Source organism: Adiantum capillus-veneris, chromosome 4 (genome assembly GCF_014529385.1).
Source record: "Adiantum capillus-veneris isolate H3 chromosome 4, ASM1452938v2, whole genome shotgun sequence".
Lineage (NCBI taxonomy): Eukaryota > Viridiplantae > Streptophyta > Polypodiopsida > Polypodiales > Pteridaceae > Adiantum > Adiantum capillus-veneris.
Window position 1 is genome coordinate 46,133,457 of NC_140934.1, and position 72,089 is coordinate 46,205,545.

At 43.5% G+C, this 72,089-nt stretch overlaps 1 protein-coding gene across 1 annotated transcript; it reads right to left on the reverse strand.

The window, feature by feature from the left end:
• Positions 1-12,090: 12,090 nt before the first annotated feature.
• On the reverse strand, positions 12,091-58,538 carry LOC147459088 (uncharacterized). The gene is made up of 13 exons (XM_086510429.1): positions 58,158-58,538; positions 57,659-57,935; positions 57,248-57,345; positions 56,582-56,634; positions 56,390-56,493; positions 55,745-56,175; positions 55,461-55,566; positions 55,246-55,382; positions 14,266-14,927; positions 13,915-13,948; positions 13,171-13,282; positions 12,609-12,738; positions 12,091-12,520 (listed from the first exon to the last, which is right to left on the reverse strand). Exons 1-13 carry the CDS (start codon positions 58,279-58,281, stop codon positions 12,422-12,424), a joined length of 2,367 nt encoding a protein of 788 aa, XP_086366555.1. The 5' UTR covers positions 58,282-58,538; the 3' UTR covers positions 12,091-12,421.
• Positions 58,539-72,089: the final 13,551 nt, after the last annotated feature.

Here is a 72,089-nt window from a genome sequence, read left to right on the forward strand (position 1 = left end):
CAACCTCTTGAGATTAGCATGCAGTACAAGGTGGCGTGGCGCTACATACATTTTTGCATGGTCAACATAACACCAATCTCATTAAGCATGCAACACTAAAGAGAAGACTATTATAGCAGGAGTTTTAGCACACCTGGAGCATTTTCCACAACCAAGCTCTCCACAACCACTTTATCCATGGTGATCCCCATTCACTTGGAACAATATGGCTAACCTCTGCATGATCACTCTCCATCTCTTCATAATCTCTCTCCACCTTGATCACTACTGTCTTCTTTGTCTTCCCTCGCCCAATTGGCAGGGTTCTTGCTTGCCCGTTGTGGAGCGTTTCTTTGTGTCTTTCTTTGCAGTCGGGTGCTTGGTTGTGTTGGAAGAGAGCGCATCCTTTGGCTCAATGTCCTTCTTCCATGAACCTCTATGCTCCGCTATTGAAATAGGGAACCAATTTAGCAAACCCATCAACCATGGCATGATGAAGCCCATAAATATTTTGTACAATACCTACGTAAATCTCTTCCTCTTTGGGCTGGTATTCCTTGTTGAGGTAATCAAACCACCAAGGTCAATTTCCCCATGCCTCCATTGGTCACACAGGTCATCTATCCATGCATCTGGATATAAGCATGCCTCCTCTCTCTTGATCTTGCAACATGCATCACTTGGGTGCTTGGGAATGGGGAACACTAGAGAATCTCTCCACCATCTAAAAAAAGGTATACAATGTGAGATGCTAATACACATATGAGAAACCATGCGTCTTTTGAAAGAGATCATTTCCATTCTCCGGCCTTGCAATTGTTGCTATTTCAAGGCCTTTGCACGAGAAATGTTTCTCCATTTGAGAAATCAATAAAGCAATAATCTGCTCATACGTTTTCGATGTCAAATTGTAATCAAAGCTCCCTTTTCATGTAGAACTTCTATCTTGCTATTGTAGAAAGCATCAAACTCTTCCTGTCGATTGATCCACAGAGTCCTGTTTTTGCATTAATTTCAACACATACCTTCCAAATTAGTTGAGCAAGGAGAGCCATGGGCAACTTGAGCCACTTTGATTTATTTGGCCCCCAGAAGTGCAAAGCTCTTTTCGCCACCAAGCTCGCTCTTTTGGAAAATTTTCCAAGGAGTGACGTTGGATCTGTTGTCCCTAATTTTCACATCATAAAAATATTGTGCACTGAAGTGTGATGGATTGATATCCTCGTAGCCCTATCAAACACTCAAAAGTAAAACAAGATACCTAATAAATTAAGCTAAACATGCAAATAATTTCATAAACTCCATTCAATTGTACTTGTCTATCATGGCTAAAACAAGTAGAAATTCAACTTTTTCCTCCGGTTTGAACTCTACAAGCACACACTCCACATGAGGTGCCTCTTCCATAGGGATGTCCATTTTGTTCATCCAAAGCATCCATGCCTCCAACCTATGATTCTAGTCCCAAACCACAAAATATCTCTCGGCATATTACTAAGCTTGGGGATGAGATGAAGCCCTTCATCTGAATCATATGACATCACAAGATCTCTAGCAAAATGGCCGCGACAAACAAACTGGCTGTAATCTTTGCTGGGAATCCACTCACTCGCAATAAATTTTGCCATGGTCGATTGATAACATTTATCTCAATGGAGCGCTACGAAGCCGTTACCTGATCATCATGCGTGCGAATAGCAGGGTTTGAAAGAAGGAGACAAAGAAGTAAGCGTGGAAAGTTGCTATGGTAAGAAGCTCTATGAGCATCTATCCGACCCAAAGAAATGTGCTTGTCGACCACATTTCCAAAGAACTCATTGCCAATGTCATCTACTTTGGATGCAACTTCCCCTCGGGTATCCAGCCCTTCACTTGATCATTCAATTCCAACTCCACCGATAACAGACACGACACGATCTAGAGAACTAGCCGCTTGAGATTGATCACTATCTTGTGTGGTTTGTGTAGGCAATTCTTGTGTGCCACTAATGGGAATCTCATATACAACACCACTTTTGGATTGATTTTGAGTCCTCATAGTGAAAGAAAAAAGATCTTGATAGATAACGAAAGCTTTAGAGAAAGAGGGAAATTTGAGAGGTTATGTGAACTAAATATATTAAGAGAGAGAGAGAGAGAGAGAGATTAAGCTTGATAGGGAATTGAGAGATAGAAGGAGAGTTAGAACTTGAAAGAAAAGAGAGATAATAGGAGATAGAGAGAAAGATGAACTTAAGAAAGAGATGAAGAACAAATGATCTATGTCCCCCCTATTTATAACCTTTCAATAAAATTTTATTTTAAGATAATATATATTTTTACAATTTTATGTGTGCGTGTGTGCTTGTTTGTGTATGTGTGCACACGCGAGGGAGCCTGCACGGTGGCAGGTGGCCCATGCCACCCTATAAAGGTGGCAGGGAGGCTTGCCGCCTTTATGAGGTGACATGACCTTGACACCTTTATGAGGTGGCGTGTGGTCTGGCCCTGCCACACGCCACTCCATAAAGGTGAGGCATGCGACCACTGCACTATCCCCTCACTTGGCAGGCCTGCATGGCCACATTGGCCACCACGTGTATCGTTAGTGGCCATTGCGTTGGACACACATGTCCAACGCATCAGCCACATGTACTGTCGACCGTCGATGATACACGTGGTGGCCTATGTGGCCACACAAGCCCATCAAGGGGCCTGTGGTCACACGCCCATGAGCCTCATGGCCAAGGCATCTTGCCACATAGGCTCACATGTGGCCACAAAAGTCCACGAGGCTCCGTAGCCACACACACCTCTAAGCCACATATGTCAAGTGGGCTCCGTCCCATGGGCACCGTGGGCCACGAGGTCCCATAGCCCATGGCTCGTGGCCATGTGGCGATTGCAACGTGTATTGTCGGTGGTCGACAATACACGTGTCAATCACCATGTGGCAACAAGGGTGGCACGTGGCCACCATAACACATGGCAAGTGGCCACGTGTGATGGTGGCCACATGCTAGGGTGCGATCACACACACACATACTTATTCATACACACACACACATTTTGACACATGCTTGTTAATCATTTTTTAGTTTATAGGATACGATATTGCGATTAATTTTTGGAATGTTTTGATAAAAATATTTTTGAACAAGAATTTATTTTAAAATATTAATATAAAACTTGTAACGGCTAGTTTATTGCGTGGGTATATAAACAAGTTTAAAATAATGATAAGTCATTGTTTTATCTAATTAGTCTTAATCTCTCTTGATCTTTTTGTTTAACTTCTTCTTATGGCTTGTTCTTTGGTACTTCTTGATGGAGAGCTAACCTATCTTTTTCACAATGGTAAATTCATAATATCTGAATCTTTCTTAATGGACAAAGTTCATCCAATGCAATTTACAACAATATATGTTGTGATAGAAGTAGGAGATATAGAAATGCATGTGCCTCCTGAAAGGACATTAAATCACTTGGGTGAAGGGACCTATGTATTAGATGACTCCCTATTCTCTCTATCTAGCTCTATGAATATCCAAACTCCCCCTCCACCTTAGCGCTCATTTTTCTTGCCCTCTTGCTCCCTCTCTTTCTATCTCCATCCTCCTTCCTCTTATACCTTTCACATTTATAGATCTTCCTCCTTTGTCTTACCTCTTGCTTATTCTCTCATTGCCCCCCCCCCCCCCTCCCCCCCTCCCTTCTCTCTCTCTCTCTCTCTCTCTCTCTCTCTCTCTCTCTCTCTCTATTTGTGCTCTTGGAAGCATGCGTGCGCACACACAACCAAGAGAAAACACCATGTGTTAGGGTTTTAAACCTACTTCCATCCTATGCCTTTGTGAACAACCCCTTATGGTGCTACTCTCACACACTCTATTGGGAAGCAACCATACACTTTGCATGACTACTTATTTGGGAGAGATATGTTCAATAAAGGAACCGGTGTCAACCCATAGACATTGTCTACGCAGGTCTTGGCACATCAGAATGCACTATTTTCAACACAATTTTTCTTACATACTTGTCATTTAGACTCAATGACAGCTTTGCCTACTTTGCAAACTCACAAGCCTTACAAACTTTATGCATTAAAACCATCTTAAACACTAGTAAACCTTTCACAAGCTCCTGAATTTGCATAATTTCTAGCCTTCATATGTTTGCATGTCTAGTGCACTTTAACCAAATTTCCATGTCCACAACAACTTTTGACCCTTGTGCCATAGCAGCTTTTATCTCAAGTAATCTACATCAAGAGTGAACATTTTTCCCACATTTTTACTTGTTGCAACGAGCCATCTATTCTTCTTGTATTCAAACAGACAATCAAGATTGAACATAATGTGCAAGCCCTACACAACCATTTGCCCAAGTCACCTCCAGTTCTTGTAATATTGGGCACGCACACTACATTCGTCACGTAATTCATTTGCCATCTATCAATGACAATGGTCAAATAATTCACTTTGCCATCTATCAAAACAACAATGGAGTGTTCCATATACGCACAATAGGGTGTGTTGTATCATCCCAATATCAACACAACCAGGCTTGGGCAAAGTTTGCAGGTCCCTAAACCATTCAGCATGGTTGGTCATGTGATTTATTGCACCTGAATCTACATTCAAAAATTATCACCACAATTCATGGACATAATGATCATCGTATGTTGAATAACAAAGAGTCCTTTTGGCTCATCTACTAGTACTTGTAAAATTGTTTTTCTATTTCTTCATGGACAATCACGCTCAAAGTGGTCTTGGTGGAAGCCACATGTCCAACATCCCCTACCCTTATTCTGCACATTGTTTCTGAAAAAAATTCATCAAACTCTTTGACTCCGCCTGCCTTGAATTTTCTCTTCCACCCGTATTTTGCCTTTAGTTTTCAACAAACATATGTAGATAGCATTGATTCCGATTTCCACAACCACGGGCACTTCCTTAACCTGCACTACACCCTCTATTTCTGTTATTGTAGAAGACTTATTCATAATTACTTCCTTGTGAAGATGATTCTTCACTAATGTTCTTCTCTTCCAGAATCAACAAAGCCACAAGATCTATAAAACTTGGAATGTTTATTCCCAAATATAGAGGTCTTGAACTACTTATACACTAGTTCTAAACCACACAAGCATGCTTCCACCGTCATTGACAAGAGATCACGTAATGGAGATGGAGGCTAAAACCTAATTCTTCTTCTTCACTGCTCAAAATGATGATAAGTTCTACAAAACATGTGGAACTTATACAATGTAATAAGAAACCATATACAATGGTCAATGTGAAACCTTAGTGAGTGAGCTAGCAAGATGGATCTTCATCATTATCAATACATAGACCAAGTCAGTGAAGTCCAATGAGAGTGACAATGACAATGATCCTCATGCCTGCTACCTCGTGCCACTTAAAAATGTAGGCAAGAAATCATCTAGCTCAATCACTGTCCTCCATCCCCATTCTCTCTCTCCATCATTCTCCTATCCACCTCAACCCTTCTCCTCTCCCTCTCACTCCTTCTCTTTCTATCTCCACCCCTCCCCATGTTCTCTTGTGTGTATGTGTTTATAGAAGCTACATTATATTGTTAAGAAAAATTCTAGTAATATTGACCTACTAGATCTCCGCTTGCGACATGACATTGTCTTAATTTTTACAATGAATGCCTCATGCAGGCCCTTCTTGATCACATCCATTTCTAGCTTTTCCACCCTCATTTAATATTGCAGTGTTGGTACGCTTCTTTGCTCCATGGAAATGCATGTACTTAATCTCCCATGCTGGTGTGTGCACAATGGCAAGAGGATCCCCAATTTTTGAAACTGTTCATGAACTTCCTCACTACTCAAGTTTTCTCCCTGCACAACTACAGGTAGCCCACACATGCCAAACATTTGAATTGCACAACCACATTCAAGCATCCTTATCTTCTCCTCCCATTGGGTCTTGCCTAGAAAACTTGATGGCGACCATCCGGCCTCCCTGCTTGCAATTCTTTTCTTGCATCTCCGTTTTAGTCTAATGATCCCATGGCAAGAGATAATGAACTACATCATCGTCCATCAAATGGCCCACATCTTGTCAACTATCTCCACCTCTTCAAATTTATGCATACCCATGTGTTCTTGTTTTGTCATGGCTTTTTCATCTCCATTTACAAACTCATTCTGCTTGCTTGACTCTTTCATGGTTGAGATTGAGATTGCTCCAATATAGTATTTGCAATATGGTGTACTCTTCTTTCATTTCATGTATGACATTTATCATCAAATCTTGCACTCCTTTTTTCCTTTTGGCGTGCAGGGGGGTTGGGGGGGTTCACATGAGAATTTGAGGACACCAAACTTCTATATTTGTATTTGGAGTAGAAACCTTAGGTCACACACATGGGATTCCATTGTTATCGACCCTTTCGGTCTCCCAACATGATTAAAAAAAACTCAAGACCGACAAACGTCACCTTTGCTCGCCCTCCTCATTTTTTTAATGATACCAAATTTGGATCCTGGCCCAACCATTGACATCTTAAAAACAAGGCACCTCTCATCCTCCATAAGTGCCTATCAAGAGAACTAGTTGTTGGTGTGAATGAAGGAAGCTTTAATATTTGCTTCCGAATCAATGGCCAAAGATTATTCCCCCCCCCCATAAACTAGACTCCCTTCTCTTCACCTTGCAAATGGAGCCCCACATACAATGACACAAAAGTATTGTTGGATACTAATTTTTGTAGGTACTTCAAGAATAATGTCTTACTCTTTGCATGATCGGACACATTTGTTGAAGAAGAACAGTCAGATCCACCTACCCAAGGGGCCAAATCTTGAACCTCCATTGGTTTAATTGTTGTAGAAGTCAGTTCTTTGATGAAATGCATTTAGATCTTTTAGGGCCCTACTTTGTCGCTTGCATCCTCAATAGGCCTTGCACAGTTTGAAGCAGTCTCTTGGACCTGTCATTCTGTAACTCATGCTGGTGGGGAAAAGGATCTATATAATATTAGCCTTGAGAATTTGGTTTCATGTGTCCTGATACAATGAACATGGTAGGGATGTGCTTATGAGCATTAAGGAAGTTTGGATTTAGGAACACCTAAGATTTTCATAGGAGTCGACTGACTCGCACCTTTGAGTGACTTTCAACTATTTGCCTTATTATGTGATGTTACTATCTGGCATAAATATTGTGATCCATACATAGGTTGATTAAAGGTACATGCCCATCCTTTGCATTATGTTGACTCCATGACGAAGCATTGCCTACGTTCTCAATATGCGCACGCCAGAGATCCCCCACAATACCTCCTTTGGATAGTGGTTGGAAAGTGGAACATTGAAGCCATTGTCTGTCCACACTCTCCTATCTAAAGACTGCTCCATGCCATCCATTGGAGAGAGTGTTGCATCAATCATCTATGGAAGCTCAAACGATGTGTTTCTATTATACATTTTCATTATTTCAAGAACACATTTGATAGGCACAGACGCCATTACCCTGTTCCTAACCCTAGGTGATATGAAACCGGAAATCCTAGGCATCACACACCTCTCTTATAGAGCCCTAGAGTGAGCTCTCTGCATAGGAGCATTGCTAATGAATTACCACCCAACAATAGGAGTCCTCTTTATTATAGAAGACTAGGCCTTGGCCATTCACACGAACAAGACCCAAGGATTTGGTGTGCCGGGCGGGCTACACACCCATATGGCCATCCTATGCCTCATGAGATCCCATGTGGACTCCACCCCTAGCTCTTCACGAGGAGTGTGCACTAGGCACCCTAGCTACACGTGACACATGAGCTTCATGGAATTGACACTATGAAGGACATGACATTGCCTCCCTCTAAAGCAAAGTTTACGTCCTTGCAAGCATTCTTGGATCCCTAAGGAGAGAAAACCATAAGGTAAAAAACTCTCCTTGCTTGAGCTCAACTTTGAACTCCGTTATCCTGTTTACTCTTGTTGAAAGCTCCTTGTTACCTTGAGAGTTTATTGTTGTAAACACCTCTCACATCTAAATGGCAACCCCTAACCTCTTAGGTTCTTTGAGTGATAACAATTACCGAAGGCACGTTAGTGTCCTAGTACATAGACCAAGTATTCTATACTACTTGGTTGGACAATATGATGCTTCCTCGTAGGTAGTTGTCATCTACCTATCTTAGAAGATCTTTAAATCACTTTCCAAGTGAGAGCTCCAAAATTTAGAGTGTCTGTTGAGGACATTCAATATGATTATTGACTTGGCATCTTTGACCATCTACCCACCTTCCAAGACAATAATCCTCCTTTTCCCACAAGTGTGTACACAATTCCTAGTTCGGAATCTACCATTCACCAATAGATGGATAGGTCTTGTAAGTCTCTCATGTTACCAGGTAGAATGAACATGTCTCTCCTTATCCTTTGAGACTTACAATGAGCATTTAGCTCATTGCCATTCTCTTAATTATGAGTTTTTACACTCATATTTTCTTGAAGATAATTTATTGTTATCTCTATACTTTCTTTCTCTCTTAAGGACTCTATATGTGTTCATATAAACTTTTGTTAGGTGTAACAACCTCTTGGTCTTTACTTTCTACCTCTGTGCTAGAAGCTGAACATAAAAACATATACAAAGTTTGTAGACCTTGTCTTGCTTCCCATAGTCTAGATAGTTAGTTACAACTAACCTTATTTGTATGGTAACAACATATATTGCTAACATACTCCTCAATAGGCATTTGAAATGCTTACTTCAAAGGGTGAACGTATCTTCCCCCCAAGTGATACAAAACCAAAAATCCTAGGCATCGTACGCCTCTCTTATAGAGCTCCAGAGTGAGCTCTCTGCATAGCAACACTGCTAAGTGGATTACCACCCAACCATAGAAGTCCTCTTTATACAAAACTAGCCCTCACCGTTCACACTTGCCAAACAAGACCCAAGGCTTTGGTGTACCGGGCTACACACCCGTATGGCCATCCTATGCCTCATGAGATCCCGTGTGGACTCCACCCCCTAGCTCACGAGCAATGTGCACTAGGAGCCCTACCTATGCGTACCACTTATGCTCCATGGTCCCAATGCTATGAAGAACATGACATTGGGAATTTTGAGTTCATGTCTAGAGCTAATATTACAATGCTATACTCAGTATTTCTCTCCACTTCGGTGGCACATTTTTTGGAGAGTCGTAAACTATTACTTTCTTTGCCAAAGCTTTGTCGTGATCTCCACTTGATGAGTCAAAGTGTAAATCGATGACTAAAGGCCCGCAAGGTGCTTTAGATCATTTCAACCTTCAATCCTCATTGAGTACTCACAATTCAGATTCATATCAAGCATATGGACAAGATTGTTGATGCCCTTGCATGTGTTTTCAAAAGAGATGTGAAAACATGGAAATCTAGTATTGGAGGCAATTCCACCATGGTGACCCTTTGGTTTGCTCTAACATTCTCTCCTCTGAGTATTAACAATTGACCCCGGGCTTGGAAGGGGTAAGTACCTTGCCCTACCTTTTCAACATGTACGATGAACTCTCTTCTCGCCATAACAAAAGACCACATTGACGCTAAGCTCAAGATGAAAAGACATAAGATTCAAACAAATGTGAGAAATGGAAAAAAATAATTATATACACCCTATGTCTATTTAATGCTCTTCACCTGCCCCATCTTTCTATGCCAAGCTTTTCTCTCTTGGTTGGATAAAGAGAGGACAATGTCTTGAGCCATGCTTTTGACCAAAGTACGTTTGAATGAATGAAGTAAACAAAATTTAGGTATTTAATGTCATAAAAAAGACAAACGAGAGAGAGAGAGAGAGAGAGAGAGAGAGAGAGAGAGAGAGAGAGAGAGAGACTCTACTCTTAAAATCTTTACTTGGTGCCCAATGTCTCAAAATCTTTCCCAATCTAAAATTCAATACTTATCATAAATTTGTGGTTACGTTCCTTATGGTCCCATCTTGATGGTTCATAGGTTGGATAGCTTCTTGTGGTTCAATTCCTCGACCAACTTTTGTCATTCTACTTCTTGTTGGTGGCAAACCTCACAAATCGACAATTTATTTCAGGAGTCGTGACTTTGTTTCCACAATTTTACCAAGCCCCTATTTTGGCAATTTTAAAAGATTTTGTGTGATGGTTATCTTTGAAAATCTTCCAATTTGGCAATTTTTTGGATCAAGACAACCTTTCCACTTATTTTCCAAGTTTTGACCATCTTGTAGGCCTCTTTGATTAGCTTCCAAACATACCTAAGTTTTGTCTACAAACACTAATCCCCCTAAATGCATCTTTTGGACTTTTTTACTTGCTTTTCATGCAATTCTTGGAAGAACAACTTTCACACAAATATCATACATGCTCTTACTTCTCTCCATACCTCAATCAGAAGTGATCAAAACTCAAGTAATAACATCATATATGATGTTTGTGAGGAAATTTGTGAGAGCACTTTTGGACATTGTCAAAGTCCACCCCATACTTCCAACACCAACAAGAAGCATGGATGTCAGCAGGTTGTCAATGAGGTATTTCTTGAGAATCCAACATTTTATCTCTCCCACATTGCACTTGTTCTCAAATGCATAGTAGATTGTCTTCCCAACTTCTGAACGTTGTGTACCACAATCATTCTTTTAATGATTGGCTAGAACCTTAAGGCTTTTTTTTTTTTGGTTTGGGGGGGGTGTGTGTGTGTGTGTGTGTGTGTTGGGGGTGCATTGCGGTTTCGGATTATCCATTCATATTGCTATGGGTTTTCTTGTGTAAGTCAAGACAAACCCTCTGCTCTTGTAGCAATTGAAAGAACCAACTCATAACTTCTGCAACAAATCATCATTGGGTATTGGGGTGTTTTACTCCCGGTCAGTATGTAAATTCCTGTCATGATTAAGGAGAAAATCAACGTGGGCAACTGGAGGGCACACGAGAAGTAGAATGGCTGATTTGCTCACTACAAAGATGGTGTAAAGAATGTGATGGGAGGGGTTTGTTGTGTGTGTGCACGAGAGAGAGAGAGAGAGAGAGAGAGAGAGAGAGAGAGAGAGAGAGAGAGAGAGTACTCTTGCAAGGGTGTCTCCATACTATGCCTTCTTAAGGTGTAGGGAAAGGTCCCTTAGTAACCTTTCCCAGTAACCTTTCCCCCTAGTATGGCGACCCCATGAAGAGAGGCAAGGAGGCCGCAAGCCATTGGCAAAAGCAATATTACTGGGAAAGGTCTGTTAGCCTCACGACTAAGTGGGCACGGGCATGGGAGGATGGGCTCTACGGTCAGGGGATTGTGGGCCGTAGATCCCAGTGGCGGCACCGAAGCAATCTAGGGTACCCTAGATTACTTTTTCTTTTAAAAAGTAATCTAGGGTACCCTAGATTACTTTTGGCTGCAGCCCTTGTACATACATGTTTTGAGTAAATTAGAGCCCCCACGTTTTACAACACGCGCATGGCGTAGTGGTTAGGGTATCCGCCTCTGCCCCTCGTGGGTGAGGTCATGGGTTCAAAGCCGACGCTCGCAAACATGGGTACCCTAGATTACTTTCAATACTTGGGTACCCTAGACTACTTTTGTAAAAGTAATCTAGGGTACCTGCATTCCAGATCTACGGCCCACAATCCACCGACCGTAGATCCCACCCTCCCATGCCCGTGCCACTTAGTCCTGAGGGTCTGTTAGTGACCTTTTCTGGCACTAAAGGTTGAGGGAAGGGGACCCATTAGCAGGCGACGACTGGCAGGTACAAGTGTGCAATGATCACTTCTACTCAGGTGTGCACCAATATGGTGCGCTCTGATTGGAAGGCACAAACAAAATTCTAGAGTGAAGCTGTGTCGAGCATCGGACGGTTGTAGGCAAATTTTTCGGCTCAAAGAAGAGTAGATGTACTTGGGGGGGAGGGCTACCCCACGACCCCCGACCTTTATGCGATATGAATGAAGCTACAGCTGTGTTGGTCGAGTTGGTACTTGTGCAGTTTAATTCGTTAAGACTAAATTTTTCTTTATTGGCTTTCCCACTTGGTCTTTTGTCATTGGCTGCTTGATCAATCATAATACTAAACTACTCAGTTGTAGGATACAGAAGACAATATGCCAATGTTATCAGATGCATGTTCCTTGTGCATGTAATCAACAAACAAAAGAGGTAATGCCTATATACCAAGGCTACTTGAAACACTTACAAAACCTTCTCTGAAGGCAAGTTTTTGTACAAGCTTTTTGCATAATATCTACTGTGAAATGGCATGTACAAAGGTTATGTAACAGCATGTACACCAACAATCAGACTTTCCACTACAAGCCACTATATGACCCACCTGCCCCTGAGCAAGTCTTTTCATGCCCCATATGTACAAGATAAGCTCGCATGTCCGTAGCCATATGCATATTCACCCAATGACACCAGATACATGTCTTCATCCACACACAGATTGCTACTAAATCTGGCTCAAGAAATTCACCAACTGCCTTTCATCAGACGTTCAGTGGATTGTATAAGAATTTCCGAGACCCCATGATGCTGCTCCACTTGAATAAAATCTTTGGACCTCAACACCTACTCATCATACAGCAAAATAAAATCAATCACAATTAACCCCAGATTATATGCTTGACAAGTCACTCACCAGAGACAAAGGACTCACCAGAATTTCGAAAAACATACGTGCTACCTCTTTCCGTCGCCTTCCTTTTAAAAGGCTATGAAGACTTAATCTATGTTGCTCGTCAATGCCTTGAGCTTCAAACTTCTCCTTCAAGTAAAGTGCCACAGCCCTGTGAAGACCCAAAATTAAGTCACTGAGCACATCTATGTGACATCAAGCCCTGGTCATCCTGTAGACAAAGACAAATTAAGAGACCTGTGTGCATGTGCAGGCGGGCATGTGCATGCGCCTATACATGTGAGCAGGTGCGTGTGCGTGCGTGGCTTCGGTACGGTCGCCTATGTTGACATATGTGGTCACCTACGGCCATCTATGGTCGTCTACAGCCATCTATGTGGTCATTTTTCTGTGATCATTGATATGGTTGGCTTCGGTCATCAATGGCACATCTATGTTGCTATCCTAAGGCCATAGATGGTTCTTGCAGTTTACTGAGTGGCAGCTCGTCTATTAGACACCTCAGATGCATATCATTCGCCTAATTGCTCAAGGTTCCATGCCTATGTTGCACAACCTTTAAATGTAAACATTCTTTTCATACCTTGTTCGAGAAGCCCAGCCACTTTTATCCTCCATGAGCTTCCCAAAATGCTCAGAATCTGTGTCGTACGAGCTATAACTCAATGGTCCATTGCCCACAATTGCTCCATTTCCTGAAATTACTATCAAACAACTTGGACAAGGTTCTACATGCAGTTACTACAAATGAATAACAATAAAAACAAAAATTAATACACAATAATATCTCTCTCGAAATGATAATATGGTATGTATGGCTTGCGTTTTATAACACAAGGATTTATGGGTTCTAAGTCTCATTGTCAGCAATGTCTATAACTGGCATGGAGGTGGTTGAGGGAGGGGATCTATGGTTGAGATTTGCCTGCAGCCTCGGCCGTTGAAGTCAGCGAGGCCGATACCACGGGCTGGTTGAGGTAGATCTATGGTTGAAAATAGGCATAGCGGATCACAATGAAAATGATCTCCAACCCTAAGAAAAAATGGCCCAAGAAAGCCAAAGAAGATAGGCCAAAGCTCATTCCCAACGCCTAGTTCAACCGTGGTTCACCCTCAGGTCACTCCTTGTTCTCTGACTCGATCTGTCGGTCGAGAGTGCTTGTGATCTGCTACACCTGATTGCAACCCTAAGGAAAAATGGCACAAGAATGCCTCACAATGAAGCCGAGAAGGAAACTCAGCACTAATTTTTCCTATACACCAAAGCCCATTAATCACATTGCCTCCAAGTTCTTATGTACAATTAATGCAACAAAAATAGGCTAACCTGGTTCGTTTGAATCTGCTAAGAAATCAAGACCCTGTTAACAAACAATTCCCAAAAAAAAACAATGTAAGAAACCAAATTGTATGCATATCTGAAAAATGCATTAAAATACTACTAAATTGGGCCAAAACCAAAATTACAAACAAACTAAAAAGCTCCTCAAATTGTTCATTGCAAATAATGAGGTAAAGAGAATTCTGAATCTACAAGAGAGAGATAAGAGTAAAGAGAACTGACAAAAACCTTCACAAGATGTGAGGAAAATAAGTCCAAAAAACAAAAGAAAACCCAACCTAAGACACCCATTTACATGTTTATTGCCCTGCCAGGCTCCAAAGGTAATATGCTTACTTGAGATTGAGGCTCATTGGGAGAATCGGATCGTAGAACAGGCTCTATAGCTTCTTCAGGCCCAAGTAGCTCCATTGCTGCATTTGGGACAAACTGAATTTCTTCCCCCGCAGTAATATCGACTATTGGCACAGCTTCAGCTGCAGCAGCCATTGCTACATCTTTCTCCATTACTTGCTCTGTGGGTTGATCTTGCTGAGCCTCCGCATCTTTCTCCAAAACTTGCTCTGTGGGTTGAGCTTGCTGAGCTTCCACATCTTTCTCTGGAGCTCGTTCTGCGGGTTGACCTTCCTGAGCTTCCACATCTTTCTCTGGAGCTTGCTCTGTGGGTTTCTCAAACTCTAACCTCCTTTTGACACTTGTAACGGTTTCAATTTCTATCGTTTGTTGGACACCCACTTCCTGCTGCTTTGGACTCCCTGGTGGTGTTGAAACCACCTCCGCTTCTACCATTTCCTTCACAGTTTCTACTTCTTCTACTGGGCGCCCATTAGCTTCTTCCTCAACGTCTGAGTCTGCATATGCTCTTCCCTCTGTAGGTTTTGTTGTATCTCTCATTTGATCGTCTACAGCCTCTGGACTTGTTTCATGCTCTTTGTCGGGCTCTTGAGGTTTGAGATTCGTGATGAAACTTGCACGCACTTTCAACTCAAGGCACATACCTACAGAAACAATAAGCATTACATAGTATTCATGAGCAGATGACTTAAACCCTGCCTTTTGACACGCTAGCCTTAAGGTGGTCTATAGTATATTGCGTGATGTGCAAGCGCATGCCATCTTCAATCCTCCTGAAGCCACTTTGCTGAAAAATTCTCTCTGCTTCTTTCCTTGTGATATCATTCTTTTTTTCCTGGTAATGGATGATTATCAACCTCTGGTGCATCTCATCCAGGACGCCTATCCTTGCTGCCACACCCACAAGCATACTTTGTTTGAAGCACTTGTGGTAGGAGCTTCTCTCTCTCTCTCTGAAACCCTGCTCGATATCGCTGAATCTCCGGTAGATAGAGGCTCACACACCAAGGGAAACACCAAGAGACAGATCACAAATTTCTTCCATCCAAAGATTGAGCAGAGACGAGACCAGCTAGAGAGGTGGGATACAGGGCACATCACTAGCAAAGGTATACTGAGTGATCACGTAGTAGAGATAAGGAGATCTAGGAGGCCAAGGATAAGGGGATACTCCCATCAACGGAGGAGGTTGCAGCAAAGGATCAGATCTACATTGGCTCAAATCTATATTGGCGGGACATGAGAGGCGGTTTTTGTAGACTCGGTCAGCATGGAGGACATCGACATTGTCATGCAGCGACCGATGCGAGCCATCTCTGGATTCTGATACACATATCCACCATTTGTATCTATTCTCTGAGATACACGCCCACTTTTTTGTATATGTACCTCTTAGGCTCTGGATACCCACCTTTTACAACTCTAGTGGTGTTTCTGTTTAGTTACTTTTTTTTCTTTTTCTCCACACCTTGTATTAGGTTAGATTCACCATGATGTAACTCTTTGGTCTCATAGGTCATTTTGGCCTTTAGAAGACGTTAATATAACATTTTATTTCATTTCATATATATATATATATATATATATATACATATAGAACTCTATTTAGTTACTCTTTTTCTTTTTCTTCAGACCTTGTATCAGATTCACCATGATGTAACTCTTTGGTCTCATAGGCCTTTAGAAGACGTTAATATAACATTTTATTTCATTTCATTTCATCTCCGTGTATCATCCGAAACTAGGTGAGCCCTCAGCTTTTCCCCATGGAGGAGCGAAAGTTCACAAGATGACTCATCCCCCCCCCTCCCCCAATTAGTGTGTCCTCCTCATTGCCATAACCCCCGTTCTACAATTTGTAACATGAGTTTGTATCCTACTTGCCTACCAGCTTCATTACCTTTCCTGCTGGGATTGTTTTAGGATCTAGGATGTTTCCTTTTATGCTTTATCTCAGATGATTGTATCATATCTGATACGGTTGTTACTTTTGGTCTCACGGGTCACTTTGGCCTTTTGAAGACATTAATATCTCTCTCTCTCTCTCTCTCTCTCTCTCTCTCTCTCTCTCTCTCTCTCTCTCTCTCTCTCTCTTCGCGCATCCAAGTAACGTTGCATCCCCTCCGGAGAGTCGGAGATCAACACAACATCATCAGCATATAACAATAGTGGAATCCATGTCCCTGCCAGCTGTGCACCTCTATCACCATCTCTCTTAATGTAGTCAGAAACCTCATCTACATACATACCAAATAGAGTAGGAGAGAGCGGGCAGCCCTGCTTCACCACAATAGTGGAGTAAACCGGTGTGGATAGACCCTCTGGGGTGCGTACCTGCCCCACTACTGACCTGTATCATGCCATGACCCCCCAAATGAGCTTTGTGGGTACTCCCATCTGCTATAATCTGCGCATCAATCTAGCTCTAGGCACTGTGTCAAATGCTTTGCGGAAATCCACAAAGCTACAATAGATCCGTCTCCCACGTGATCTGCCCTCCTCAATGATGGCTCTGAGTGTCAAGATATGGTCAAGAGTAGCAAAACCCCTCCTGAAACCTGCCTGCCTGCGTGTATCCCCTCCCTCTCTGCCCATCTACTCAGCTGCTGCTCAAGAATAGATGCGTACAACCGTGCCAATGTGTATCCAATCGTAATAGTGCCATAGTTCCCAGGCTCCATAGTCTCCCGACTTGAAGATAGGTACAGTAGTAGATAGGCTCCAAGTATCAAGCAAGCCCTCACACATGGCACGGTTAAACATAACTGCAAGAAGCTCTGCTAGTAAATCTCTGGCATGTGTAAAATGCTCAGCCACTAAGCCATCATGATCATATGCTCTCCCAATCCTCATCCTGTCAATGGCCTTCGTCACCATCTCAACGGTGAAAAAGCACATGTGTGTGGGCATGGATCGGGGAGGGGGGGGGGGGGGGGGGGCTGCTCAGGAACTGTGTACAGAGATGATGCATACTGGCCCAAAGCCTCTGTAGAAGTGATGGCAGGGGGAGGGGGGGGGGGGGGGGGGGTGCTCATGAAAGAGCCTCCATGCCTCTCGTGAGTCCTGACTCAAGAATAGCTGGTATAGATCTTGCTCTAAGCGAGCCAAAAATGCCCTCTTCTTCCGCCGCACTAGGCGTCGGAAGTCAATTTGTGACTACCTATGAGTGATGTCTCCCAAAAGCACCTCCCTCTGAAGTCTAGCTCTAGTGTCCCAGCATTCCTCATCATACCAACTATTCTGGGGCATGCTTCCCGAACGGCGTCTCTGCTCAGGCTGGGTATGTGGGTATGCCTCTGCTGCTGCATCATGTAGTATCTGTGTCAGTATAGTAGTAAGCTCCTCCAGAGGTCGCCCTGGCTCCTCAGTGCACAGGCGTCTGTAGATCCCATCTATGTATACAGAGTCCGTCTCCCGTGTGAAGGTGTAGCGAGTAGGGGCTGCTGCCCGTAGCCTGTGTGCTACACTAAACTAAAAAGAAATGGCCAACGACACGAGCATGATCCACTACCACACCAACAGGTCTGGGTCCAACTGTGAGGTCCTGGATACTAGAGATGAGGCTCGGTTGTGCCATTACATAGTCCACTGTGCTGGCTCCATGTCTGTGTGGAAAGCATGTAAAACCCCCCGCGGCGGGAAATCTTTGTAGGCCATTCAAGATGGCCAATCCATGTGCAGTCCCCATGTCTATCAAGTGTCGTCCATACTCAGTGTGTTCTCCATCCTGTGATAGTCTGGATAGGCCCGTCTCTGCAACATCCATCTCTCTTAGCATCTCCTCTGAAGTATCATAAAATACTGTCTGATGATGGGCAGTCCTAGCATTGAAATCCCCTAGAATGATGATGTCACCATCTCTAGAGAACTCCCATATGTCATCATCCAGAATAAGAAGAGGGACTGTCCTCTGGGTGGTGCATAAACTGACATGCTCCAAGGAAAGTAGCAAATAGCAATGTAAAGATATCTGCCTGTCTCTGCTCTCAATCTCACCCACATGTACCTAGCTAGCTCATCCTTGCAGGCTGTATGTATCAATGGCTGCAACTCCTCCCTGAATAACACTGCCACTCCTCCTGAGCCCCGCCCTCTGTGCTCTGATCGTGTCTTCTGTCTACAGGCTGTCTCCCATCTATATCCACTAATGTGAGGCATAGATCGCCCAGGGGCCTGATGTGTCTCAAAGTAGAAGACGATGTCTCTTCCCGTAAAACTATCCCCAAAAGCACCCACATCAAGGCGCACAGATCCATTACAATTCCAGGTGGCAACTTTGAGTGTGGTCCCATAGGTCTCGCACCGTCATGTGGAGCGCCGCTCTACAATCACCACCCGGCCATCTCTGTAGAAGGCCGTCTTTAATCTCTGGCATTACCTCTCTCATATGCGCAAGCTGTGTGAGACTGAGGTCATCTCCAAGGAATATGCCCGTTTTCTTTAGTGTAGCTTCTTTGCCTCCATGGATGGGAAACGGATGATTAAAGCTCTCCCTTTTGAAGTCTCCCCATTGCCTTGTGTCTTCTTCCCTACCCTCCATGCCTTTGTGTGAGTAGCCTCACTACCCATCATGCGGAGAAGTTCTTCGACTTCCCCTTCCACATCATCTCGGTCTTTTAGACCGGTTACTCTTATATGCAAGGCTCTAGTTTTCCTTCGCTGCTCTTCTTCTAGAGTCATGTTGATGATTGTAGGAGTGAAGACGGATGTGGTTTCGTTCCCTTTTCCTTTCTTAGCGACTTCTATCCATTTCTCGGCCTCATCAGCCTTCTTCTGCGTCTTCGTGATCACATCCATCCACAAAGACGTTTTTACCACCTTCTGTTTCTCCTCCTCTGTGATCATCCGTACCTGCTCCTTGATGACCTTGATCTTGTCTATCACCGAGGATTGGAATTCCCCTTCTTCCAGTCCACTGCTTACTCTATCCGCAAGCTCTCGCTTGAGGCTGTGACCTCTTCTCTAAGTGCTTGTGAATCCGCCTTAAATGCTTGTAGCTCTACGTGCAAGTCCTCTTTCTCCTTCTTCCATTGTGCGCCTTCATTGAGAAACATTTGAAGAAGGTTGGCCTTCTCTTTCCACCATCCCTCCGTCTCTGCTTTCCATTCTTTCATCTCCCTTTCCATTTGTGTTATCCGCTTGTTTGTAAGCGCAAAGGTTGCCTTCGTATGGGGCTTACGAAGGATGCTTTTGTCACGAGGCCCAGATACATGGACACCCACTTGTCTCATGGGATACGATGTGCTATTGGCTAGATATGCACATCTTCACACCAGCTGCGGATCAAGACCGGGAGATACAATGGAGTACCAGTGGAGGCCAAGACATGCCCCCTGTGTGACATCGAGCCTGAGACAGAGTTGCACTACACATGCCACTTCCCCGTCTACTACGAGATACGAGGCCGCTTCCATTGCTTGTTCAAAGAGGGCTTTGGACCATTCTCTAGAGTCATGCGGTACGAGGATCAGTGGACCATTCTCTAGAGTCATGCGGTACGAGGATCAGAGATGCCTGGGTTTGTTTCTGCTCGAGCTGCGCAGACACAGAGAGAGCCTGATGAGAGGAGAGGCTAGCCAGTCTCAGAGACAGACCACAGACTTCTTTAGAGCTGCCACTGGACACCCGGAGGAGTTACTACCACAGCAGAGCTCGTCGCTTTACACCAGAGGCATATTGATCGACCAAGCGACTGAGATGGGGAGATCCAGACACCCACGATTGCGGAGGACTACACAGCATCGACGGAGCTGCATCAGAGGATTCAGGTCACTTTGGCTCAACATGCACGACGCCCAGTCAGACTACTGACCATGGAGGAGATTGATGAGATCTACCAGCGACCGATGCTGGATCTCCTGTGATCTAGCTATCCCAACTAGCTGTTTAGCTGCTTAGTCCACACCTAGCAGTTTAGGATTCCATAGTATTTTATTTTGTCATTTTGTCATCTTGTTACTCTGACTTTGTATCAGATCCACCACATGAGCAGAGAAGTTGTCTAGAGTCAAAGATGACTTAATGTATGAGAAGGTACAAGTGATGATCAAGGGGGGGCTGAGCCTTTTGAGGGTGACATTGAAAAAGACTTGTATGCAAATGCGGAGACTTACAAAAAAGCTACGTATGCAGATATGAGGAAAGAATTGGACAAAGAGATGCTTAGTAAACGTGACAAGATGTACACTTCATTGAAGCTGAAATGCAGACGATTGTGAGGGTAGAAGTGAATGTAATGAATGCATGATGCTAGAGGATGCACTTGCTATGTTTGAATCCTGGAAATAAAAAATGGAAGAATGCATGAATGAAAAGGATGCATTGATCGAAGCACTTAAGGGAGACCTCGCAGCTTGCAAAAATACCCCTGCAATTGAGGGAGAAAATCAACCCTCAATGGTAAAGGAGCTCGAAAGCATTAAGGAGCAAGTGAAAACTCTACGGGAAGAGGAAGAGCAGAAGGCGCGAACAACCTCTTCATGGACTGAGCACCTTTTCAAAACATAGAAGAAGGCTGATAGCGATGAAAAGTGGATCGAGGACGCAAAGAAAGGAAAAGATAAGATGCCTGAAGCCACAGCGACATCCACTATCATCAATATGACAATTGCCGAGGTGCAAAAGAGAGAGATTAGAGCCCTTCATGTGCATGTCACAGGTCTCAAAGACACTGGAAAAGTAGAAGAAGAAGTGCAAGAGCTCTTGAAGCGCATGGGTATTTTTGAACCCACACACATAGGTGCTTGGAGAGTTGGCAAGAAGGGAATTGATGAGAATGCAAGGCCCAAGGAAAGAGCACTCACTATACGTTTCCCTACACTGGAAACTAGGAAGGTATTCATGAGGAAGAGACCAACACTCAAGCAAACTCGGGTATTTTTGGGTGATGACATCACTCTAACACAGGTAGCACACATGCAAGACTTGATGCCGAAGATCAAGGCGGTGAGGGAGAAAGGGAAAATTGCTTTCTACAAGGGAGGGAGAGTAGTGGTGTTGGAAAAGCGCACCGCATGACAGTGCGAGACCTATGGGACCAGCCTTAAAATGGCAGCATGGAATTGTAATGGATCAATGAAGCTAGATGTAGGCGCATTTGAGGATAGCTTTAATGAAAGAGACGTTATTTTTTACTTGGAAACGCATCAGACTCTTGGCGGCACATTACCTAGAGTGACGGGATACCATTGGGAAACTACTTGTAGGTAGGATGTGTGATCAACGCATAGAGGATGGGGGTCAGGAGGTGTGGCAGTCCTATTCAGGTAGGAGATTCAACCCCTCGTTCGTATTGTTGGGAGAGATGAGTAGGCTTGATATATGTGGGTCAGAGTGAGAGCGGAGATAGGGAGTGCCACAAGACGGACACCACGTGCCAATAGAAAAGAACTGACTGAACATACTTCTTGTCACAAACTGGTGACATGGCTGCTGTGTACACACACACCTGCCCTGCATGAACTTACCCCGCAGAAATGATGACACGTGGCAGTAGCGGATACCCCTGCAGATCGCCCTGGAAATCACGGGCTGATGACGTGGCAGCAGTGTACGGAAGTCCGTTTTTGCGGCGCTGTTTACGGCAGCAGTGGCAGATTTTTGACTTGCTTTATTCTACGCAAGTTGCAAGAAAAAGAAAGAGAGAGAGCTTTTAAAGCTTTGCTTCTATTTTTGAAAGCCTTTGATTTTACCTGGAAATCACGGGCTGATGACGTGGCAGCAGTGTACGGAAGTCCGTTTTTGCGGCGCTGTTTACGGCAGCAGTGGCAGATTTTTGACTTGCTTTATTCTACGCAAGTTGCAAGAAAAAGAAAGAGAGAGAGCTTTTAAAGCTTTGCTTCTATTTTTGAAAGCCTTTGATTTTGGGACAGCTTTTGGGACTCTGCTTTTGGCACCCCTTATAAAACCTTTATAAGTGTGGGTAGGCCTCCCACTTCTCAGAGCATCTGGACGCAGAGTTTGAGAGTGAGAGCTTCCCACTCCCTTCCCACTCCCTTGTACTTTAAGTTGCAGATTAATACAAAAAGAAATACGAAAGGGGCTCCAGTCTTTGGTGCCAATATCTCTAGGCACGGAACTCCGCTGGGCCAGTGTCGAATCAAATTGTGAACTGTTTTGAAGTGAATTCCTGTCGTGTCGCGGTAGATTCTTGACTTGGAGTGTCCAAGTCTGTTACAGTAATATCAAAGCGCGACCGATTTCTCTTCTACCGGGAAATCCGATCCTTTTTACACGGCACTTATGGATTCAGACAGAGATCAGTCGACTTCCTCTGCATCTGGAGATGCGGGAAGAGATCACGAAGAAGAATTACACAAGGAGTACGGCCCGCCTCGGCCTACTCAAGAAGAGCTTGAAGAGATGGAGTGTCGACGATGCAGGAAAGATAATGTTAAATTTTGCAAAGGACCCGAAATTTGCAAAATTTATGACCAAGACCTCCTTCGACGAGGTGTATGCACAATGGTAGCAAACCACAGAACCACCCCTCAAACCCACACTCAAGAAACCTCCTACTCCAAGGATGTTTTTTGAGCAAGAATTAGAAGAGGTGGTTGATGCACGGATTTCTCAGCTTTTTGACGCGCAAAACGAAACTGAAAAGCACGACAAAAAGTAGAAGAAAGGAACTGACTTCCTGGGTTATTTGGGTCGTCAATCTGCTTTTGCCTCGGCAAGAAAGCAGAAGAAGCGTGTGCAGTTTTAAGGAGTACCTAGTTCTTCTCCTTCTTCTTCTTCTTCTTCTTCTTCTTATAGTTCTTCTAGCTCTTCTGACTCGAGCGAAGAAGACAGAAAAGGGAAAAAGCGAAGCAAAAAGCAAAGCTTAGGAAAGGGCAAGAAAAAGGCAAAGAAGTCTAAATCTCACCCAATTTCGGACAGCTCTACAGAGGACTCGTCTTCGGATAGTTCAAACTCCGATGACAACAAATTTTATGCAAGGAAGCATAATTTTTACACAGCCAACCAGTATGACTTTCTAGAAGATAAAAGCAAGAAAGCCCGAGAGTTTAAAGAAGGTGGACAGTCAATTAAATTTGACACGTTTTCTGGATTTCGAGATGCTTCGAAGGCTTTGGCCTTCATACAGCAGTTTGACATAGCTTTCTCTAGAGGGCGTTACTCAGAGCACTCCAAGATTCGGAGGGCTACCTCTTACTTCAGGGGAAATGCTCAAACTTGGTGGTCCACGCTTCTATTGAATAAGAAAGCGCCAGTTAAATGGCTGAAATTTAAAAGGCTTTTTATTTTTTCCTGGTTGACTCGGGAGTACGAACGTGACATACGAACTGCTTGGAACCATCTTCGGATGACCAAGAGAGATTCATTGGACGCATATTGCGAGAGATTCTGGAGCTCTTTTCTACCAGCCTATTCATTTAAGAAGATCTCGTTCAAAAAACAGATTGAGCGGTTTACCTTGGAACTTCCTACAAAGATCCAAGATCACTGCTTAAAGCAAAAGTCATATTCCATTCAGGAATTGATGAGTCATGCGAAACGGGGTTTTGCCTTCCATTCAAGAAGTTTGACCTACCCCACAGATGAAATCATGACACAAAGGACCAAATAGACTTCGAACAATGAAAGTGGAAAGAGGAAGAGCCACCCAGAAAAGAAAGAAAAGGATGCACGACCCAAGCTCACTCTTCGGGAAAGAGCTATCTACATGAAAGAAGGGAAGTGCTTTGGATGCGGGGAAACTCGACATATCTCCGTGAAGTGCCCTAAAAAGGCACCGAAAGAACATAACAACAAGGATGAAGACAGGCCTGAGGGTTCGAAAGCAGCTGAGGAACGTGGACGAAAAGGCAAGATAAAAGCAGGAGTGGTTCCAGATTGCATGGGTAATGACCCAAGCATGATTGATGAGAGTACAGAACTTTGCCGAGCTTGGGGCAAAGTGAAAGACCAAGAAGCCCTTATTTTCTTTAATGGAGGAGCCAAGGCCAACTTCATTTCACCTGAATTGGCGGTGCGGCTCGAGATCACACCCGATTGGATGGGACCACTAGCAGAGGCAATTCTAGCTGCACCCAGTAGGGACGTAGCCATTACACCTGTCATTGGCAAACTTCGGTTGCATTGTCAGGGCTGAGACGTTGCTCCTCCTCTCTCGTTGCAGTAAGGTGAGTCAAAGACTCCTTGAGAAAGAAACGACTAAGCTGAGCTAGTCCTGAGGCCACTCTGTCAGCAGGAGAATCCTGCATGTCCAAGCTCTCAGTCCAAAGAGACTCCACTCGCTCTCTGAGTGCAGAGTCCAGCAAGACCCTCTCAAGGATGCGTAGCATCGTGCTCCCCTGCCTCTGCCTATCTGTCACTATGAGGATCATTGGTGCATGGTCCGACAAGGAAGTCCCGCCAAGATGCCAACTGTCCCACCCAAGTCACTGTCACGGGGACGTGGCAACTGTTAACTATGTCACGAGGACGTGGCAACTGCTAACTTTAGTTGCTGGTTTCTTTCCAATGGATTTTGTTTTATTTTTGAGACCCTCTTCTTGAAGTAGCAAACGGTCGGACATTGTATGGCCAATGTGAACGGTAGTTTCATCCGTAGATGGGTGGTGGTCGGCACTGGAATTCGTATGGTAAGAGGATGTCTAGGCTCAGAGCACGATCATATAGGTCCCCCCGTCGCACTTAGCAAGTTGGTGGATACTAGGAAGTGAACTCAATAAAGGCCCAAAGTCAAGGTATGACTACCAACAGAAAGTATCCGACAGTTGGGCCACATTGCACTTTTGGATGCGGTCCCAATGAGAATAGATGGTCAGATGACCACAGGGAGCCCAACAAAATCATTTCCTAAAACTAAGGGAACTGCTATTTTGGGCTGTGAAATGTGTTCGCATCTTTACCTCCGGTATGACTAGGGGAACATTTTACAACTCTGCCGCGAAGTCAACTGGGCGACCAATCGGGAGATTTTTAAGCGGCGAACCCGAAATGGGAAAATGCTTGTAAATGCGACGAGTGGCAAAAATTCATAAACTTGCCTCTTCCAGAAAAATGAATGCTGAATTTTTAAGCTGGAAAGGGCCTCCTTTTGCATTTTGTCACAGGTTAAGAGCTATGGAGTGCTTCCTTTCCCTCTTTTGTACAGTGCGGTGCTAGGAGTGATGCCCTGCACGCTACGCACTGCTCTCTCTCTCTCCCCTACGCGCAGTATGTTATGCCCCACTAGTGGACGTTTCATTTGACCAATGTACAGTTATGTGGGTTCATGCGCGATTGCCGAGGCAAGAGCCTCTTGCACAGGTATTGGATTAGCTAGCAGCTAATCCCCCGCAGGTACAGGTGAATTCGGAGAGGTTTCACGTCAGAAATCTCGTCCGATTCAAAGGGCAAGTAGCCCTACAGGTGCGGGAGCTCGAGGTCTTGCTAGAGATGCGACCGGCACACGAAACGGAGCCCAAAACAGGGAATTACAGCCTGCTGTGTATTTTTGCAGGTTTAGGGTTTCGGCCCTAAACGGACCCTAATATCGTCGGGGACGCGAGGGAACCGCTGTACAGGTGAACTGGTGCATTTTGGGGGCAGAAAACAGAGAATTCAGCGTGCTGCAGATTCTCGCCAGGTTTGGCAAAGTGTCCGTATGCATCAGGAAAGTCACCTATTGCGCGGGGATACTGGCTGCGAAGCGTCCTCGTACAGTTATGCTACCGAAATCGGGCCAGAACAGGTGTTTCTTAGCCTAGATTGTGCGGGGCAGCTTGTAGGAGATCACAGATTTTATTCCCTCTGTTAAAGAATAAAAAAATACCGAAAGGGATGCCAATTTTGGGGCCTACAGGTTGTTGGCGTCTGCTCGGAGCATTCTAGCTTCCGAGCCGCGTGTGTGATTAAGTGTTAATTCCCGTTACAGGTTACCTTTGCAAAGTACTCTGTGTGTGTCTAAAGTAAAGAATTTCGGGTGAAAGCCAACGCCTACCGCCCTACGAGCCGGTTTCATGGTTCTATTGCCGGGATATCAATCACTTTTTCCTTAAAGAGTGAGCGTGGATTGTTTTGGGTAAAGACACAGAGTGCAAGAACGCGGGATTACACTATGGCCGACAAGGGGAAGGGCATTATGGAAGAGGGTTCCTCTTCAAAGGACAGGCAGGAGATCCCTATGGTTTTCGAGATTGGCGAGAGCTGACGTGAATGTCCCTCCAGTAGTGCACGGCTTTATGACTAGGCAACTTGAGGATGATGCGTTCAAGACTCAGTTAGTTGCTGCGGTGAACGTCTTTTCGCAGCTAGTGCAGAATCCAAGGTTTATGGAGTTCTTGCAAGCGCCACCAGTACAACAGCAAAATAGGCAACCTACGCCGCGTACGGAGATTGTTGACGCTCAAGCCCAGGTACTTCATGCGGCTCAAGAGAAAAGGGAACACTCGCATGTTGCGGAGTCAGGGGCTCCAAAACAGGTTCCTCCTGTGCTTGAACAGGTGGCTAGAGCGCCTATTCCACAAGTTATGCCAGTTCAGCACGCCACCTTTCAAAGCCAGCATGCTGTCTTGAATGGACAGGGAATTGGATACCAGGCTATGCACTCAATTTTTCGGTGGTGCAGCTGTAAAGTTCAGTACCCTCAGTGGTTTCGAGGATAAGACGAAGGCTCTGACCTTCCTCCAACAGTTTGATACAGCTTATGCGGGAGGGAATTTCACAGAGGCCTCGAAGGTCAGGAAAGCTGCCACTTTCTTGAAGGACAATGCGCTTACATGGTGGACGATGTTGTTAATGCAAGGACAGGCACCCGCCACTTGGGTTTACTTCAAGCAAATGTTTGCATCTGCTTGGCTATCAAATGAATTTGAAGCCGACGTCATGACAAATTGGCACCAGCTTACTTCAGCTTCGTGCAAGAGCTTGCTGGAGTACAATAGGAGGTTTTGTAAAGCGTTACTCTCAGTGACCTCCTACAGATTTGTGCCATTGACAGAGCAAATAGAGAAGTATTGTTGTGGGTTGCCCAAAGGGCTTCGCGATTACTGTACAAAGAACAGAGTGGCTACCCTCACTCAGCTTATGGAAGTTGCGAACACTGGTCTTGCCTTGTTGAAAGGAGAGGACAGTGGATTTCCAAGCAGCGACAAGGGAGGACAGCAAAAGAAAAATTCAGCGAAGAAGCCCTTTGTGAAAAGGGCTCCCGATGCGTCACAGGGGTCAGAAAAGGCCACCAAAGACAAGGATTCAGCCCGGACTTCTGGAGCGCAGGCAAAGAAACAGAAAAGGAAGCCTTTTGTGCGCAAGTCGCTCGAGGAAAAGAAGGTCCTAATGGCTAAGAACAAATGCTTTATATACGAGCAACTTGGTCACTTTTCTATCAATTGTCCACAAAGGATAAGACGAGTTGACTCAGAGAATAAAGAAGACCAGAAAGCCAAGAAGCCTAAACCCACGGCAGGTTTAGTGCCGGACATGGTGGGTGACAGGCCCAACACAGATGCCAGTGAGTTATGCAGGGCATGGGGTAAAGTTAGGGATCAGACGGCACTCATCTTCTTTGATCCAGGTGCCAAAGCCAACTTTATCTCACCAGAGTTAGCTAAGAAGGTGGGCATCAGAGCTGAAGAGATGGGGTACACAGCAGAGGCAGGGTTGGCATGTCCTGGCCACTCAGAGTGTGCTACTCCCATCATTGGAAAACTACGTCTGCATATTCAGTCGTACGTGGACACAAAAGAGTTCTACATCATGCCGCTGGAAGGATGTGACGCCTTGTTGGGGATCCCGTGGATGTTCCGAATGCATGGAGTCTTGGATGCCTACAACAAAAAGATCACTGTACAGCAATGGGGCAAACCTCACAACTTGGATGTAAAGCTTAAAGGAGAGTCAGTCCCTATTGTATCTGCTTCTGCTATCACTTCTGTAATAAAGAATCATCTTTCCGTGTACTTGATTTTTGCACGTGATGTCTCAGATAGTGATCAATCAAATTTATCTGTGTTAGATAAAGAAAGGTCAGCATTTTGCAAAAGTTCAGTGACTGTTTTTCTGATTCATTACCGTCGCAATTGCCGCCAGAGAGACTTGAGGACCATCGGATAGATTTGGTGCCAGGGTGTAGCCCACCAAATAGACCTCCCTATAGGGTTAGTGCGGTGCAACAGAAAGAGATTATGGGTCAGGTTGAGGAGTTATTAGAGAAGGGGCTAATTCAGCCTAGTTCTTCACCCTTTTGCTCCCCAGTGCTCCTACTTCAGAAGAAGGATGGCTCATGGCGCATGTGTATTGACTACCGTGCGTTGATTAAGAATACCATCAAGAATAGGTTTCCTATTCATAGGATTGATGATATTCTCGATCGTTTAGAGGGTGCTGCAATTTTCAGCAGGATAAACCTTAAGAGTGGGTACCATCAGATTCGTATAAGGCCAGAGGATGTGCACAAGACTGCGTTTAGAACGACATTTGGTCTTTATGAGTTTCTAGTGATGCCATTTGGGCTAACAAATGCTCCTGCCACGTTCAACAGAATGATGGACCGGATTTTCCGCTCGCATCAACAATTTGTTGGAACGTTCTTCGATGACATGATAGTGTATTCGAAGAATGAAGAGGAGCATAGGCGTCACTTGACCATTGTGTTCAAAGAGCTGCGCAATCACAGGTTACTTGTCAATCCTAAGAAAAGTGAATTCTTCCTCGAAGAGATCCACTTTCTTGGCCACATAGTCTCAAAGGATGGTGTTAGAATGCATCCCGCAAAGGTCAAAGCTATCAAGACATGGCCAGACTTGAAGACTGTGCACGATCACAGAAGCTTCTTGGGATAATGTTCGTACTATAGAAGGTTTATCATAAATATTGCAGAGATAGCATCGCCTCTTCACGCTTTGCAAAAGAAAGAGGTCACTTTTAGATGGACCCAAAAAGAGATTTCAGCTTTTAGTCTCTTAAAGGAAAAGTTGACTTTAGATCCAGTAATTGTTTTGCCAGATCTCAGGAAGTCATTTGTGGTCCAGTTTGACACGTGTAACAATAGCATCGGAGCAGTGCTAATGCAAGATGGATGGGTAGTAGCTTATGAAAGCCAAATTTTACAAGAGCCAGAGAGGACTATGCAAGTCTATGAGAAAGAGCTCTTGGCCGTGATTCATGCGCTTTCTAGTTGGAAGCACTACCTCTTAGGTGTTGATTTTGTTGTCCAAACAGATCATCAGACCTTGCGATACTTCTTGACACAGTCAAAGTTATCCGAAAAGCATATGCGATGGGCACACATACTTTCCATGTTCCACTTCCAGAGTATGTATGTGGAACGTTGTGGCTGATCGTTATCAAGAAAGCCACAAATTTCAACTATGTCAATTCCTTATCATCATGAGCTAGATGACATGAAGGAACACTATACTGCTTATCAGATTTTGCAAGGATCTTTGAACAGTTACAAGAGGGGCAACATCACGAGCACTACCTCCTCAGAGATGGTTTTATGATGATGCATGGCAGACTTTGTGTCACTAGGCCACTGCGACATAAGGTCATGGAAGAGAGTCATGTCCCACCGTATGCAGGGCATCGTGGCATTGACGCAACAATTAAAGCAGTAGAGACATTCTTCTATTGGCCTACCTTGAGGAGAGATGTGGATGCCTTTGTGCGAGCATGCATAGTTTGCCAAAAGGTCAAGTTTGACAGGCAAAAGGCACCAAGGTTGCTACAACCACTGCCGATTCCGGATAAGCCATGGGAAAGCATTGCTATGGACTTTATCTTTGATCTTCCAAGAACGCCAACAGGGAATGATGGTATATGGACCATTATCTGCAGGTTCAGCAAGCAGGCCCATTTTATCCCTGTTAGGAAGAAGATAAAATCTGATCAGATGGCACGCTTGTTCATGTACAATGTGTTTAAGTACCATGATATGCCACAATTGATTATCAGTGATCGTGATCCTCGCATGACCAGTTTGTTCTGGAGAGGATTGTTTGTGAACATGCACACTACGCTCAAGTTCTCGTCTTCGTTTCATCCACAAACTGATGGACAATCAGAAGAGGCTAATTCTATTGTCTTAGATCTGCTAAAATGCTATGTGTCAGATAATAAGGGCAAGTGGGAACAGTATTTGCCTATGCTTGAGTATTCGTACAATAATACGGTGCATTCGTCCACTGGCAAAGCACCTTTGATTGTTGAAGGCGGCAAAAAGGTTCCTCCCCTTCTGCATACAAAGGACAAGATCATTGAGGCAGATCGATATGTTGAGAACATGGATGAGATGTATAAGAAGATTAAATTTGCCTTGGAGAAGACTTAGGCAAAGAAAAAAAGGCTACTGATCGTCACCGTCAGGAATTGCTGTTATCACCTGGTGATTGGGTTCTGTTAAGGTTCGAAAAGGCAAGGTTAAAGAAGATGAAAGGCAAGGAGCGGCTGTTTCCTAAGCTCAGCATGCGTTACTATAGGCCTTTTCAAGTGCTTGATAAGATCAGCGATGTGGCTTACAGGCTGAAATTGCCTGATGCGTGGAAGATTCATAATGCGTTTCACGTGAGTCTTCTGAGACCCTTCGTGGGTGATGTGCCAGAAGATATGCCAGATGAGGATCAGCCAGAAGTTGAGGAACTTGATGAGAGCCTAATGCCTGAGCAAGTTTTGGCACATAAGGACAGAAAAGTTAAAGGACAAGTTGCAAGACACTATTTGGTGAAGTTCAAGAACTATCCGCCTATGGAGGCAAAGTGGATGGAAGAGCATGAACTGTCAGAGTCACCAAATGTATTGCAGCTTTACCTTGAAGCCTTTGGGTTACAACCTACTTATACCCCAACCCAACGTGTGCAAAGGAGGGGTAATGATAGAGCTAGTACATCAAATGTACATATGAATTCAATGTAATAGATGGAAATGACAAAAGTTTGAAGGCCTCATTAAGTCATTTGTATCTATGTGTTATGACCTTTCTTGCGGATACATGCGATGATAAAAGAGTGTTGATAGCACAAGATCATAAGTGGCGTGTATTTATGGTATGCAATCGAGGACGTTTGCGATTTCAAGAGGGGGGTATGTCACCAGGACGTGGCAACTGTTAACTATTTCACGAGGACGTGGCAACTGCTAACTTTAGTTGTTGGTTTCTTTCCAATGGGTTTTGTTTTATTTTTGAGACCCTCTTCTTGAAGTAGCAAATGGTCGGACATTGTATGGCCAATGTGAACAGTAGTTTCACCCGCAGATGGGTGGTGGTCGGCACTGGAATTCGTATGGTAAGAGGATGTCTAGGCTCAGAGCAAGATCATATAGGTCCCTCCGTCGCACTTAGCAAGTTGGTGGATACTAGGAAGTGAACTCAATAAAGGCCCAAAGTCAAGGTATGACTACCAACAGAAAGTATCCAACAGTTGGGGCACATTGCACTTTTGGATGCGGTCCCAATGAGGATAGATGGTCAGATGACCACAGGGAGCCCAACGAAATCATTTCCTAAAATTTAGGGAAGTGCTATTTTGGGCCGTGAAATGTGTTCGCGTCATTACCTCCGGTATGACTAGCGGAACATTTTACAACTCTGCCGCGAAGTCAACTCGGCAGCAAGTCGGGAGATTTTTAAGCGGCGAACCCGAAACGGGAAAATGCTTGTAAATGCGCCAAGTGGCAAAAAAACATGAACTTGCCTCTTCCAAAAAAATGGGCACTGAATTTTTAAGCTAGGAAGAGCCTTCTTTTGCATTTTGTCACAGGTTAAGAGCTATGGAGTGATTCCTTTCCCTCTTTTATACAGTGCAGTGCCAGGAGTGATGCCATGCACGCTACGCACTGCTCTCTCCCCCCTACGAGCAGTATGTTATGCCCCACTAGTGGGCTTTTCATTTGACCAATGTACAATTATGTGGGTTCATACGCGATTGCCGAGGCAAGAGCCTCTTGCACAGGTACTGCATTAGCTAGCGGCTAATCCCCCGCAGGTACAGGTGAATTCGGAGAGGTTTCACGTCAGAAATCTCGTCCGATTCAAAGGGCAAGTAGCCCTACAGGTGCGGGAGCTCGAGGTCTTGCTACAGATGCGACCGGCACACGAAACGGAGCCCAAAACAGGGAATTACAGCCTGCTGTGTATTTTTGCAGGTTTAGGGTTTCAGCCCTAAACGGACCCTAATACCCCCAGGAGGTTTGGGGACGCGAGGGGACCGCTATACAGGTGAACTGGTGCATTTTCGGGGCAGAAAACAGAGAATTCAGCGTGCTGCAGATTCTCGCCAGGTTTTGCAAAGTGTCCGTATGCGTCGGGAAAGTCACCTATTGCGCGGCGATACTGACTGTGAAGCGTCCTCGTACAGTTATGCTGCCAAAATCGGGCCAGAACAGGTGTTTCTTAGCGTAGATTGTGCGGGGCAGCTTGTAGGAGATCACAGGTTCTATTCCCTCTGTTAAAGAATAAAGAAATACCGAAAGGGGCACCAATTTTGGGGCCTACAGGTTGTCGGCGTCTGCTCGGAGCATTCTAGCTTCCGAGATGTGTGTGTGATTAAGTGGTAATTCCCGTTACAGGTTACCTTTGCAAAGTACTCTCTGTGTGTCTAAAGTAAAGAATTCCGGGTGAGAGCCAACGCCTACCGCCCTACGGGCCGGTTTCAGTCACAGAAGAAGTCAGTAGTGTGGAAGCGATCTATCCGCGATAGATTCACTCCTCCCACTCTGCGGTTCTAACGACAAAAGGCGAGGCTCTCTGGAGGCCTCACAAAGCTAGAGTGTTGCCACACATCCGAAACCCTCAAAGTCATACAAAACCTCTCCCAAGCTGCCAGCTCAACCCCCTGCACAGTAGCGTGGCTACCACCAATCCTGTCAAAAGGGTCCTCCAACATGTTGAAGTCACCCCCAATGCACCACTGCTCTGCTTGCGGCAAAGACTCAACAATTTGTGACCAAAACTTTGCTTGTGCACCCGCCACATTGGGCGCATATATGTTCAGGAAGCCCACAAGGCAACCCTGAACCTGCATAGTGATCCACTGAGCCCTGCTGGCACAATAATCCCTCTGCTCACAATGGCCTACTGTAGAGACTCCGCAATAGTCATACATACCCCACCCTGGATGCCTCCAGGTCCAAAAGCAGCTGACCAAAAGGTATCATATCGTCCACGCAAGAGCTGACCACATCAGCTAATGCGGCTCTCACATAGATGATGCTCCTGTAGCATAAGGAGATCAATCTCTCCTCCCACAAGGCAACGCTGAAGCTCCTGACGCAATCGACCCCTCTGACGCTGAAACTGGGCCCACCTAGTCCCTGTACGTTCCATGAGACGATCCTCATGGGGAGCGAGAAAGAACAGATGGGGAGTAATCCGCATGAAACTGGCCCGTGGGGCGGTAGGCGTTGGCTTTCACCTGAAATTCTTTACTTTAGACACACACAGAGTAACACCTAAGTACACACACGGCTCGGAAGCTAGAATGCTCCAAGCAGACCCGACAACCTGTAGGCCCCAAAATTGGCGCCCCTTTCAGTATTTCTTTATTCTTTAACAGAGGGAATAAAACCTGTGATCTCCTACGAGCTGCCCCACACAATCCAAGCTAAGAAACACCAGTTCTGGCCCGATTTCGGCAACATAACTGTACAGGCCCGGAACCTAAACCTGCAAAAATACTCAACAAGCTGTAATTTCCTGTTTTAGGCTTCGTTTCTTGTGCCGATCACATCTGTAGCAAGACCTCGAGCTCCCGCACCTGTAGGGCTACTTTCCCTTTGAATCGAACGAGATTTCTCACGTGAAACCTCTCCGAATTGATCTGTACCTACGGGGGATTAACCACTAGCTAACCCAGTACCTGTGCAAGAGGCTCTTGCCTCGGCAATCGCTCATGAACCCCACACAACTGTACATCAGTCAAATGAAAAGCCCTCTTGTGGGGCATCACATAGCTGCACGTAAGGGAGAGGGAGAGCAGTGTGTAGCGTGCAAGGCATCACTCCTGGCACCACACTGTACATAGAGGGAAAGGAAGCACTCCATAGCTCTTAACCTGTGGTAGGAAACTCAAAGATGAGCCTCCCACCTATAAATTCAGCGCCACTTCTTCTTTGCATTAAGAAAGTACACAAAAATGTGCCACTTGGCGCATTTACAAGCATTTTTCCGTTTCGGGTTTGCCGCCCAAAAATCTCCCGACTGGTTGTTCAGTTGACTTCGCAGTAGAGTTGTAAAGTGTTCCCCTAGTCATACCGGAGGTAATGATGCGAACACATTTCGTGGCCCAAAATAGCAGTTCTCTAAATTTAGGAAATGATTCCGTCCGGCTCCCAATGGCCTTCTGACCATCTATCCTCATTGGGACCGCATCCAAAAGTGCAATGTGGCCCAACTGTCAGATACTTTCTGTTGGTAGTCACACCTTGACTGTAGGCCTTTATTGAGTTCACTTCCTAGTATCCACCAACTTGCTAGGTGCGACGGGCGGACCTATATGATCTTGCTCTGAGCCTAGACATCCTCTTACCATACGAATTCCAGTGCCGACCACAACTACCATTCACATTGGCCATAAAATGTCCGACCGTCTGCTACTTCAAGAAGAGGGTCTCAAAAATAAAACAAAACCCATTGGAAAGAAACCAACAACTAAAGTTAGCAGTTGCCACGTCCTCGTGACATAGTTAACAATTTCCACGTCCTCGTGACATAGTTAACAGCCGCCACATCCCCGTGACATAACCCCCTCTTGAAATCCCAAATGTCCTCAATTGCATACCATAAATACACGCCACTGATGATCTTGTGCTATTAACACTCTTTTATCATCGCATGTATCCGCAAGAAAGGTCGTAACACATAGATACAAATGACTTATGAGACCTTCATACTTTTGTCATTTCCATCTATCACACTAAATTCATATGTACATTTGATGTAATAGCTCTATCATTACCCCTCCTTTGCACACGTTGGGTTGGGGCATAAGTAGGCTGTAACCCAAAGTCTTCAAGGTAAAGTTGCAATACATTTGGTGACTCTGACACTTCATGCTCTTCCATCCACTTTGCATCCATAGGCGGATAGTTCTTGAACTTCACCAAATAGCGTCTTGCAACCTGTCCTTTAACTTTTCTGTCCTTATGTGCCAAAACTTGCTCAGGTACCACGATCTCATCAAGTTCCTCAACTTCTGGCTGATCCTCATCTGGCATATCTTCTGGCACATCACCCACGAAGGGTCTTAGAAGACTCATGTGAAACGCATTATGAATCTTCCATGCATCAGGCAATATCAGCATGTAAGTCACATCGCTGATCTTGTCAAGCACTTGAAAAGGCCCATAGTAACGCATACTGAGCTTAGGAAACAGTCGTTCCTTGCCCTTCATGTTCTTTAACCTTGCCTTTTCGAACCTTAACAGAACCCAATCACCAAGTGATAACAGCAATTCACGACAGTGACGATCAGTAGCCTTTTTCTGCTTTGCCTAAGTCTTCTCCAAGGCAACTTTAATTTTCTTATACATCTCATCCATGTTCTCAACATATCGATCTGCCTCAAAGATCTTGTCCTTTGTATGCAAAATGGGAGGAGCCTTTTTGCCGCCTTCAACAATCTCAAAAGGTGCTTTGCCAGTAGACGAATGCACCATATTATTGTACGCATACTCAAGCATAGCCAAATACCGTTCCCACTTGCCCTTATTATCTGACACATAGCATTTCAACAAATCTAACACAGTAGAACTAGCCTCTTCTGACTGTCCATCAGTTTGTGGATGAAACGAGGACGAGAACTTGAGCGTAGTGCACATGTTCTCAAACAATCCTCTCCAGAAAAACCTGGTCATGCGAGGATCACGATCATTGATAATCGATTGTGGCATACCATGGTACTTAAACACATTGTACATGAACAAGCGTGCCATCTGATCAGATTTTATCTTCAGCCTGACAGGGATAAAATGGGCCTACTTGCTGAACATGCAGATAATGGTCCATATGCCATCATTCCTTGTTGGCGTTCTTGGAAGATCAAAGATAAAGTCCATAGCAATGCTTTCCCATGGCTTATCCGGAATCGGCAGTAGTTGTAACAACCCTGGTGCCTTTTGACTGTCAAATTTGACCTTTTGGCAAACTACGCATGCTCGCACAAAGGCATCCAGATCTCTCCTCAAGGTAGGCCAATAGAAGAATGTCTCTACCGCTTTAACTGTTGCATCAATGCCACGATGCCCTGCATACGGTGGGACATGACTCTCTTCCATGACCTTATGTCACAGTGGCCTAGTGACACAAAGTCTGCCATGCATCATCATAAAACCATCTCTGAGGAGGTAGTGCTCGTGATGTTGCCCCTCTTGTAACTGTTCAAAGATCCTTGCAAAATCTTCATCAACAGTATACTGTTCCTTCATGTCATCTAGCTCATGATGATAAGGAATTGACACAGCTGAAATTTGTAGCTTTCTTGATAACGCATCAGCCACAACATTCTTCTTGCCTTCCACATGCATAATCTAGAAGTGGAACATGGAAAGAATGTTTGCCCATCGCATATGCTTTTCAGATAACTTTGATTGTGTCAAGAAGTATGGCAAAGTCTGATGATCTGTTTGGACAACAAAATCAACACCTAAGAGGTAGTGCTTCCAGCTAGAAAGCGCATGAATCACGGCCAAGAGCTCTTTTTCATAGAGTTGCATAGTCCTCTCTGGTCCTTGCAAAATTCGGCTTTCATAAGCTACTACCCGTCCATCCTGCATTAGCACTGCTCCGATGCTACAGCCACACGCGTCACACTGAACAACAAATGACTTCCTGAGATCTGGCAAAACAATTACTGGATCTGAATTCAACTTTTCCTTTAAGAGACTAAAAGCTGAAATCTCTTTTTGGGTCCATCTGAAAGTGACCTCTTTCTTTTGCATTGCGTGAAGAGGCGATGCTATCTTCGCAAAATTTCTAATAAACCTTCTATAGTAGGAACACAATCCCAAGAAGCTTCTGACATCGTGCATAGTCTTCAAGTCTAGCCATGTCTTGATAGCTTCGCCTTTGCGGGATCCATTCTAACACCATCCTTTGAGACTATGTGGCCAAGAAAGTGGATCTCTTCGAGGTAGAATTCACTTTTCTTAGGATTAACAAGCAACCTGTGACTGCGCAGCTCTTCGAACACAATGGTCAAGTGACGCTTATGCTCCTCTTCATTCTTCGAATACACTATCATGTCATCCAAGAACGTCCCAACAAACTGTTGATGCCAACGGAAAATCCGGTCCATCATTCTGTTGAACGTGGCAGGAGCATTTGTTAGTCCAAACGGCATCACTAGAAACTCATAAAGACCAAATGTCGTTCTAAACGTAGTCTTGTGCACATCCTCTGGCCTTATACGAATCTGATGGTACCCACTCTTAAGGTCTATCCTACTGAAAATTGCAGCACCCTCTAAACGATCGAGAATATCATCAATTCGAGGAATAGGAAACCTATTCTTGATGGTATTCTTATTCAACGCACGGTAATCAATACAAATGCGCCATGAGCCATCCTTCTTCTGCAATAGGAGCACTGGGGAGCAAAAGGGTGAACAACTAGGCTGAATCAGCCCCTTCTCTAATACCTCCTCAACCTGGCCCATAATCTCTTTCTGCTGCGCCGCGCTAACCCTGTAGAGAGGTCTATTTGGTGGGCTACACCCTGGCACCAAATCTATCCGATGGTCCTCAGGTCTCTCTGGCGCAATTGCGACGGTAATGAATCAAAAAAACAGTCACTAAACTTTTGCAAAAATTCTGACCTTTCTTTATCTAACACAGATAAATTTGACTGATCACTATCTGAGACATCACGTGCAAAAATCAAGTACACAGAAAGATGATTCTTTATTACAGAAGTGATAGCAGAAGCAGATACAATAGGGACTGACTCTCCTTTAATCTTTACATCCAAGATGTGAGGTTTGCCCCATTGCTGTACAGTGATCTTTTTGTTGTAGGCATCCAAGACTCCATGCACTCGGAACATCCACGGGATCCCCAACAAGGCGTCACATCCTTCCAGCGGCATGATGTAGAACTCTTTTGTGTCCACGTACGACTGAATATGCAGACGTAGTTTTCCAATGATGGGAGTAGCACACTCTGAGTGGCCAGGACATGCCAACCCTGCCTCTGCTGTGTACCCCATCTCTTCAGCTCTGATGCCCACCTTCTTAGCTAACTCTGGTGAGATAAAGTTGGCTTTGGCACCTGGATCAAAGAAGATGAGTGCCGTCTGATCCCTAACTTTACCCCATGCCCTGCATAACTCACTGGCATCTGTGTTGGGCCTGTCACCCACCATGTCCGGCACTAAACCTGCCGTGGGTTTAGGCTTCTTGGCTTTCTGGTCTTCTTTATTCTCTGAGTCAACTCGTCTTATCCTTTGTGGACAATTGATAGAAAAGTGACCAAGTTGCTCGCATATAAAGCATTTGTTCTTAGCCATTAGGACCTTCTTTTCCTCGAGCGACTTGCGCACAAAAGGCTTCCTTTTCTGTTTCTTTGCCTGCACTCCAGAAGTCCGGGCTGAATCCTTGTCTTTGGTGGCCTTTTCTGACCCCTGTGACGCATCGGGAGCCCTTTTCACAAAGGGCTTCTTCGCTGAATTTTTCTTTTGCTGTCCTCCCTTGTCATTGCTCGGAATCCACTGTCCTCTCTTTTCAACAAGGCAAGACCAGTGTTCGCAACTTCCATTAGCTGAGTGAGGGTAGCCACTCTGTTCTTTGTACAGTAACCGCGAAGCCCTTTAGGGAGCTCACAACAGTACTTCTCTATCTGCTCTGTCAATGGCACAAATCTGTAGGAGGTACTGAGAGTAACGCTTTACAAAACCTCCTATTGTACTCCAGCAAGCTCTTGCATGAAGCTAAAGTAAGTTGGTGCCAATCTATCATGACGTCGGCTTCAAATTCATTTGACAGCCAAGCATATGCAAACATTTGCTTGAAGTAAACCCAAGTGGTGGGTGCTTGTCCTTGCATTAACAATGTCGTCCACCATGTAAGCGCATTGTCCTTTCAAAAAGTGGCAGCTTTCCTGACCTTTGAGGCCTCTGTAAAATTTTCTCCTGCATAAGTTGTATCAAACTGCTGGAGGAAAGTGAGAGCCTTTGTCTTATTCTCGAAGCCACTGAAGGTACTGAACTTTATAGCTGTTCCACCTTCTTTGTAAGCCTTCGGCTTCTCCAGTGCCCCCAAGTTGTCGTAAGGAATGGTCTGCAACATGGGCACTGTAGTAGGCATGATCGGCACATCTTGGCCATTGACATTTTGCGTCAGAGGTGCGATATCTGGCTGCTGTCCAAAAAAACCAGCCATACCAAAATGACCCTGTGGCACCCCAAACTGGCCGTGGTTGCTCTGAAAACCCTGTTGCATGCCGATACTACCATACATGGGGTTTGACATGATGCCTTGCATACCCCCAAACACTTTTCCTGGCATGTATGGCTGACTTCCAGGCGCATGTATCGTGGGTGGTGGAAAACTGGGTGCGCAGCCTGGTATCCAGTTCCCTGTCCATTCAAGACAGCATGCTAGCTCTGAGAGGTGGCGGGCTGAACTGGCATAGCCTTTGGAATAGGCCGTTCTAGCCACCTATTCAAGCATGGGAGGAACCTGTTTTGGAGCCCCCGACTCCGCAACATGCAAGTGTTCCCTATCCTCCTGAGCCGCATGAAGTACCTGGGCTTCAGCCTCAACAAGCTCCGTACGGGGGCGTAGGTTGCCTATTTTGCTGTTGCACTGGTGGCGCTTGCAAGAACTCCATAAACCTTGGGTTCTGCACCAGCTGCGAAAAGACATTCACTGCGGCAACTAACTGAGTCATGAACGCATCATCCTCAAGTTGCCCAGTCATCAAGCCCTGTACTACTAGAGGGACATTCACATTGACAGGAGATACAGACTGACGTGGCCGTGAGCTCTCGCCAATCTCGAAAACCATAGGAATCTCTTGTCTGTCCTTTGAAGAGGAACCCTCTACCATAATGCCCTTCCCCTTGTCGGCCATAGTGTAATCTCATGTTCCTACACTGTCTCTTTACCCAAAACAACCGAGGCTCACTCTTTAAGGAAACAGTGATTGATATCCCGGCAATGGAACCATGAAACCGGCCCGTGGGGCGGTAGGTGTTGGCTTTCACCCGAAATTCTTTAGTTTAGACACACACAGAGCACTTTGCAAAGGTAACCTGTAACGGGGATTAACACCTAAGTACACACGGCTCGAAAGCTAGAATGCTCCAAGCAGACGCCGACAACCTGTAGGCCCCAAAATTGGCGCCCCTTTCGGTATTTCTTTATTCTTTAACAGAAGGAATAAAACCTGTGATCTCCTACGAGCTGCCCCGCACAATCCAGGCTAAGAAACACCTGTTCTGGCCCGATTTCGGCAGCATAACTGTACTCAGACGCTTCACAGTCAATATCCCCACGCAATAGATGACTTTCCCGACGCATACGGACACTTTGCAAAACCTGGCGAGACTCTGCAGCACGCTGAATTCTCTGTTTTCTGCCCCGAAAATGCGCCAGATCACCTGTACAACGGTCCCCTCGTGTCCCTGAACCTCCTGGAGGTGTTAGGAACCGTTTAGGGCCGAAACCCTAAACTTGCCAAAATACACAGCAGGCTGTAATTCCCTGTTTTAGGCTCCGTTTCGCGTGCCCGCCGCATTTGTAGCAAGACCTCGAGCTCCCGCACCTGTAGAGCTACTTGCCCTTTGAATCGGACGAGATTTCTCATGAGATTTCCCACAAGTTGGTCAGGCCGAAGCACAAGAATCCGAGTCGTAAAAGTATGTCTAGGCTCTACTCAAAGTTTGAAGAGAAGATCACCCGATAATTGGGCTACATTGCATTCTTGGATGTGGTCCCACTGGCGATAGATGGTCAGATGACCAGTGGAAGTGCCATGGAAGCATCTCCTAAAATTTAGAGGACTGCTATTTTGGCCCATGAAATCGGTTCGCGTCATCAGCTCCGGAATGACAAGAGGAACATTTTATTACTCTGCCACTAAGTCGACCAAGAAACCGATTGAGATATTTTTAGACCGGAAGGTGCAAAATGGGAACACCATGCATGAGTGCCATTTGGCACATTTTTGTGCACTTTCCAGCTTGAGTGAGAGAGAGGCGTTAAAATTAAACGTAGGGCTGCATTTTCAAACGTAAGGTGGATTGTTGCAGGTACCAAAGCTACGTTGTGCTTGCCTACCCTCTATGTATTAGTGAAGTGCAAGAACTGAAGCCTTGCACAACATTCACTACTCTCTCTCTCTCCCCCCCCTCCGTGCAGTTATGAGATGCCCCACAAGAGGGATCTTCATTTGACCTATGTACAATTGTGTGGGTTCATGCGCAATTGCCGAGGCAAGAGCCTCTTGCACAAGTACTAGAAGCTAGTTGCTAATCCCCCGCAAGTACACATGAATTTGGAGAGATTTCACAAAAGAAATCTCGTCCGATTCAAAAGGGCAAGTAGCCCTAGAGGTACGGAATGCGGCCGGCTCGCGAAACGAAGCCCAAAACAAGGAAATACAGCCTACTGTGTATTTTTGCAGGTTTAGGGTTTCGACCCTAAACGGTTCCTAATACCCCCAGAAGGTCCCGGGACGCGAGGGCCGCTGTGCAAGTGATCTAGCGCATTTTCAGGGTAAAAAAACAAAGAATTCAGCGTGCTACAGATTCTTGCCAAGTTTTATCCACGACCAAGAAAGCTCAAATTTCAAGATGATTTACCAATGCGTCAAAGAATCTAAGCAATCACCTCAGAGAATCAGCGAGCAGCATGCCACCTGGCAGACCCACATCACTCCCACATGAGATCTAGTGGCCAGTCCACCACCGGGTGAACTCTCCCTATCTCATCTTGGTTCATACTTGCAAACCCTAAAAACGAAGAAGAAAATCATCCCTAATTTGACCACTTTTTGGCAGGGCGAACGCTGAAAAGGTCTTGTAGGAACAGGCGGATTTTCTTTTTATCCTGTGAAGAGGAACCCTCTTCCATAATACCCTTCCCTTTGTCAGCCATAGTGTAATCCCGCGTTCCTGTATTTCTGTGTCTTCATCAAACCAACCCAGGCTCACTTCTTAAGGAAAAAGTGATTCTGTCCCGACAATGGAACCATGAAACCGGCCCGTAGGGCGGTAGACTTTTGGCTTCACAATAAACACTTAAAGCACACACACGGCTCGGAAGCTAGAATGCTCCCAAAATTGGCGCCCCCTTCAGTATTTCCTTACTTTAAGAGGGTAAATTACAAGAAGAGTCCTGGGAATTCTTTACCTGTATCCAGCTAGATACCACCTGTTCTCGCAAAATTTTGACAACATAACAACCCCAAAACTTGCCCGAAACCAATTCCCTTGCTGGAACTCATTTCCAATGACATAAACCCTCTGATTTCTGCCCAAAAACAGTAAATTCAGCACGCTGTATTTACTGGTCTTTGCCTTGTTTTCAGCCCTAAACAGTCCCAAAACTGTCCTCTAACAGTGGGGCTGTAGAACAGTCCAAAAAAAGCGCATAATTAGCGCTAAAAATGCACCCGTAAGGTGAGGTTATCACCCTCACTGGTGCCTGCTTTTGGAGTAACATTAGCTACTCCTGATCCTGCTCAAAGAGGCTCTTGCCTCGGCACAGAAGCATAAGACCACATAACTGTACATAGGTCAAGAGGGGCATCACGTTACTACACGTGAGAGAGAGAGAGAGCAGTGTAGAGTGTGCACGACATCACTTCTTGCACTACATTGTACATGAGAGGGAAAGCTTGCACACAATAGCTCCTAACCTGTGACAGGTTCTTAAATGCAATGAAGCATCCCCTAGCATAAATCGAGCACCCCCTCTTCTGCGCTTGACCTGTAATGCATCTGTAAACAAATAGATACAAAAGGAGAAGAGTTCCATGGCTTCCACAACCTGCGTCTCGCTGAAAACGCAGCAAAACAGCCATGTAAAAACACATCTGATGCCTTCTAATGCTGAAAATGAGCTCCTTTGTCGTAGGTAAAGTCATAGGAAGCTCATAAATGCAAAGAAATGGTTGAAAATCAGAGTTATCAGCCTCCAAAACAGCTCCAAAACGTCAGTTACGAATTCTGTTCTCCAAGACTTGGTAAATTGGCCAAAAAGTGTCACTTGGCACCCATGCATGCAATTTCCCTGCATGGGGCTTCCCGCTTAAAAATCTCTCAACTCATCCATCAGTTGACTTTGCAGCAGAGTAAGAAAATGTTTCCCTTGTCATTCTGAAGCTAGTGACGTGAACAGATTTCGTGGCTCAAAATAGCAGTTCCCTCAATTTTATGAAATGCTTCCATTGGACTCTCACTGGCCATCTGACCATCTTTCACCACTAGGACCACGTCCAAAAATGCAATGTAGCCCAATTCTCGGTTGATTCTCTCTCGGTGACCTCACCTTGTCATTGTGCTTCTATTGAGTTAATTTCCTAGTATCTACCAACTTATTAAGTTCGGCGAAGGCACCTAGATGACTTTGAACTGAGCCTAAACACCCTTTCACTACTAGAATTCCAGTGCCGACCAGCTTCCCATCTCCGGGTGATACCATTGTTTCACACTGGCCATGCAATGTCCGGCCATTTGAAACTTCAAAAAGAGGATCCCAAAAATTAAACAAAAACCATCGCAAAGAAACCAATAACTCGAGTTAGCAATTGCCACGTCCTCGTGACATACCGCCCTCCTAAAATTTCAAATGTTCTCGATTGGGTGCCATATATACATGCCATAGATAATTTAGTGTGGTAAGCACCCTTTTATCATCGCATGAATCCGCAAGAAAGACTGTCAAAACATGTGTACAAATGACTTAATGAGACCTTCATACTTTTGTCAAACAATGTACAATGCTATTGTACTGAATCCATGAGTACATTTAGGTGGATAATTCTTGCACTTCACCACATAGGATCTTCCAACCTGCCCCTTAACTTTTTACCTGTGCAAGAAGCTCTTGCCTCTACAAACGAGTATAATTCCACAACACTGTAGCGTACTGTCCACGACCAAGAAAGCTGAAATTTCAAGATGATTTACCAATGCATCAAAGAATCAAGCAATCGCCTCAGAGAATAGGCGAGAAGCATTCCACCTAGCAGACCCACATCACTCCCGCTGTTGGGAAACAAGCAAACCGAAACACCTCTATAGCAATGTCAAGCAAGAGCGTTGAAAGAGCACTACAACAACACCAAAAGCTTTGGAAAATCCCTTTGAAACACCACAAGTCTAACAAGAGTAGTCCCCTTGGGAATTTATTGGTCGTCGCCCACCCAAGAGACTATGTCGCATAGGAGCAAAACCCTGCCAAAGCATGGATTTACAGCACACGCCGACCAATGCATATGAAGACAAGGGCCTCCCCTTTCACCATTGAACACCACAAACCCACAACTTCAACATCAATACCACAATTCATAGATACATGCCCTCCCAATCCGCCTGTACACAATTTGCCACTAGGCTGCCATAGCCATAACCCTGCAGAGAACTACTTATAATCTGAAGAGTACAACTCTAATTGAGGCACTTTAAAGCTCGAGAGAAAGCTTGAAAAATGATTGGCGAGAAATCTGAAGATGAACAATTTGAATCTACAAGCCGCTACATGCAAAATGATGCGAACAGGGAGCTGTCCCAACACGACTACGCATAGAGTAGGCAAGGCGGGGGCAAAAACTGCAACAGAAACCATCAAGGAGGCACAACGAGCTCAAACCTGCAAATTTTTTATCTTTGGCTGAACTTTTTTAAGTTTGTACATGACTTTAAGTTATATACAAGTCTCACTTCAAAAAACTCACTCATGGGCACTTACAAGAGCCCAACAACTGTCACTAGACTAGCGACTTGTAGTGCATGTACATGTGCTTGCTAAAGCAAGCTAAAAAACCCACAAAAAGAAAGCCCACACACCCTTTTGACATCGGGCTTCATGTCCGTATGTACAAATTTACAAAAAACGGAGTGTCAAAAATACGCCCATACCGCATGAGATCTAGTGGCCAGTCCACCACCGTGAGACCTCTCCCTATCTCATCTTGGTTCATACTTGCAAACCCTAAAAATGCAGCAAAAAATCATCCCTAATTTAACCACTTTTTGGCAGGGCGAACGCTACATGCGGAATTTCCTTTCTATCCTGTAAAGAGGAACCCTCTTCCATAATGCCCTTCCCTTTGTCGGCCATGGTGTAATCCCGCGTTCCCGTACTCTGTGTCTTCATCAAACCAACCGAGGCTCACTTCTTGAGGAAAAAGTGATTCTGTCCCGGCAATGGAACCATGAAACCCGCCCATAGGATGGTAGACTTTTCGCTTTCACCCGAAATTCTTTACTTTACTTCAGACTTTGACACACAGAGAGAACATTGCAGAGGTTACCTGCGACGCGAATAAACACTTAAAGCACACACACGGCTCGGAAGCTAGAATGCTCCGAGCCGTCGCAGACAACCTCTAGGTCCCCAAATTGGGACCCCTTTCGGTATTTCTTTATACTTTAAGAGAGTAAATTACAAGAGGAGTCCAAGGAATTCTTACCTATATCCAGCTAGATACCACCTGTTTTGGCAAAATTTCGGTAACATAACAGCCCCAAAACTTGCCCGAAACCTGCTGGAACTCGCTTCCAGTGACATAAAACCTCTGATTTTTGCCCAAAAACAGTAAATTCAGCACGCTGCATTTACTGGTTTTTGCCTTGTTTTCAGTCCTAAACAGTCCCGAAACTATCCTCTAGCAGTGGGACATTGCTCCCAATGCTTCTCGCATCCATACGGCTGTAAAACAGTCCAAAAATAGCGCATAACCAGCACTGAAAATGCACCCGTAAGGTGAGGTTATCACCCTCACCGGTGCCTGCTTTTGGAGTAGCAGTTAGCTTACTCCTATTCTTGCTCAAAGAGGCTCTCGTCTCGGCACACAAGCATAAGACCACACTACAGTACATTGGTCAAACGAAGAGCCCTCTTGTGGGGCATCACGTTACTGCAGGTAGGGGGGAGAGAGAGAGAGAGCAATGTAGAGTGTGCGGGACATCACTTCTTGCACTACACTGTACATGAGAGAAAAAGCTTGCACACAATAGCTCTTAACATGTGACAAGTTCTTAAATGCAATGAAGCATCCCCCAGCATAAATCGAGTTCCCCCTCTTCTGCGCTTGACTTGTAATGTAGCTGTGAACAAATAGATGCAAAAAGAGAAGAGTTTCATGGCTGCCACAACCTACATCTCATTCAAAACGCAGCAAAACAGCCCCGTAAACACGCATCTGATGTCTTCCAATGCTGATAATGAGCCCCTTGGTCCTAGGTAAAGTCATGGGAAGCTCAAAAATGCAGAGAAATGGCTGAAAATCACAGTTATCAGCCTCCAAAACTGCTCCAAAACGTCAGTTACGAGTTCTGTTCTCCCAGACTTGGTAAATTGGCCAAAATGTGCCACTTGGCACTCATGCATGCAATTTTCCTGCATTGGGCTTCCCGCTTAAAAATCTCTCAACTCATGCATCAAATGACTTTGCAGCAGAGTAATAAAATGTTCCCCTTTTCATTTTGAAGCTAGTGACGCAAATAGATTTCGTGGCTCAAAATAGTAGTTCCCTAAATTTTAGGAAATGCTTCCATTGGACTCTCACTGGTCATCTGACCATCTTTCATTACTAGGACCACGTCGAAAAATGCTATGTAGCAAGTTCTCAGTTGATTTGCTATGGGTGACCCCACCTTGACACTGTGCCTCTATTTAGTTAATTTCCTAGTATCTACCGACTTATTAAGTGCGGCGAGGGACCTAGATGACTTTCAATTGAGCCTAGACACCCTTTTACTACTGGAATTCAAGTGCCGACCAACTTCCCATCTGCGGGTGATACTACTATTTCACACTGGCCATACAATGTCCGGCCATTTGAAACTTCAAAAAAAAGGCTCCCAAAAACTAAACAAAAATCATCGGAAAGAAACCATTAACTCGAGTTAGAATTGCCACGTCCTCGTGCCATACCGCACTCTTAAAATTGCAAACGTCCTCGATTGGGTGCCATATATACATGCCATAGATGATTTAGTGTTGTAAGCCCCTTTTTATCATCGCATGAATCCGCAAGAAAGACTATCAAAACATGTGTACAAATGACTTCATGAGACCTTCATACTTTTGTCAAGCAATGTATAATGCTATTGCACTGAATCCATTTAGGTGGATAATTCTTGCACTTCACCACATAGCATCTTGCAACCTGTCCCTTATCTTTTTACCTGTGCAAGAGACGCTTGCCTCTGCAAACGAGCATAATTCCACATCAATGTAGCGTACTATCCACGACCAAGAAAGCTCAAATTTCAAGATGATTTACCAATGCATCAAAGATCCAAGCAATCGCCTCAAAGAATCGACGAGCAGCGTGCCACCTAGCAAACCCACGTCACTCCCGCATGAGATCTAGTGGCCAGTCCACCACCGTCAGACCTCTCCCTATCTCATCTTGGTTCATACTTGCAAATCCTAAAAATCCAGCAGAAAATTAGCCCTCATTTGACCACTTTTTGGCAGGGCGAACGCTAAAAAGGTTATGTGGGAGCATGTGGAATTTCCTTCCTGTCCTATGACGAGGAACCCTCTTCCATAATGCCCTTTCCTTTGTCGGCCATAGTGTAATCCCGCGTTCCCGTACTCTGTGTCTTCCTCAAACAAACCGAGGCTCACTTCTTGAGGAAAAAGTGATTCTATCCCAGCAATGGAACCATGAAACCAACCCGTAGGGCGGTAGACTTTTGTCTTTCACCCAAAATTCTTTACTTTACTTCAGATTCTGACACACAGAGAGAACTTTGCAGAGGTAACTTGCGCCGGGAATAAACACTTAAAGCACACACACGGCTCGGAAGCTAGAATGTTTCGAGCAGATGCTGACAACCTCTAGGTCCCAAAATTGGCGCCCCTTTCGGTATTTCTTTACACTTTAAGAGAGTAAATTACAAGAAGAGTCCTTGGCATTCTTTACTGTATCCAGCTAGATACCACCTGTTTTGGCAAAATTTCGGCAGCATAACAACCCCAAAAATTGCCCGAAACCATTTCCCCTGCTGGAACTCGCTTACAGTGACATAAACCCTCTGATTTCTGCCCAAAAACAGTAAATTCAGCACGCTGCATTTACTGGTCTTTGCCTTGTTTTCAGCCCTAAACAGTCCCAAAACTATCCTCTAACTATGGGGCATTGTTCCCAATGCTTCTGGCATCCATACGGCTACAAAACAATCCAAAAACAACGCATAACCAACGCTGAAAATGCACCCGTAAGGTGAAGTTATCACCCTCAACGTTGCCTGCTTTTGGAGTAGTAGTTAGCTACTCCTGTTCCTGCTCAAAGAGGCTCTTGCCTCGGCACAGAAGCATAAGACCGCACAATTGTACATAGGTCAAATGAAGAGCCCTCTTGTGGGGCATCACGTTACTGCATGTAGGGGGGGAGAGAGAGAGAGCAGTGTAGAGTGTGCAGGACATCACTTCTTACACTACACTGTACATGAGAGAAAAAGCTTGCACACAATAGCTCTTAACCTGTGACAAGTTCTTAAATGCAATGAAGTATCCCCCAGCATAAATCGAGCACCCCCTCTTCTACGCTCGACCTGTAATGCATCTATGAACAAATAGATGCAACAGGAGGAGAGTTCCATGGCTGCCACAACCTGCGTATCGCTGAAAACGCAGCAAAACAACCCTGTAAACACGCATCTGATGCCTTCCAATGCTGAAAATGAGCTCCTTGGTCCTAGGTAAAGTCATGGGAAGCTCAAAAATGCAGAGAAATGGCTGAAAATCAGAGACATCGGTCTCCAAAACTGCTCCAAAACGTCAGTTACCAGTTCTGTTCTCCCAGACTTAGTAAATTGGCTAAAAAGTGCCACTTGGCACTCGTGCATGCAATTTTCCCGCATTGGGCTTCCTGCTTAAAAATCTCTCAACTCATGCATCGGTTGACTTTACAGCAGAGTAATAAAGTGTTCCCCTTGTAATTCTGAAGCTAGTGCCGCGAACAAATTTCGTGGCTCAGAATAGCAGTTCCCTATATTTTAGGAAATGCTTCCATTGGACTCTCACTGGTCATCTGACCATCTTTCACCATTCAAACAACGTCCAAAAATGCAATGTAACCCAGTTCTCGGTTGATTTTCTATGGGTGACCCCACTTTGTCAGTGTGCCTCTATTGAGTTAATTTCCTAGTGTCTACCAACTTATTAAGTGCGGGGAGGAAACCTAGATAACTTTGAACTGAGCCGACACCCTTTTACTACTAGAATTCCAGTGCCGACCAGCTTCCCATCTCCGAGTGATACTACTCTTTCACACTGGCCATACAATGTCCGGCCATTTGCAACTTCAAAAAGAGGGTCCCGAAAATTAAACAAAAATCGTCGGAAAGAAACCAATAACTCGAGTTAGCAATTGCCACGTCCTCGTGACATACCACCCTCCTAAAATTGCAAACATCCTCGATTGGGTGCCATATATAAATGCCATAGATGATTTAGTGTGGTAAGCACCCTTTTATCATCGCATGAATCCGCAAGAAAAACTGTCAAAACATGTGTACAAATGACTTAATGAGACCTTCATACTTTTTTCAAACAATGTATAATGCTATTGCACTGAATCCATGAGTACATTTAGGTGGATAATTCTTGCACTTCACCACATGGCATTCTTGCAACATGTCCCTTAACTTTTTACCTGTGCAAGAGGCTCTTGCCTCTACAAACGAGCATAATTCCACAACACTGTAGCATACTATCCACGACCAAGAAAGCTCAAATTTCAAGATGATTTACCAATGTATCAAAGAACCAAGCAATCACCTCAGAGAATAGGCGAGCAGCGTGCCACCTGGCAAACCCACATCACTCCCGCATGAGATCTAGTGGCCAGTCCACCACCGTGATACCTCTCCCTATCTCATCTTGGTTCATACTTGCAAACCCTAAAAATGCAGTAGAAAATCAGCCCTAATTTAACCACTTTTTGGCAGGGCGAACACTGAAAAGGTTATGTGGGAACATGCAGAATTTCCTTTCTATCCTGTGAAGAGGAACCCTCTTTCATAATGCCCTTCCCTTTGTGGGCCATAGTGTTATCCGGCGTTCCCGTACTCTGTGTCTTCATCAAACCAATCGAGGCTCACTTCTCGAGGAAAAAGTGATTCTATCCGGGCAATGGAACCATGAAACCAGCCCACAGGGCGGTAGACTTTTGGCTTTCACCCGAAATTCTTTACTTTACTTCAGATTTTGACACACAGAGAGAACTTTGCAGAGGTTACGTGCGACGCGAATAAACACTTAAAGCACACACACGGCTCGGAAGCTAGAATGCTCCGAGCAGACGCAGAAACCTGTAGGTCCCAAAATTGGCGCCCCTTTCGGTAGTTCTTTATACTTTAAGAGAGTAAATTACAAGAGTCATCGGAATTCTTTACCTGTAGCCAGCTAGATACCACCTGTTCTAGCAAAATTTCGACAGCATAACAGTCCCAAAACTTGCCCGAAACCAATTCCGTTGCTGGAACTCACTTCCATTGATATAAACCCTCTGATTTCTGCCCGAAAACAATAAATTCAGCACGTTGTATTTACTGGTTTTTGCCTTGTTTTCAGGCCTAAACAGTCCTCTAACAGTGGGGCACTGTGCCCAATGCTTCTGGCATCCACGCAGCTGCAAAACAGTCCAAAAATAACGCATAACCAATGCTGAAAATGCACCCGTAAGGTGAGGTTATCACCCTCACCGGTGGCTGCTTTTGGAGTAGCAATTAGCTACTCCTGTTCCTACTCAAAGAGGCTCTTGCTTCGGCAAAGAAGCATAAGACCACACAATAGTACACAGGTCAAATGAAGAGCCCTCTTGTAGGGCATCACGTTACTGCACGTAGGGGAGAGAGAGAGAGAGAGAGAGAGAGAGAGAGAGAGAGAGAGAGAGCAGTGTAGAGTGTGCAGAACATCACTTCTTGCACTACACTCTACATGAGAGGGAGAGCTTGCACACAATAGCTCTTAACCTGTGACAGGTTCTTAAATGCAATGAAGTATCCCTGCAGCATAAATCGAGCACTCCCTCTTCTGCGCTTGACCTGTAATGCATCTGTGAACAAATAGATGCAAAAGGAGAAGAGTTCCATGGGTGCCACAACCTGCGTATCGCTGAAAACGCAGCAAAACAGTCTTATAAACACGCATCCAATGCCTTCCAATGCTGAAAATGAGCTCCTTGGTCCTAGATAAGTCATGGGAAGCTCAAAAATGCAGAGAAATGGCTGAAAATCAGAGCTATCAACCTCCAAAACGTCAACTACGAGTTCACTTGGTAAATTGGCCAAAAAGTGCCACTCGCTTGAAAATCTCTCAAATCATGCATGCGACTTTGCGGCAAGGTAATAAAATGTTCCACTTGCCGTTCTGCAGCCAGTGATGCAAACAGATTTCGTGGCTCAAAACAACAGTTTCCTAAATTTTAGGAAATGCTTCCATTGGACTCTCACTAGTGATCTGACCATCTTTCACTACTGGAACCACGTCAAAAAATGCAATGTAGCCCAGTTCTCGATTGATTTTCTCTGGGTGACCCCACCTTGTCACTGTGCCTCTATTGAGTTAATTTCCTAGTATCTACCAACTTATTAAATGCGGCAAGGAGACTTAGATGACTTTGAACTGAGCCTAGACACCCTTTTACTACTGGAATTCCAGTGCCGACGAGCTTCCCATCTGCGGGTAATACTATTGTTTCACACTGGCCATACAACGTCCGGCCATCTAAAACTTCAAAAAGACGGTCCCAAAAATTAAACAAAAATCATCGAAAAGAAACCAATAACTCGAGTTACCAATTGCCACGTCCTCGTGACATACCGCCCTCTTAAAATTGCAAACGTCCTCAAATGGGTGCCATATATACATACCATAGATGATTTAGTGAAGTAAGCACTCTTTTATCATCGTATGAATCTGCAAGAAAGACTGTCAAAACATGTGTACAAATGACTTAATGAGACCTTCATACTTTTGTCGAGCAATGTATAATGCTATTGCACTGAATCCATTTAGGTGGATAATTCACCACATAGCATCTTGCAACCTGTCCCTTATCTTTTTACCTGTGCAAGAGGCTCTTGCCTCTGCAAACGAGCATAATTCCACAACACTGTAGCGTTCTATCCACGACCAAAAAAGCTCAAATTTCAAGATGATTTACCGATGCATCAAAGAACCAAGCAATCGCCTCAGAGAATCGGCGAGCAGCGTGCCACCTGGCAAACCCACATCACTCCCGCATGAGATCTAGTGGCCAGTCCACCACTGTGAGTCCTCTCCCTATTTCATCTTGGTTCATACTTGCAAACCCTAAAAACGCAGCAAAAAATCATCCCTAATTCGACCACTTTTTGGCAGGGCGAACACTGAAAAGGTTGTGGGAAAATGCACAATTTCCTTTTTTTCCTATGAAGAGAAATCCTCTTCCATAGTGCCCTTCCCTTTGTCGGCCATAATGTAATCCTGCGTTCCCGTACTCTGTCTTCATCAAACCAACCTAGGCTCACTTCTTGAGGAAAAAGTGATTCTATCCTTGCAATGGAACCATGAAACCGGCCCGTAGAGCGGTAGATTTTTTACTTTCACCCGAAATTCTTTACTTTATTTTATAAAGTTTGACACAGAGAGAGAACTTTGCAGAGGTAACCTGCGACGGGAATAAACACTTAAAGCACAGACACGGCTCGGAAGCTAGAATGCTCCGAGCATACGCCGACAACCTGTAGGTCCGAAAATTGACGCCCCTCTTGGTATTTCTTTATACTTTCAGAGGGTAAATTACAAGAAGAGTCCTTGGAATGCTTTACCTATATCCAGCTAGATACCACCAGTTCTGGAAAAATTTCGGTACCATAACAGCCCCAAAATTCCCTGCTGGAACTCGCTTCCAGTGACATAAACCCTTTGATTTCTACCCACAAACAGTAAATTCAGCACGCTGTATTTACTGGTTTTGGCCTTGTTTTCACTCCTAAACAGTCCCGAAACTGTCCTCTAACAATGAGACACTGTTCCCAATGCTTATGGCATCCATACGGCTACAAAACAGTCTAAACACAGCGCATAACCAGCGCGGAAAATGCACCCGTAAGGTGAGGTTATCACCCTCACCGGTGCGTGCTTTTAGAGTAGCAGTTAGCTACTCCTGTTCCTGCTCAAAGAGGCTCTTGCCTCGGCACAGAAGCATAAAATCACACAACTGTACATATGTCAAATGAAAAGCACTCTTGTGGGACATCACGTTACTGCACGTAGGGGAGAGAGAGAGAGAGAGAACAGTGTAGAGTGTGCAGGACATCACTTCTTGCACTACATTGTACATGAGAGGGAAAGCTTTCACAAGATAGCTCTTAATCTGTGCCAGGTTCTTAAATGCAATGAAGCAAACCCCAGCATAATCGAGCATCCCCTCTTCTGAGCTTGACCTGTAATGCATCTGTGAACAAATAGATGCAAAAGGAGAAGAGTTCCATGGCTGCCACAACTTGCGTATCGCTGAAAATGCAGCAAAACAGCCCTGTAAACATGTATCTGATGCCTTCCAATGCTGAAAATGAGCTCCTTGATCATAGGTAAAGTCATGGAAAGCTGAAAAATATAGAGAAATGGCTGAAAATAAAGTTATCAACCTCCAAAACTGCTCCAAAAAGTCAGTTACGAGTTCTATTCTCCCAGACTTGGTAAATTGGCCAAAAAGTGCCACTTGACACTCATCCATGCAATTTCCCCGCATTGGGCTTCTCGCTTAAAAATCTCTTAACTCGTGCATCAATTGACTTTGCAGCAGAGTAATAAAATGTTCCCCTTGTCATTCTGAAGCTAGTGACGCAAACACATTTCGTGGCTCAAAATAACAGTTCCCTAAATTTTAGGAAATGCTTCCATTGAACTCTCACTGGTCATCTGACCATCTTTCACCACTAAGACCACGTCCAAGACATGCTCAAGTAGAAGTCGACTGCTGGCAGTGTTGATTTTACCGGACTTGCAAATTCTTTCTATAGTTTTAATCCATGCTTTACCTTTCAACCTCTTAGCGGGATCCTCCAAGGAAGAAGTTTATACAAGAAAGAAATGTGAGCAAGAGCTCTAGTACTTTTTCTCCTCTACTCAAATAATAAACGCTTCAATGGCACATCCCCCAGCTTTCAGCCCTGAATCCTCACATCAGGTGTGCAAATCAACCGTAGATCCTTTCCCCTGGCGGCCATTCCAAGTACAAATATTCTAGTCACAAAAAGAAGAATTCCCCTTAAGACATCAGAATGCATCTACGTGAACAATCCAGCACTAATGCTTGGATTTTACTCTCTCAAATCTCCTAGGTTACTGAGAACACCTCAACCACACTATGTGAAGCTGCTGAGCTTCCTCTTCCTCTATCTCAATGTTCAAGTGATAGGCCACTGATATACACCATAACATTCCTCACTTACATGAACAACAGTCTAGAATCATGGACCATCTGATCAATACACAGTTTCTTGAGACTTTCCAGTGTAAATTCATTTCATGCAGCCCAGAATATAAGAGCAGAATAATGCACGCATATAGACACTCACATGCACAAACATGTGCAGTAGCGGATGGGACGATTAATACTGAACAAATGAAGACAGAAGTGAATCCCCTCCACGCAACTTTAAACAGCTTTCTACATTTTACTCAGACAAATGAGCCACAGCTCACCCAGAACAGAAGGCCCTGAAAGCTTTTGATCAACATTATCCTCTCTTGCAGTAGCGGATGGGACGATTAATACTGAACAAATGAAGACAGAAGTGAATCCCCTCCACGCAACTTTAAACAGCTTTCTACATTTTACTCAGACAAATGAGCCACAGCTCACCCAGAACAGAAGGCCCTGAAAGCTTTTGATCAACATTATCCTCTCTTTGTGACATCCAAATCTGATACTCAGTGCAAGGAGCCTTCTTTCGAAGCCGAACAAGGTCGCTGCTACTGCCTAACTGTCTCTTCATGTTACTGTAACAACCATCTGGATTTTGTTAAAAAAAAACTCCACTAATAAAGAGAAAAGTTGAGTTAAGAAAAGAGATATACAGGCTGGTAATAGCAGTCACATTGTCAAAAACTGGTTTCCTCTTTCTCTTGCGCCGTTTTGGAGGCTCAGGATGAATCTCGGCTGCAGGTTTTGGCTCCTTCACACCTTCGAAAAACAATGCAAGAGCTCTTCAAGAATCCATGAGTTATGCACTTTCCAGTTCAATATCTCACCTTACAGACCCACAATTCCTCAAAATGCTGATGTATAGACAACAGTATGCAGTCTATACCATCAGGGCAAAAGAAAACTCACAACCAAGGATAGTTACTCTGACGCTCACCAAGAATAACACCAAGAACATCCTCCTCAGGGGCAGCAGTCGGGCTTTTTGGTGGTAAAACTTCTCTGACAGGACTCTTCTCTGCTTGTGCAACCGGAATCTCTTCTATATCATGCCTCTCTTCTTCAGCTACAGCTTCTTTTTCTGCATGATGATCAATATCCATATCCGTTGCTGCAGGAGCCTCTTTATGCATCATGGTCTGTTTAACCTCCACATGGACCTCTTCTCCTCCTATCATTGTAGAAACCCTTGTCACCGCAGCATCTTCTACCTCAACCGCCTTTATTTGCTCAACACCCTCAAGTGCCCTGTCTAATTCAGGTCTCTTTTCTAATTCAGCTACCTTTTCTGTATCAAGATTTCTCTCTCTGCCATCGTCCACGTCTTCAAGATCGATGTCCTCTTCCATTGGTAGAGGAGGAAGAATACTACAAAATCCATGATAATTATGCCACTCATTGGAATCTAAACATCAACATACAATATATATGTGTGTGTGTGTGTGTGTGTGTGTGTGTGTGTGTGTGTTGTGTGTGTGTGTGTGTGTGTGTGTGTTGTGTGTGTGTGTGTGTGTGTGTGTGTGTACACACACACACCCCCCTAAAAACCACAAACTGTGATCTAGGCTCTAGCAAGACTCACTCCTCTTCTACGACTCTTGCTTGTATGCCCTCTTCAGGTGTGGCAGCAAGTGCCCCTTGTGGTATATCCTGGAGTGGTGCATGTATCTCACGGGATATCTGGTCCTGCCAGTTTATAACCCAAGGGTGACTGAAAATTTTTGAACTTTAATCAAAGCTGCAGAAATATTTGAGACACAAAACACATACGTACTTCCGTCGCTAGACCGGCGATATTGTAAGGATTGAGACCTTCTGAGAATCCTCCTATGTCAAAAAAGTAGGAAGCTATAAGCAAAAAAGCAAAACAATGCATTTTAAGGCTATCTTCAAATGTTCCTGCAGGAGAACACTAAAAGCCATGCACATTAAAAAAAAACTATATTCAAATGTTGCATGTTTGTGGTTCAAAGCACTCAGCATTCAACATACACAATGCACATGAAGACCAGCATTAGATGGGCATGTTTGTGGTATTTAAAACACACTCCAAACAAGCATTTCGACTACCTTCAGATGTGCAGTTTTGTGAAACAAAATCATGCAAACAAACATTAATTCAAACAAACAGATAAGCATACGCTTTGCTTTTGAGTAGATGTGCACATTTTAAGAATAAAACAAACACAGACTTATTAAGACAACCTCGCTTCTTATGGGATTGCTGACAAAAAAATATCCACACTGCATCTAGATTTCCTTCGAAAGTGCGCGTTTGTGGTACTCGATCCAATAGAACCAAAAAAAAAAAAGGCAAAATGCAATGCATATAGAGACTACCCATGTTTGTAAAATTGAAAGTTCACTATTGAACACAGCCTGTGATCATCCAAAAGATACTTTGGGAGAACAATTTCAGACAAAAAAGAATTGATCATACCATCAAGGGTAAAGAGTGATTGAGAAATGCCGCGCACTTCTGTGGGTTCTTGCAGAGTAATGAGATCCCTATCACTGACATGGTGCTCAAACTCAGCCCTGCAAGTAACAAACATTTAAGTACCCCACATGCATCTTCAATGTAAGTTTATGGCCCCTGAAGCCATCATCTTCTTTAAAAAAAATGTTGCACAAACATGTCTTTTAACTATGGGGATATAGTGTTACTCATTTTTGCCTGTGTGCTTTGTTGCATCACACACACACACACACACACACACACACACACACACACACACGCACGCACGATGCAATGTCAAAATTAACTGTAAGCTTCTTCTGAGGCACATAATGTATGTACAAATAATGCACTCATGTGGCATGATTGGCCAAAGGAGGAACATAGACAAACCATGTGCCTGATCGAGCCGCATCTTCAGGGTCTATGTAAGCTCCAAGATCATCAAAATCAAAGGACTCGGGAAGCGTGATAGCTCGATAGGGTGCGACCACCGCCTTGGGAGATAAGTTGATTGCACTCGTCTGAAACGCTTGGGCTATCTGTAAGAGTGCCTCGCTACAATCGTGGAACAGGTAAGCCACCTTCTTTGCATATATCTTCACTACCCCAAGAAGCAGATAGCTTGAGATTCTCAATGCTATTGGTACCTCTGAGTATAAAATTGAATCTTGCAACCAGAAGCCCCAACAGAATTAGAGTCTCTCTCTCTCTCTCTCTCTCTCTCTCTCTCTCTCTCTCTCTCTCTCTCTCTCTCTCTCTCTCTCTCTCTGCCAGTTTTCAAGCATTATGCTGGGTCTTGTTAAAGATTGCAAGAAGTGTTACAAGCTACCATTTCTGACCAGAAAAGGCGCCGACAGTGACAATCCTAGTTGAACAGAAACTAACATACCCACTGAGTCTCCAATGTCGGTCTCTGTAATTTGTTTCTTACGCAGCTTGCGTTCGAGATGTGCCGCAATCCATATAATACCCAAGGGCCCCTTCTTGGAGAGCAGATACTGAGAGTAGAACATGGTTGCAACTGCCTTGTTGCTTGAGCCGTGTGTGTGTGTGTGTGTGTGTGTGTGAGAGAGAGAGAGAGAGAGAGAGCTTGTCCGAGTTTAATTATGCACAAAGCCTTTCATTTCAATGGCGCTAAACGTGCGTTGCGCAGCCATGCAGCTCAAGAGTCGCGAGGGGACACAGTGAGAAGCTGCTCTTAAATAGTAGCTTGCATGGTGGCTTCCTGTAGACGACGCCACCTCAAGGTCTCATTTCCCGAACTCCAAGACCACCAAAAATAAGGTGTTGTCCACAAATATAAGGGTGGGTTCAGATGGCGTGACAGAAAGACATGGTGAGCCTATGGGAAGCTCCCTCTTGGCAGGGAGGTTCACAAGCCGTGGCGGCATTAGGCTTGCTTTTTTGGCTTTTAAAACAATCACCACCTATTTTATTTAAAGCAAACCTTCGAGCCACGTATGATGGTCCTGCGGCATTAACCTCCACCTTGTGTGAACCACAAAGGGGAGGCAGAGGCCCTTGCATGATTCTACCACCCAAAAATGCACAAAAAGCAAGCCTTCTTCCACCGCCTTCGTCTGAACTCAGCCATACATATACATACAGATATATATATATATACATATATCGATCACTCGAAAGTAGTATGTAGCAGCGTTCCAAGAGAATATGTCAATTGTACGTGAATATTAATTGATTTGTCACATACAAATTAATTTTCACGTACTATTGACCTGTTTATGTCAATAGTATATATGTCAGTAGTATGCATACATAAAGATTTAGAAGATATACATTAGAAAATACTAGTACAACGGCGTCACTTCTAATAGTGCTATGTGGATTTTCTTAGCTTTAGCATGCCAACACTATCTACATGAGGCCCTACATTGAGAGAGAGAGAGAGAGAGAGAGAGAGAGAGAGAGAGCCGAATCAATGATCCAATCACTTAGCACGTACAGATGGAGTATGTTCATTCCATTGAAATGGTCAAATTCTTGTTGACCAATTTAACTAAATTCAAGGAATTCAAACAAGTAGAAGCAATCTTGCAAGAACATCTCTTTATTTACTTTCAAAATAAGGTGTGACCAACCAAATGAGGTTACAAGGATTTCAAAGGTCAAATATGGACTGACTCAAGTACACATTTTTTATCAACTCAATGGGCAAGTGGTTCCAGCTCCACAATACTTGGCTTCGGCACCATGCATGCTCTTTCAGCCGTCTTATCCAAATCAATCACTTGCCTCTTCTCCTGCTCTTGCATCCCTCTCAGGTGAATTGTTTGTTTGTCCAAGATCGTTCTAAAGTTTATTAGCAAACTCTTCAATGTCTTCAAAAATGGTAACCATTCCATCCATTTCGCTCCCTAGCAATGCCAATGTCCCACAATCTCCACCATATTACAGCACTAAATGTTCGCTTGTGTACTGAGTGATCACTTTCCACATTAGACCATGTTTGTGTTCCATACCTCCTGCAAAAAATGGCCTTTTTAGGAGAACAATATCGAAACACATTTGCACTTGTTTATAATGCCTCAATTTACCTCTCAATGGTCTTGTTTTGTCCATTCTTTTGGATCAAACCAAGTGTCCTCTCGTGGTAATTCAATGGTTGTCAAAATAAGCTCACCAATGTGGATTTGCTTCGAGTGTTCAACTATCATCATACAATGTATTTAAATATAATGAGCACTCTTTACGTCTTGGATCCCACAAATAGACATGGCATGTGTTCAAAATACTATTTTAGATGAATTGGGAAAATCCGGTTTCCCAAATGCTAAATTGGCGTGTTAGAATCGTGTTATTCTACTATTTTTAAATTGAATTTGCTCTTAATTTAGATAATATGTCATGATTCTAGCACCTAAATTTGATTTTTCTATATTAATTTATATAAGAAAAATTCTGATATAGATTTTTGCAAAAGGATTCGTATCAAAGAAATGTTTTAAAACATCAATCAAAGCTCATAAAAATGGATTCTAAAAAAGATAATGTACCAAAACACACAAAGTGATGTGGCTACTAAGCAACATATATATTGATTGTGCAAACCAAAAATTGAATATCTAGACACAAAAAACATCAGCAACTAACTCTTATCATAAAATTGGTCAAGTTAATCTCAAGTACGAGACAATAGCTAGTCCCAATTTTAAAACACTATCAAGTTTCAACTACACTATAGAATGTACAATGTAATGGAAATGGCCCATGAACTTTGAGAATAGTGGAATCAAGAGAATTGGAGTGAGCATTTTTATGAGACTACTTTGAGAACATAGAGGGTTGTTAGCAGCAAGCTAACGTGGACACCATTTTTCGGAGTTCTCCTTGTAAAGCAATTATTATTTTGATAAATCGAGAATATTGTAACTCCTGTTTTCTTGATAAACCTTGTAATTAATGAGCCGGGGCTACAAGCTTCCAGATTGTATCAGCCATTCAATTCCCAGCTTTGGTAAAACTCCACATTATTACTTTTGACCACCCAAAAACCTTGGCTAAGGTATAAAAGCCAATTTTTGTAAGTTTTTAATAAATTTTTGGATAAGAAATACACAGCGTGAGCTAACGGCGCTCACTTCTCTCCTTCTCGCGCTTCCTACTCCCTCTCTGGTTGTCACATTGCGAATACGTTTGTTGCATTGCAACCGCAGGTAAGAGCTCTACGCATTGACGTAAGCCATTCACAATATTTCATAGCTTTTATCGTCGTCGACCCGCGGCCTAATTTCATCATAACTAAGAATTTACACTTTTAAAATGAAAACTAAGCATAGGTGGGGTATTGAGGCATCATTGCTAAGCATTTATATGCATTCTGGGTCGAAAATGACTAGGTCAAAAATCCACTGCTGTTAACAATCGTGATTTTGGAACTTGACCTAAAGTGGAGTTTGAGGCCATAGACATGTGTGCTTAGGTCTTATAAACTTTTCCTAGAAGTTTCGTTACGTTTGGATGTCATTTGATGCTGTAATGGATGCGATTTGCTTGCCGACGAGCGATTGGCTTTTGGTGATTTTAGTCACTTGAGTGTAGCTTGAGTTAGATGCGAGTTGTTAGTTGTTTTTTGAGAGATTGACAACCTCTTATAGCCTCTATGCACTAGTCGATTCAGCTGCGTCCCATGGTTTGACAAATTAATCGTGGTTCTCGCTAATACTGCAATAAGATAGGATGGTGAGGTTAGACATGCGTCCCACATTTGGTGCCGCTGCCGGGGATCGAAGAGACATAAACTAGGAAAAAACACGAGCATCTTGTGTAATTGTCATTTAACTTCCTCTAGGTTCACCTAGAGTTCAAAACTCTCTTTTAGAAACCGCATAGCTTAAGATTGTCGTCTTTTGCTGTGTAGAGGTAGCTTGGAAGTAATCGTACTTGCTGAGTGCTTTTAGGATTGTAGGATTGTAGATTTAGATTAGGATTTGGAGAATGATTGGTAGACGAAACAAGTCTTAAGATCAAGACTCTGAAAAACATAAAAAACAGAAGAAAATGAGTGTTTGTGGACACTTTCCACAATCCCATTGCATGAGAAACTAGGAGTAGGGTAAGTAGGATCCGAGGTGGAATTCATAGCATTGCTCTCTCTAAAATAATCAAGTGTGAGTTGTTATGTAAAGTTGTAGAATTTCAGGTCTACGGCTAGAAATAGCACGAAAAGACTCAAATTCACTCAATCCAACTGGGAAGTAAGTCTAAGAGTTGTCTGAACCAGTGGGTAAGCTCAAGGACACTTCGAGGTAAAAATTTCAAGAAGTTGACCAAAACTCAGATTAATTACTTTTTCTTGACTTTTTAGGCCAAATTAAGTTTTGACTTGATTTATGGGCTTAAAAAACATCATAAAAGGACGGTCTTTGAGAAAATTTCAAAAAAGTGCTCATTTCACGCCTCAAGTTAATAATCGCGATTATTAACTTTTTGCTCTAAATTAGCAAAGACTCATATCATTGACTCATTGCATGTGTACAAACAACTTTTGTAAAGGCCCAAGAGATTTGGATCGCTAAACTGACAAAAAACTGGGTGAAAACTAAAGTTTGTATTGACTTTTTGAATCTTGAGTGTGAATTGAGGAAAAATTTATCCAAACTTGTTGAAAATTGATTCATAGGCTTATATTGATGTGATAAATATGTGTATATACTCAATTGACCAAAAACTTGCAAATTTTTGGCAAAAGTAAATAATCGCGATTATTTACTTCTGCCCTGTTTTTGAACTTTTTTGACCAAGTTGGCATACCACTAGCTTTACCATGTTGTAATAAGCCCACAAACCAAATTTGGTAAGATTTGGATCACTGGAGTGAAAACTGTGACAAAAATTGTAAAGTTAGTCTGCGGACAGATAATTGATGACCATTTGACCAAAAAATTATCCAAACTTGATGAAAATTGGCTAGTGACCTTAACATAAGGTTCTTAATAGATCTGTGTCAAAGTTGGGACAAAAATATGCAAAAGATTATCAGAAGTAAATAATCGCGATTATTTATATCTGCTTCAAAACTTGGTGATTTTGCAAATTTGAGTATACCACAAAGTCAAGCACATCAATTAGACCCCACAAATCAATTTTGGTGAAATTTGGACCACAAAAGTGAGACTTAAGCCAAATTCTCGAAATCAGAGTCTGCAAACACGGAACAGTGGGTAAACTTGATCAAATTTTGTCCAAACTTGTTGAAATTTGCCCAAGGGCTATAACAAGTTGTATACTTGCCAAACCAATCCAAAAAGTGGCAAAAAGTGACAAAAGTAAATAATCGCAATTATTTACTTCTACTATCCAGAGACTTCAAATTTGACTTTTGGGCTTATACAGTGTTAGACCAACATAATATAAGGCCATAGGGAAATTTTGGGTTCAATCGGATCAAAATTGGTACAAATACACTCAGTTTACAGATTGCAGATTTGACCTTTGATTTTGCTAAGCTGAATCTGAAAGTCAAAATTTTGACTTCCATAGCACAAATTGAAGTGAAATACAGAGACCAATCACTGGAGTTGTCAAGAGCTCTACTATCCTTATAGAAAAATAGCTAATTTGATAAATTTTCTACAAGAATCAGGTTGCAAACGAGGAATCAGTGGCTTGACAGAAAGTTGCAATTGAATCAAATGGACATTGACGACAAGTCAATCCCAGGTGAGTACTCTATCCAGGGCTTCATACGTCTATATGAACCTTAGATCCGGTCGTGTAATAGGAAATCAAGGCCTATTCGAAGAAAACACCAGTAGAGTATCCACTGAAGAAAGCGTGAATCAAGGCAATTCCTTGCACACAATTCCTGAAGAAGTCTCGGACACTTTTTTAGATTCAACATCCGAAATTTCTTCTTACTCAACTCACTCGAAAATCGGAACGACAATGCGCTATAAGCATATACTCTTTTTTTACAAGACTAATCGTCATGGAGGCCAGGTTTACTTGGATCCTAATGAAGAGTATTCTATTCGCATTGATGATCATGGTATTGAGTTCAAAGAAGAGGTTAGGGAAAACAAACAAGGAAAAATGTACATGGATCGAAATGGAACTCAATATGTACAAGTCAAAAACCTGGATATGATAGACAAATGGGGATTAGAAGTAAACACTATAATCCCAGATATGTCAGCAAAAGAAGGACCACCAACCTTGGAATTTGAGGGATACGATCAAGTAGAGTTGAAGCCTTTGAAATGGCTTAGTACGGATAATCCCAGGATCAGAGTCTATTGTTGGAAAGGTAGAAACATAAAAGATCTTTTGTGGACTTCTGATGCTAGACCAGGGCAATTAACGGCCATGAAGATCATCTACATCTTCAAAATCAAAGAAAAGGGATCTGCGGATCTACTAACTTAATTGTTTAGGGATTGTTATAACAACAACTTTGTTATGATGACTTCTGAGGAGGTAGAACAAACCAAATACCAGGGGTATTTTATATGGGATTGGATATTGGATCAAGGACCAGAAACCACTCCAAGAGACGAACATCGTGAGAGATCATCTGAGAGTAATGTAAAGAAACCAGAAACCACCTCATCACGTAGAAAAACGGGTGACACTAAGGCCAGGCTAGGGCTACATGAGTCACTATTTTCGACAGACTAGTTTGAAGGACTTGGAACAGGACCAACTCCCAGAAGACCTGGAGTTGAACCAAATAGACGTGTCAGACCAGCTGATTTCCAAAAATGGGTCAGAAAATACAGTGGATCAGGGAATCCATATGACCACTTAGCAAGCTTCAAGCAAGTGCTAAGAACAGAGCGATTTCCATACTCAATTCGAGGGGTTTGGAATAACATTAGAAGGAAAAGCTTTGACATGGTTCCAAAACATTCCACCAAGGTCAATCATGGATTTGAATACATTAACTCAAGGATTTGTAGCTGCTTGTTCTAAAACGGGGATTAAACATAATACGGTAGCTCAAATCTACAGCTTCAAACAGAAACATGGTGAGTCTGTTAGGGATTGTGCAACTCGAATGAAACAATACATTGCTAGATGCCCAGAGATGGAGATACCTACAGAGGAGCGACTTGTATCATTGTTTCTGCTATACTCTATAGTAAAAAGCATACAACCCTAGAGGCGTGTGTGTCTGATGCTATAGACCTAGGAAACAATTATGAGATCTTTAATGAAGAGGATGTCCCTAAGGATAACCAAAGCGAGAAGACTGCATCCACAAAACCAACACAAGTGGGAACGGCTGCTGCGGCACCACTCTTAGCCATAGAAGCTATGCTAAAAAGGATGGATGACATGATGAACAATATGCAAAAAGCACCTATGAGAGGACCAGGACAGGGGATATCCCCACAAGGACAACCAATTAGGCCACAAAAATGGTGTGCAATCGAGGGTAAATGGACCAACCAAGAGACCCACGAGTGTTACTTCAAACCAAGGTATGATGGGAATGTTCAGTACGTGCCCATGAGGCCACCAGGACAACCCATGTACAGATATCAGCCTAATATGGCTCAAGTTCAAAGACCACTAATGGGTATGGAGAGACCTCAATCTGTGTTGGGACAACAACCTCCTTATCCAGGACATAATGCGGTGCCTGTAAAGTACATGCACTCAGAGGAGTCATAGATGAACAAGTATTAGTGCATGTTACAACCTATGCAGAGTCTAGTCCATCTACAATAATGGTAGAGGGAGATTGGTATAGTCCACAATCACCACCAATGGAAGAAACCATGACTTATGCTCCACCAGAGCTCGCACCAATGTATTATGTAGCTAATCAAGGTGTCAGACCTCCCATGGGAAGACCCATGATGAAGCCCAGAACAGGAAATTGACATAAATGTGGTGTTGATGACCATTGGAAGAACGAATGTCCAGAGACTGACAAAAACCTCAAACCAATTGAATCCTATTGCATACAATGTTGCAAAAAGGGAGGACACTTTTCGGAAGATTGTCCTAAGAACCCTTTGAACAAGGGAAAAACTATAGTCAACATAGTCCAAGTGATGCCTAGTAGCTCATCAGAGAGCGAACCGATTGTTCCAATCAAGGTGATCACTAGAGCCCAGCCAAAGAAAAAGAAACACAATTCCTTTGATGATTCGGAGGACACGAAAGTTTCTTCTCAAAGAATCAAAAGGAGCAGAAGCAAAAGATATGAGATGAGAAAACAAAAACAACGGGTTGAAAATGAAGAGAAGCAAAAATTCTAGCCCAGGACAAGTTGAAAGAAACTGGCAATGAATTCAAGGAAACAACCGTGAAATTTGGAGGATCCATTCTGGTTGATAAAATTTTTTAGCTTATCAATGCCGCCTTGGAAGCCTACCAAGCAGGACTTAAAGCAGGCCAAAACATGGAAAACAAATGGAAAAACTATCCATCTCCAAACATGGAAGGAGCTAAGCTGGAAGCTTATCAAAATTTGGTAAGAATCATGCAGGAAATACTGGATAAACAAAAACCCAAGCTTGAAAGTATTGCAAAACCGAAAGAGCTTGCGGTAGAAGAAACGAAAGCAAAATCGGATGTGGTGGCATAACCCCACCTTGAAACAAATGAACCAGAGCTCATAGTGCTGGATAGTGAAGATGCCTTAGATGGAATTCCATTCGTGGAGGAAGACTGGCCAGGACGCTTATTGGGAAAAGGAAAGGGAGATCAATGATGGGAGCTTAACTTTAAAGTCAGCTCCTATAGAGGAAGTCTGGTTGGATAACCTACCATCTGATATAAACATGGATATACAATCCTTATACGGGGATTGCGGATCAGAGGCTTCAAGGATATCTAAACCAATGACATTAAAAACATTACCTTCTTACTTGGGAGATAACGAAGATGAATCTATCATTTGCAAAACCGCCCAAGTCAAAAGAGCCAAACAGACCCTAGAAGTAGACAACATTCATTCAATCATGTCTACACCTATCCAATGCACTCTTACTTTGGGAGAATTGTTGAAACTTAGGCCATACTTATGGAATGATTTATAGAAAACCCTAGAAAAGGTGGGGATAACGGGGTTAATCTCTAAGAATCTGGGAAACTTGAAAAATGAAATGGAAAACAAAGAGATACGATCAGTTCCTATGAACAAGGTAGGAGAATATTATGAAGGGGAAGAAGGAAACACTACCCTCCCAGTGAAATATAATGACATTTAAACCATGGCAATACTGAATAGTGGAGCGGGCTTAGCCATAGTAACTAAAGCAATATGGGAATCCTGGGGACAACCAGCCATTAGATAAACGCGAATGAAATTACAGTTGGCTGACGGACACATTGAAAGACCATTAGGGCTGCTAGAAAAAGTGATAGTCAACTCCTGTGGAATTGAATATCAACACACTTTTGCCATAGTAGAATTTGGGAAAAAACTCAACTATGAAATCATATTGGGAAGACCTTTCATGCGACGGGTACAGCTTATCCAAGATTGGGGAAACGACTATTTGTACTTAAAGTAGGTGGGATCTATAACAAGGGTCAATCTAAAGGACCACACCTATAGAGACGTCTTGAAAACACCCATCCAAGAGTTTGATTTAGTCTCTTCGACTGAAACTAAACTTCCATCTTGGCTAAACAAAGACACTCCTATTTGGATGTGCGAGGCTTCAGAAAATGGAAGCCTAAGACAAGAGGAATGTATTCTAGAAAGGGACTGTACAGACGAAGCCTACATACCTGCACCCTTCCCAGAGCATTTATTCAAACCATTCGAGTGGACTCAAATCTTAACAACAATGGATGTATGTGTGAATACATCTATGCCGACTCAATTTTGCAATGAGGATGGCTACGACATAATTCCCATCCAAATGATGTCATTCCTTAACATTGAAAACAAGGATGAGGAAAAAAAGGACTTGATGAAAGCTCAACAAGTCCTTTCTGACCTCTATTACGATGCAACTGATGAGTTGGATGAACACTCGGCTACCTCCGAAGATTCGGGATCTGAAAAAGAACATACGAGAGCTCAACTACTGTTAAGGGGAAGGGAGGAAAAGTTTTTGACTTTCCAAACCAGAAATCAAGAAGACAAAAATGGTATAGAATAAAGAGGGACACTAAAATTGTGAAAGCACGACCTATGCCATCAGTCTCCAGTAAAACACAATTCCTGATGCATATAGATGCTAATGATTGTGTCAAAGACAAAATAACTAGCAGATATCCTTCAGACGAAGACTCAAAAATGTCTCAGACATCGAGAAAAACAAGGAAGGGTACTCAAGAAGAATCTCAGGATAAAAAACCACTCATGACCAGAGTCGAGCGGAAAAAGAAATATCAAGAGTTGAAAAAATCTCTAAAGGAGATACACATCACCGAAATGGAAACCACAGAAGAGGATGGGAAGGATGTAATGCATGTTCCATCCCATTACAAAAAGTATACTCTCCAAGATTGGAAAATCATAATCAAACAACCTGTTAGGGAACTACGGAAACAAGGTGAGTCTTACGAAGGACATGAAAACGCTAAAAAGGTAGACTTGGCTGAACCATGAGAAGAGCTTAGACCGGCCTACATTGCAAATAACCTAACAGAAGAAGAAGAAAAGATTTTGTTAAGTTTGTTAAAGGAATACTGGGATATCTTTTCTTGGTCTTACAAGGATCTCAAGGGTGTTGATCCAGAAATTTGTCAACATACTATACCCATGAGAGATGATGTGAAACCAAGTAGACAGAGACCATACACTTATAACGAAACATTTGCTAGGAAGATCAAAGAAGAGATTGAAAAACTAAAGGAAGCTGAATTCATTTACGAAATTGAACACACTGATTGGGTGTCCCCAATTGTGGTAGTACCTGAGAAGAATGGGAAATTACGAGTGTGCGTTAATCTTAAAAAAGTGAATGCAGCTACCATTAGAGACAACTTTCCTCTTTTGATAACTGAGCACCTTTTAGAACGAGTGGCAAGAAAAGAAGCTTACAGCTTCTTAGATGGTTTTTCGGGATACAATCAACTTTTGGTTGACCCAAAAGATCAACACAAAACTGCTTTTGCAACAGAATGGGATATATTTGCCTATCGGGTTATGCCGTTTGGGTTAACTAATGCTACAGCCACATTTCAAAGATTGATGAGCCATGCTTTCAAAGAGTATCTTCGAAAATTCTTGGAGGTATACATGGATGATTTATGTGTACATTCGTCAATCCGAGCTGATTATTTTGAACACCTCAAAAAGGTAGTCGAGAAATGTAGACTTTATAGGATTTGCTTAAACCCTGAAAAGTGCACATTCATGGGAAGACAAGGGAAAATTCTTGGACACATAGTGTCTAAAAATGGCATAGCTATCGATATTGAAAAGATTCATGTCATTGCTGATTTGCCTAGACCAACAACAGTCAAAGGGGTACAAGCCTTCATGGGACATTGTGGATATTACCGACGGTTCATCTACATGTATGCTATAATTGCAAAACCCATGTATAGCTTGATTACGCACTTTGAATGGACCAAGGCATGTGAAGAATCCTTCATGAAGCTTAAGCAAGCTCTCACCTCAGCTCTAATATTGAAAGCACCCGATTGGGATAAGGTATTCCACGTACACGTAGATGCCTCAAATTTTGATGTTAGTTGTATACTAGCCCAACCAAGAGATGGGAAAATTGACTTTCCTATTTCTTATGCTATCTGACAATTAAATATGGCAGAAAAGAATTACACCACCAATGAAAGAGAAGGACTAGGAATGATCTATGCCGTTAAAAAGTATAGACATTACCTATTGGCCAACAAGTTTGTGTTCTTTGTGGACCACCAAGCTTTGTTATATTTGGTCAACAAACCATGCAGCACAGGGAGAATAGTGAGATGGTTCATAATTCTTCTCGAATTTGATTTCACTGTGGTTGTTAGAAAAGGCACTACACATCAACGAGCAGATCATTTGTCCAGGATTGTTTTAGGGGAATCACCTAAAGGGACAGATGATGATCTACCAAATGCCTATTTGTTCTCCGTGGAAATGATACCAAGATGGTCAGAAAAAATTGTGTCATTAATGACGATAGCTCAAGTGGATTCACCACTTCCTATCACAATTGATTTAATCGAGCAATCGGCTATGTATCAATTACTAGCGGGGAGGCTATATAAAAGAAATCAAGACGGGATATTGGTTTTATGCATTAACCCTGAAGAAAGGGATCAGTACCTAAGTCAAGCACATGTTACCATAGTAGGACTTGACATTGCTGAAGATCAAACTATGCAACGAATCTTAAGACTTGGAGTATTTTGGCCGACTATGAGGAGAGATGTTCGATCTTTTGTAAGAGATTGCCCTCAATGTCAGAAACAAAAACCGATTCCTCATGTAACATTGTTTCAAATGTCACATGTTCCTAAGTGGAGTAACTATCTGGTTCCTTACTTATCAAGTCGAACATTTCCTGAGGATATGAATAAACGCCGTCAAAGAGCAATTGAAACGGAAGCAAGAGACTATGCTCTCATTGGGAACCAATTATATCGGCGAGGTAAAGATCAATAGTTGCGTCTTTGTGCAAATGAAAACGAGTATATTCCAATTATAGAACAAGCATATGCTGGATTAGCTGGAGGTCACTTTTCTAGTGAGACCATCGCAAGAGCAATCTTGATGGGAGGCATATGGTGTCCAACACTTTTTGCAGATGCCAAAGAATATGTTCGAAGGTGTGATGCTTGTCAACGAGCAAAAATGTCAACACGAGTAGACAACATGCCCTTAAGACCAATGATGGGGGCCACAGCCTTCGCAAAATGGGGTATAGATTTTGTTGGACCGATACAGCCACTTGCTTATAGAACCCAAGCTCAATATATCATTGTAGCTACGGACTATTTGACCAAATGGGCCGAGGCAAAGCGACTCAAAAGGATGATGCAAGAACCACTGCTGCATTCTTATATGAGTATGTATTCGTAAGGTATGGACTGCCAATAGAGATTGTCAGTGATCGGGGAATTCATTTCCTCAATGAGGTAATATAGTATTTTCTTAATGAGTTTATGGTTATCCATAACAAATCAACTCCCTATCACCCACAAGCAAACGAACAAGCTGAGCATACGAATAAAATTCTTAGCTCAGTACTGACCAAAGTGGTTAGTTCAGGAAGGACCGACTGGGAAATGAATCTCCATGCTGCTCTATGGGCTTATCGAGTTTCATTCAAAACAGCTTTAAATACTATAACCCTTTAACCTTGTTTATGGTCTTGATGCCATACTACCAATAGAATTTCTATTGTCGACATTAAGGGTAGCACAGACTCTTGAGTGGACTGGACATGAATTGTCAGAAAGACTTGAAGATTTGGAGAAGCTAGATGAGCAAAGGCTAACTGCTGTAGCTCATATCTATGCACAAAAGCGGAAACAAAAACAGTTTTTTGATTCCCACTTAATCACCAAAATTTTCCAGAAAGGGGACTTAGTTCTAGTCTATTCCCTTAAGCAACACATTTCTAAGTTTAAGAAAAAGGAAAATGGACCATTTATCATTGAAGATGTATCTCCAAGTGGAGCAGTAAAATTGTCAACCTTAGATGGTGAACCAATGGCTAATTGGATTAGTGGATGTTGTTTAAAGAAATACAATTTGCCACTAACCAATGAATTGCTAGAGAGAATGCATGCAACCAAACAAAGGAAGATGAAGCGACAACAGGTTATTGATGAAGACCAAGAGGAAGCTACACTTCGGGTACTCAAGCGTAAAGCTGCTCTCAAGAATCAACAGACATCGATTCCCATCAACACTTTGGAAATAGATGATCGACAATGGGAATTACCTAAAGATGCAGTTTCAACAGATGAGGATTGGTTAGATGGAATGGATCTCCTCATCAAAGTACAGCTCAACAATCATAGCACCAATGCTTTGGTAGACACATGAGCTAGAGTAAATGCAATCAGTTATTCCACATACAAGAAAGCAACAAGTCAAGCATTGACCGCAGGAGTAATGACAATCAAAGGATGCAACAAGAATCCGACTCCAACATTGGGAGTGGTCAACTTGAACGTGGTAGTACATGGATGTTCATGTCCGCATCAGTTTGTATGCTTGCCAGATGAACACGTGAATGAGACTATGATTCTTGGTATTCCTTGGATGAGAACATACAAAGCAGTACCAGATTGGGATACAAATCAGCTAAAGCTTTCACTTAAAGGAGGGCAACTCATTGTTCCCATTGCACAAAGCAAAGAGGAATGGAAAAGGTGCAATCAGAGGACCAATCCACGAAGCAAATCTTCTCCATCCCCTCGACAAACA

What these genes read in the sequence shown, in the direction of transcription:
- LOC147459088 (XM_086510429.1), bottom strand. Translation starts at nt 58,281, where the DNA reads ATGTTCTACTCTCAGTATCTGCTCTCCAAGAAGGGGCCCTTGGGTATT. An exon ending in TTCAGGGCCTTCTGTTCTGG is followed by an intron (nt 14,928 to 55,245) that starts GTGAGCTGTGGC and finishes TTGTTTCTGTAG; the next exon opens with GTATGTGCCTTGAGTTGAAA. An exon ending in CCAATGAGCCTCAATCTCAA is followed by an intron (nt 13,949 to 14,265) that starts GTAAGCATATTA and finishes GTTTGTTAACAG; the next exon opens with GGTCTTGATTTCTTAGCAGA.